Source organism: Ruditapes philippinarum, unplaced genomic scaffold (assembly GCF_026571515.1).
Source record: "Ruditapes philippinarum isolate M1 unplaced genomic scaffold, ASM2657151v2 ctg795_1_1_1_1, whole genome shotgun sequence".
NCBI classification, from domain to species: Eukaryota; Metazoa; Mollusca; class Bivalvia; order Venerida; family Veneridae; genus Ruditapes; species Ruditapes philippinarum.
Genome location: NW_026857770.1, coordinates 542,441 through 602,570, shown reverse-complemented (window position 1 = coordinate 602,570; position 60,130 = coordinate 542,441). Strand labels below are relative to the sequence as shown.

Genomic DNA, 60,130 nt, shown 5'->3' with positions numbered 1-60,130 from the left:
TCGTTATCTATATTGTATCTTATGATAATTCAATAACTATCTATATTGTATCTTATGATAATTCACTAACTATCTATATTGTATGTTAAAGAACGAAACACGTGCCTCAATCTGTAGATTATTATCTTTGTATATACTTAATGTTATTTTTAATTGTATAAAGATCAGTAATCTGTACAAGTAAACATAAATTATCTATTCCTCTCGCATCTAATAATTAGCTTATGAGAGTGCTTATCACGTGACATCGTAATGATGATAAGGAACTATAAATAACTTATTAAACAGATTTTAATTGTTATGTTATATATTACATATTAAAATTATTAATATATGGCGACATAGTGATCCGTTGCTCTGTGTTGCGTCAATGGATGACGTCATCTGAAAGATGTACTTCACATCTAAGTTTTCAACGAAATATTATATATTCATGTTGTTGTTGTTGTTTAATTTTTACTCGTTTTTTTATTACATGATGTATTTTGTTTTTGCACGTAATATAACCATAACGTTGTTCTGTTTAATATCATAATACATTATGGCAACTCACGTGCGATCCAATATAAAGACGCCATTGACGCCTTCAAACTATGTTAAATCAATGGGTGGCGTCATTCTAAAAGATCTTAATGTACATTATCACAAGAAAAATGAACTTAGAATCTGTTTATTCATTTGTAAAAATCTAATTTTTCTGAACATTAATTCATAATTTGCGTACAAAATTTTCATCTTAAAGCTGCACGCCTCCAGATAAACCAAACTGTTTCAAGAGAATCAAACTTGGGAAAAACCTTCTTAGAGTTTAATAAAAGTAAAAAGATTTAAGATTCACATGCTATATGGGGAATTAATTAGTGAATTTGGTGTAATTATGACCATATTTCTACTGCGTTACTAACACAGTAAGAGTTATTTTTGCATATTTTGACTCATATTCGGTATTTTACTTTGACTATAAGCCCCGTTTGATATGTGTAAAATAATATCTTTGTTCACTTCACAATAGTTTTGTATTTTACTTTTTAATACATTTTTAAATCTTTAAAGAAAAATTGCATGAATCTGAAGTCATGCTGCTTTAATAACCGGGTGTTATCTTATACATATCAGGGAGTATTTTTAGAATATCTTTGTTTAAATTTCTTTCAATTAAACAACTTAACTATGGTCTAATAAAACTCATGAAAACAATGCAAATTAGAAATTTGTATAAAGTAAAATCACAAGTGCAAAAGTATTTCGTGGGAGTTAAAAAATGCAGATTGCCTGTCAGCTAATATATAATTGCTAGTTATACAAAAAGAAATGCTTCCGGATTTGTGATATTTTTAAATCTGAATGTACCTGTTTCAATAATTTCTTAAATTAATTTGCTTCGTGGCACATATTTATATGATAATACAACATACACATTTATAACATTCATTTTTTATTTGCGCTATTATTTATGCTTGTAATCACTGGGTTACTAAAATAACCCCTTCAAATGATTCGAAACTTTCAGTAATGTAAATTGAATTTAACAAAAAGGATGCAAACAAGTTTATATGACATGGCAATATATTTATTTTTCAAAAAAAGAAAACAACAACACTATATTTTAAACTAAAAAGGCACCTGTGCAGAAAGGTATTAACATTGTTACAGCTATTTCAGGGTTTCGCCACAAATATATCTGTTAATATCTGTTAACGAATATGAGTCACACACGAAAATAGAATAAAAAATATGTTAACAAAATATCTAATTGCTTATATTTGTATGTTAGCGACGACTGCTTTCGGGTACAAACCGTCCGCTTTGTAAATTCACCAAGTAACAAGATTTTTTAAAAATCTTTTATAAAAAGATATGAATGAATATTTAGTCAATGTTTATCTTTATGGCCGCCTTAAAACACATACCCTAATTAATATCTTTATTGGCCGTGTCCATCTTTATATCTTGACAAATTCATTAAATCTTTTAAAGTAAAAAATCAAAATATGTACTGACTAATTCGTGAAAAATGCAGACCATGATCAGACGGCTCGGAAGTGCCGACTGGTTTTGGTCTGCACAAGCCGCACGTGTACCTGTTGATTCAACTGTCACATGCAGGCTTAAGGTTAAATAGACATCTTGTTAAACTAGCAAAAAATGGGGTCAATAATAAATTAAATGTTAAGTTTAATTTTATTTGATTTTAATTTGCATCACACTTTTTTCTGACATTAAGATTTACATGAATGAAAGATTTAATACATTAATCAGATACCTATTCAAATGTAAAAAACAGATTTTTAAAATCTTTCTCATGAAAGAAAAAAAGCACACACACATTTCAACATTTTCCTAACTTATCACATTTGACAACACATTAATTTGTATATAAATTTACACCAGTTTTCGCGAGGATGCAATTATTTCACCATATGTCAGTTTTCACGATAATATCTGACATGAAATATGAGTCAGGCAATTCGACCCTGCATATATTTAATAAACTCGATGACGGACGCACATGTTAGTTTTTATGATAAGCCCGAAAGTAAACATTCGTATAAGACCGTCAAAATATGACCCGAAAATCGCACTTTTGACTGAAATCTTTTTTATAGAAATTTAAAATCTGTCAAGTAAATACTATCAATGGGGGTAATTTGTTATTTATTAAGGCCTGAAACTGTATTAAAACCTATTTTTCAATCAGATTATAACAAGTACATTTGCTGTAAAAATGCGAGAATTTATTTAATTTTACATAGTTCATTATAACAATTGAGTTACATAGTTTATTTTTTTTATGATTAATTAAGATTTGATATCACATCTCAGATCGAATCATGATAATAAAATTAGAATGGTACATGTTAAATGCTAACTCTTATTGAAAAATAACCATGTACATGTATTTTTGATCTCTTATATTATTTGAAAATTTCTCTAGACTGAAATAAAAAGTATATTTTTGGCACCTAAAATAAATAATATTTTATAACCATTTCTTTAAAGGCACATTATTCTTCAGAAATGAATATTTTTTATGTCTTGAGAAAAGGCAAATATTAACTTTATAATGTTTAAATAATGGTTTTAGAGCATGCTAGATGAGTGTTACCTGAAAAAAGTAGTGTTAAATGTGAAATCATTTGTCATAGAAGTAGCAAACTGTAAACAAAGAAGTATTTTGACTTCCATGCAAAATGTTTTATCACTATAACTGTACTCATTTCAAAAGTGAAACAGAAGAACAAAGGTTAAGATAATTGGCCAATGAATAACATTTTGGAAAATATAAAATTACACAAAAAATTAATACCTTTTGAGAAATACAAATAAAAGCATTTCTGTGGTAAAATGGGCCTTTAATGCAAAAAAACCCAAGTATTCCTACATGACTACAATCTTCTCATCCAATGTCCGTTTCTTGAAAAAGGTGTTTTTGTTCTTTATTAATAAAGAATACATATGAATAAATCATTCATGATTTTTGATGATATTTCACTTCCAAACATTGTATGAATATATGTATTAAATAAACATGATATTAACGATAAGATATACAATTGTTTGGTCGGCTGTATGAGTTAAAACAGACATTATTTTAAATATCAATAAATCATAGATGATCAACAGTAACTATTTTCATCAAATTGTGAAAACTCGTTTTTGTACTCATTGATTATATAATATTAATAAATGAAGTATTCCCAGCTAATAAATGTTACTAACAATATTTGCAACTATCTATCTATCTTTGTTATGATTCTTTCCGCTCATTAAAAATAAAAGATTTTCTGTGTCATTAATGGAAGGAATAAAAGTTAAGTGACCATGAACATGTTGATACGTTCTTTAAGAATATGCAACTGTATGTTACTAAATGAATACATATGTTGGCGCCTTTTCTTTTCTGCAAAATTTGTGATCACTTAAAGTAAATACACAACAAATATTATGAAAAGAAACATTGTTTCATGCATTTTGTCAACTGTATACATATTATTTATATACAAATATGTTATACAAATGATGTGTTGTTGTTTTCTTGCTTAATATAAAAAAGGCTGCCGGTAAATTCAACAAGGACATTAAAATAAAGGTATAATAAAAAAGTGAGATTTAAGTCATATTTATTGTAGAACGTAATATACTTTGGTACTGCATTCTGTAACATTTATAAGGTTTAAAGTTACTTTCTATTACTTGTATTTTAAACATTCATAGTAAATATACATGTAAATAACTTGCATTAAGCCATTAACAAAGTTCAGGTTAAAAATAATATTATTTTTTTGTTCAATTTATCTTTATATAGTTGGAATAAAAATGCATTGCAGACACGAAAAGCTTTCAAATACATCTCTATACACGTAAAGAAAGAATATTCAAAGAAATAAGGTAAAAATTCTTAAATATCTAATAAAACAGGTTTTTCTTTTTACACTTTCAATTACATAAAACACATGCAACAAGAATGTTCGGCACAAATATCGCGATGAAATATTCTTGGAAATAAAATAAAATTAAAATCTTACAGCACTATCATGTATAAATTATCTCTACAAACATGCAGTTCTAATCTGCCTTAAATGAACTGATAAATTATTTTTATAATACCACCCATTTAACAATGCCCGACCACAAATATTCCAAGAAGAAAAAGAATTGATAATTGTAAACAAAAACCAATTAAAATGTTTCACTACATTTAATTATCATACTCAAAGTTCACACACGCGAGCGCACAATTTATACATAAATAATTCTTGTAATATATATTTAATACTTAGTTATAATTCTTTCTCTCCACGTTTCTAAAATGTGTAGTTACTTCAAAATATTTAAGGATAATATATTCCATGTAGAATTCTTTTTTTTTTAAGAAATGTACACATCAAAACTTTGTATAATCACATGGATACTGTGCGGCGTTTTTAAAAGTTGTTCTGAAAGCGGCAAGCTGGCAGCTGGATGCCGCTGCCGCTGTTGATGAACTCTGGCTTTGATTCCCGAGAATCCGCTGGGATTCAAACATGTCTCTCATATTAGCAAAGGGCGAAGACGCCGCGGCAAAATCCGAGCCATGATGATTAAAGTCTGTTGAAGGAGGCATGTACCACGAATTTCCACGGGAATATGCCTGTCCACTTTGGGAGCCACTGAACATTGATGAAATAAGTCCATTTCCTTGAGGTAGATTTGAATGACTATTTCCATGTGCCGGCACCGGCGTTGCATGGGGAGAATTTCCGGCACTACCGCCGGAATTTTCTTCATTTGGAGATAACGTGTTCCCTGTGGTGGGAGATCGTCCAGTTGGGCTACAAATTCCGCTCGGAGATTGGAATAATGTCTGAGCACTCAAATTGTTGGCGTAACCATAATTACTGGCGGCTGTAGAAACACAAGAACTTCTATACATATCCGTCGGGCGCGTGTAACATTGTAACATTGGGGGTGACAGTAAATGTGTAGCACTACGTCCACTTAAAAATGAGTTCGTCGGGGTTATATCTGTTAGATGGTTTGTCATCAGATTTTCCACAGAAAATGAAGATGCCGGCATCTCACTGCCGTTCGGTTCCGTCGGCAAGGGTAATGCATTTGGACTAGACTGAATCCTTGATAGACAATCCGATTTAGAAGTCTCTCCTTGTTCTATCTTAGCCGACGATATTTTATCAAGTAAATATTGCTTATTCCCGTAAGATGTTTTAAAATCATTTTCCGACTTTGTTTGATTATCCTTTTTAGCAGCAGCATGAATTTTTGTTTCATTTTTGCTTGGTGTTTTAACAGTATTTCCATCATCTTCTGCATCAGAATCATTATTTTTTCTTGTTTCGCCGCCATCTTCGGCTTCTTCTTTGTCCGCATTTGGTCGTTTGAATCGCCGGCGTCGACGCAAATAGCTCCCGTTGTCGAACATGTTGTAACTGTCTGGATGCAGTGTCCAGTACGAGCCTTTTCCTGGCTTTTTATCATCTCTAGGAACTTTGATAAAACATTCATTTAAAGATAAATTATGGCGTATGCTATTCTGCCAGCCTTGTTTATTTTCCCTGTAAAACGGAAACCGGTCCATGATGAATTGATAAATTCCGTTTAACGTGACTTTCTTATCCGGCTGGCTTTGTACAGCCATTGCAATCAGAGCTATGTAACTGTACGGAGGTTTGACCATGTCCTTGGTGCTGTGGTGAGGTGGTCCATACGGTGAATACGGCGTGTGCCTGGTCATTGAGTACTGGTCAGCGGCAGTTCCGGCGTACATCCCCATACCGCCGACGGTCATACTTCCGTAGCCTGCATGCCGGTAATAATTATTATCTCCGAATAGCGATGGCATCATGCTTAAAGATGATGAGTTTGTTATACCGGACATTCCCGGCGACATGCCAGGGTACCGATGAGTAAGTCCGCTATGTTGCATGTCCAGAAAATTACCCACAAAACTATCCTTTTCACTTTTTCCGATCATTGGCTTGGTTTGAACTTTACACTTAACACAGCTAGAACATTTTATTTTTATTCTCTTCAAAAGTTTGTTATCTGACTAAAATGTGTTTATATACGAATTATACGCAACCAGAATTTTAGACAAGCAGTTTTTCGTCAAATTCACTCTGATGGAAATTCCTATCGGCGTAGACTCCGCCTACCGCACGATCAGCCAATAGTGTATTGGCAACTGATAAAATCAGCGAAAAGCGGATACTTCAACGAAAAGATATTGGAGAATAAAGCGTTGAAGAGCGTACAAATTAATTGTCAAACTTCGCGAAAGGTGTCAATAGAATAAATTAAATGGAGTAAACAGTTGGAAAATAAACCAAAGTGCCGGAGGTCGTCCTGTGGAACAAAGTTTATGAATTTCAAGTGACCCTTAAAATGTACTAATCACACAATGAATATATGGCCTGGAGTACCCACTTACTTTTATTTGTTAAGAAAAATTATTCATTTCAATAATTTTCGAAGTTTTCTATCGGGTGGGCAGGAAAAGTTCACGCCAGCTTTTAGAATTACATTAATACTACGGTAAATGGGTAGAGTGAAATTTATGGTGTCACATAACATAAATAATAGACCTACGTGCGTAATGAAAGCATGTTCGTAATTCAATTTTCGAAAAGTCTTGTAAAATTACAAAACCCAGACGAGGAAAAAAAGGTTATTAAAATACTTTGAATTAGAAACTGTCAGTGAGCCCCTTTGCAATTAAGCGGGAGTTTGATTCTCGCAATAAATTATTCCAATATTTAATAAAAAATGTATTTTTATACTGTATATAAAATTATTTTATTCATAGTCAAGTTATGAAACCAACCTTGAACACTGTTGATAAATTTGATATGCAAACCTATACCTATGAAAAGAATATTGTATTTTGTTAAAATGTCATATTGTTGATGTAAATTACATTTTGTTAACATTGTGTCAATATGAACTGAACTTTTATTTCTTTAATTTGTACATAGAATAAGAAGAGAGCAATTTATTTTATAGATATTTTATATACATGTATATTACAAAACGAGTTACTGACGTTTATACATCGTTTTATTATTATTATTATTATTTCATCTTCTTTTTGTTGTTTCTCTTTTCTCTTGCTGTTCTAATGTGCGATATAAAAAACTATATGATATGTATAACATGATAAAATATTTACAACAAACTTGTATCAAGTGTATTACTTATCAATATTTTCATTTAAAGTCAATATTTATGCATATAGATTAAAATATTTATTTTGTCATGAATACGATACATGTACATTTATAACGGGTCATTCCCAATACACAAATAATCATAAATAAAAAATCAATAAAATATTATTTTAAAACTAACGTCTCGCAATGTTAATGGAACACTTATAAAGTCCAAAAAGCCTTGAAACATCAAATCTGAAATTCTTACATACGTAGAAAATACGCAAAAAGAAAATAATAAAAAAATACACAGAAATATAAAATATATTAAAAACAGTGTTTTGTGGAAATCTAAACGTTTAAATCTTGTTTTCATTTTGGGTCATTTGTACGCTTAATTAAGGGAAGAATACGGAGTGAGCGAATGATCTAAAATTTCGCAAAAAAGTTATTGGTTCCAAACTACACCAAACAGTACAAGAATTTCGAATAGAATATATCCAGGATTATCATCTATAATACATTGTATAAATTATAAAACAGCGTCAACCATTTACATTAATCAAATAATTTTTAGGATGCACACGCTTTCATAAAATATAATGTAGAAAAAGACATTATTTTCGCAAGCAAAATTCAACTATTAAAATCAATTTACTTTATAAGTTTTAGGTAGTATCAAATAATTGAATGTTTGAAAATGATATTGAATTGTATATTATTTCGATTGTTACATTAATGTACAAAATAAAGTGTTTTGATCGTATACGTTTTATATAAGGCAAATTATTGTTCGCACTCTTTTCAAGTTCGTATAATTCAATTACAAGAATAAACAGACAGTGAATACAGGAGATGCACATGAAAGAAATCGAAAATGAATTATTTTACTAAATTTAATTATTCGCCACGTTTCTACCACAACACTACCGCATCGAGCTGTGAGGTTATGTATTTTGTCAACTGCACAATTAAAGATCTGACACTTATCGCGATACAAATTTATTTGAATATTTTATACTCTATTAAAATTGATAAGGAAATGGGATGTTCTGAACAAGGCTTATCGGGCGGTGATTATTATTTCTCTCATCTTCGCAGCGGTATTTAATGATCCGCGGAGTAATTCTAGCTTTATTCCTGCAACAACGAGATCCCATAGGATCTACTTTTCCCTCGTGGAAGAAATGAAGCACGTTGAATGCATAAGCACGTGTTACGAAGGCAAATTTTGCGCTCTTTTCGTGCCGAAGATGACAACGATTACGAGTTGGATGTTTAGTCAATGCCAATAATTGATCTTCACACGGGACCAATTATTTTGGCGCAAATGAGTCTAATTAAGCCGAAACTGATGAAAATGTTTCACATATGCTTACGAAGATAGGGCCACTTAGCTGCCAAAAAGTTGAATATTTCGGGGAAATAAAAACGTATAAAGGAGAGAAAAATATAAAGAATATACCGTTTCCTCTGAAATTCACGTTTGCAACGCTCATGCACATTTTGGGTGTGTCTATGAACATATCATACGAACAAATTTATATATACCTAGCAGAAAAAACGAGTCGATTTTCACATATAAAGATTAATTATTGTTAATTTCTTCTAAGCTAATTTAACCATTGTTCTTAAAGTGTTAGACCAAAATAATAATGACATAAAATACAGAACTATTGTTTCGATTTCTTTGCTATTCATATGCACATAATGTTGAAATGGAAAAGTCCTTTTAAACACAGTCATTTTACTTTTTACCACAATTATTGTTTATTTTAATTTAATAATATTTTATTGCAACTATTCTATACATTAAAACATGTAAGGTGACATGAATAATACAAAATCAAATATTCACAAAGACATATAGTGCAAATGGGTCGGGCTAAAACAACATTAGCAACAGTCCTCCCTAAAAATTCAATGTGTCATATATATTCCGTAACTTTTCTTGTAAAAAATACCCTTTAAAAATAGTTACCTATATAACGAAAATAATGACCAGTCACTATATTTTCAATAAAAAATTATAATATAAATCTAATGATCTTATATATCAAATGATAGCAGAATACACAATATTGGATTGTACTAAAGTAGTTTTTTTATAAAGATTTCAAGCAATCCATATAATATCATACAAATACATGAACATAATAATATTTAGCTTTTGGAAGAATGATATTATAATATGATTTGAATTTTAAAAAATATATTAGTGTTTGAAGTTATTTTTGTCCAATAGGATAACAGTATTTCAAATGATTTGTTACATATTTAAATCGGCTCGTTGTTAATCAGTCTGCGCCGGTCTTGACCAATTTAATTTTGTAAACTTTTAATAATTACCTATACTAAATGTATGCCCACATTCATGTTATTTTTTAATAAAAAAATAAAAGTCTTCAGATTTTTCGTTGAATTGTGCCGAGTGTGCTAACACTTGACCTATAGCATGCCTAAATATAAAAACTAGCCCTTTTCTACGTTTGAAACTGGTAGAAAAGGTGACTTATAAAATTTTAATAAGTGCCATTTGTTTGACGAATATTTATATGTTTAATCATTCTTGCTAGTTTAAAATGTGCGAGGTTTTCCGGCAGTTAAAATTAGATCATGCCCTTTTCATTGTTTACATGGAATCAATTTGTTTATTTTAATCAGCGTCACAAAATAGCTGCCAGCGTTCATTAAAATCATGTTGTATACTCTGTATGACACAAAATTACGGGTGATGCAATTTCCTAAAATCATTAATCGCACAATTTCCCTTATACAATTCTATGCTATTCGTTTTTGCTTGATTATTATTTTTTATTATTATTATTTTTATATTTTTATTTTATTTTAAAATTCTTTATTTGCTAAAGATATGTTTTGCTAACATTTGTATTGGAACACGAATTGACTATTGCTATTAAATCGTGTTGGTCTTATTTAGTTGTATTCATCGTACATTCTAAAATGAACTTATTCCAGAAAACGAAATGTCAATACTCGCCTCACCTTCCCAAAACACCTGTATACCAGCCAGGCATCGTCATCTTATACAAATAATTTCACGGTTGTTTTAAACTTTCTGTTTTGCGGCTATTTTTTCGGCCGATGGACATGTTTTCTAGTTTACGTCAATCATTCCTGCCGTGTCAAAAATTCTGAATTAGATTCAATTTATTTTGTACAAAAGCGCCTGACCACCCAGACAATATGCGAACTTGTGTGTTATGCGGAACTGCCTATCGGAGTGTATTAAACGGAGAAGTCTGTCTATCTGCGGCCCCATAAGTGATTATATTTGTTTAATGGCATTCAAATTTTCGAAATTGATTTGAGATGACATGAAGATGAACATTGCGATCATATCTCACATAAAATTCGCCTGACCAGTCCTTTACAAGGGATAGGAATTTATGTTAAAAGCAGGCGTGCGTCCGACGGTCAAACGCTGTTATTATTTTTGTATTACGTAGGCACAGTTATGAAAAGGTATATGACACTATAATTGATTATCTTTTTATCTTTTTTTATCTTTTGCATTTTTTAAAGCTTTGTGTACATTGTATATTTATTTACGGTTGGTAGTTGCATGTCTGCATCGTTTAAAAAGTCATGTTATTATAAAAAAAAGAATGCTCGCACATAAGAAGATATTTTCTTTATTACTCATTTCACGTGGTCACAATTATGTCCAAGAAAAAAATCCATGATAGAATTCTAACTTAATAGTTTGATAATGCGCTGAAAGAGCGATAATCCATTAAAAGAAATAGCAGATTTTATACAAATTATAATTCCAAATTTCGAATCACAGACACGTGATAGACTACAATAAATTTGTACAATCTTTTATAAAATCCTTAGACAAAATGGACTGTGTAGCAAAATACTGTGGCACTTTATAGGTTGACTTTGTTGATTTTACCAACAAAGTACGGCGTAGAGTAAGCAAAGTTTGCTTTGGAAACTTGTTGGAATATAAACATGTACAGGTTTTCTTAACAAATACACACATCTAAAGCAAACTTTGCACGGTTATTATAGAACGATTAGAATGTTGACATATAGCCGCCATCACAACATTATGTGTATATGTTGAAAACATTGAGAAATATTTTCTCCACCTAGGAATAATAATAATTATCCCACTTGGCCAAAATTTATTGAACGTGCGTTATTGCGAAGAAAATTGCCTCCGTATTTTGTATTATTTTTCCATGGGGTTTGAGTACCAGTAATGCTGATGCAAGGCAGATCTTATAAAGAATTTGTGACTACTCAATCTGTTTATAATGAAAATACTCGGACAGAATACTAATCTTCTTATAGAGCACGTGTCAATTATTATTACGGTTATGAAAATATTGGTGGAATGAAGTGGAAAGTGGCAAAGAGATGGATTCCAGTTGTCCTATTCTGTCATGCTATTTGCACTTTTTTTTACTAGTATAGTTTATTCTGCAAATGTACAAATGCATTACTTTGAATTTTTTATATTATTTTTGTTAGGTCATCTTGTTTATTTTTTAAATCAGCTTTTTATTTGTATTTATTGCTTGTTTTGGGGTTTTTCTTTTGTACAGAAAAGTCAGGAACTTTTTAAAAATTTACAGAGAATGACTAGACTACGTAGATATATAATTTTATTTTTGTAAGATACTGTGTCATTCAACACCACTAAGTTTTTGTATTGAAATGATAAAATGCCACTTTACAAATATATACGATTCTAAATTTTGAAACCTTTGTTTTCTCAACTGTCGCATCCTTATAAATCAAATATAGGTAATGCTAGACAATTGTGTTTTATTTACCTTTTTATTTGGAAATAAAATGTGAATAATCACGTTTATACTATCTGATAATATTTTTTTTAAATGACAATTTACACTCAAAAATGTTTCACAGTGAAACTGTTAATATGTCTATAATTTTGAGAAGTAAGTATCGAGATATTTAAATATTATTGAACTGAGTTTAAAAAAAACACAGTGTCTGTATATGAATGTTACATAAAACATTATAATATGAATTTTCGAAAGTATTTGTCTCATATTATTTATTTAGTTTTACCGTGCTAAACCTAATTTCCCTGGGGTTGCCTGGCATCAGAATTTGCAGTAACCGTATAAACCTGATCGTAAAAGGCAACTAACTGTAATCTATGCATTTCTTAGCTCCAGCATGTGACGGGGTTGCATGTGGGTGCGCATTTAAACAGAACAAGTTGGACCCTAAGGTGATTAGACCATGCTACCAGCGCAGTTCTAGACCATTCTAACCCCTGTACTTTTGCCTTACCAGTCAGTCCATTTTAATTTTTTTCCGTTATATTCCCAAAATTGATAATGAACAGTTCGGAAAATAGGAGCTGGAAGAAATTCAGCAGATAAAGGGTTAAATTAATTTTATATTAATCTTATTTTTTTTCATAGGTTTCGTATATAGTTGATCATTGAACAATTTTACGTCGGTGGTGAATTATTTGCTTTTAGGAATAAGAACCATGTCAGCTTAAATACAGTTTTTATTTTTCAAAACATTTCTATTTTTGATCAAGTAAAAAAACTAATTGTTTAAAATATCAATTTCACAGCTTGGTTGTAAATAAGTGGACTTTGGTTTTAAAAAAAATACTATATTATATAGGTGTTATCTTCCATTCATTCTACATTTTATTTTAGTAAATCGACATATGTTATATCATCATCATCATCATCATCATCATCATCATCACCCACCACCACCACCACCCACCACCACCACCACCACCACCACCACCACCACCACCACCACACCACACCACCACCACCACCACCACCACCACCACCACCACCACCATCATCACCACCACCACCACCACCACCACCACCACCATCATCATCATCATCATCATCATCATCATCATCATCATCATCATCATCATTATTATTATTATTATTATTATTATTATCATTTCTATCATTACTATTATTATAATTATTATTTCATGACAAAATATAATGAAATAGTCTTTTAATGTTTGATTTTTTTATATGCTGCCTTATAAAGAACGCTTTTTATCTGTCATCACATATTGTTTCCCTTTTTTCTTCGTTTTCTTTATCCATGTATTATTTATAAATATAATTATATTTTTGTTATATTAAGTTCATATGTCAGAAAATTATTTTGTATAAACTATGAAATGTGTAAAAAAAAGTAGCTTTAGTGAAAGAAGTGAATTTTTAACACAGTAAGATAACTAAATTAAAATAAAATATACATTAAGTACGAGATAGACAACCTCTCATTCCTGATACAAAATAAATAATACAAGCATATAATCTTCTATGTCGGACATTAGCCAGCAAGTTTACTTTCAAAACAGATCAATTAGATATGTTCTTATTTCAATAATTTCACAGGCCGCCCAATAAACAAGCCTCTGTTTATTTAAGGCCGGATGACGGGTCCGGTAAGAAAGCGCATTATTTTCCCACATTGACAGCTCTACTGACACTTGTTTCATTAATCGTATTTTATCGGCACTTTCCGTCATACTTCGGTATAATACGATTTAAAGTTAGCATGGGGTCGGATTGTCATGGGGGTCGTGGGTTTGAGGGACAGGGGACATATACGAACTTTGGCCTCTTTTAACTTTTTTTTATATTTCTTTGTCTATGTTATTTAGTAGGGAATGAAGAACTTTTGCATGCTTTGATATCTGCATGTACTTTTGACTTTCCAAAAGGAGCCTCAAAAAGAGCTGTAACCTCTCGTTGCAATATCACTTCTATTAATATACTAGTATACGAATTTGTCCATTTATACCTAGTGATATAAAATACACAACATGTTTGTATTGGTTTGGTCTGTATATTTTTTTGTTTTGCATTACTTGCTTGCTTGATTGATTGATTGCTTGCTTGATTGATTGATTCGTTCGTTCGTTCGTTCGTTCGTTCGTTCGTTCGTTCGTTCGTTCGTTCGTTCGTTCATCATTCATTCATTCATTCATTCATTCATTCATTCATTCATTCATTCATTCATTCATTCATTCATTCATTGACAATGGGCAGTTGAGAATTCAAGGTAAGTGTTCACTTCAGTCTTGTTATATTTTTCTTCTTCTTTGGGATCATTGATTACAACACTTTTAACTGTCGAAAGTTGAGTATCGCTCAAGCTGGTGCTTGGGGATGGGGGCGTGGGGGATGTTGCACTTATCCCTCATGTATAAACTCAATTAAAGCCCAACCTGTAATTTCTATGTAATTTTGTTGTCATAAATGCTTAAGGGATCACCCATCTTTTAAATGTTTTTATCCCCTGTTGTACACAAACTCGGAAAATATATATCTCAATAATTATACATGTGCTAGTATATAAATACATTGATGCTTCAACTGATTTAACTACCTATGATATTAAATTGAAAAGACCTAGTAATAATTTCTCTCATGAATAAGTGAAGAATTATCATTCATTAAATATTAGTACAATTTATAAGTAAAAATCTATATTATTTTTTTATCCTCTGAAAGCTTTTTGATTTTATATTATATTATTTTTTCCTGAACATGTCAGAAAGTTCAGTATGAGATGCCTCAAATTACTTACATTTGACATATCTTATTATTTTTGCTTTCTCGTCTGCAAATCTAAAACAAAAGGCCCGATGCTAGAAGTATTTTATATCTGTTTCCAATTTTGATTTAACACCTGTTCACGAATTTCTCGACAGTTTACACGAAAATATAGGATTTCTAACAGCTAATTCCCGACTCAGTTGCTAAGAACATTCGGAGGTGTTTAGTTTCCATCCCAACGCACGTGCGGCCTCCAGCAGCGCTAAAAGCAGACGAACAGGTAAAAGATTGACAGAAAGTTAGATTGTATCCGATAGGAATAAGAATTTTGAGATATCTTATTTCAGAATTCAAATGTAAATAAAATTGGTTCCAGCCATTTGATATAGGGACCAATTATCAAAAGGAAAAAAAGGATATTCAAACAACCTATCTTTGCACTAAATGCAGATATATATTTTTGTGACCTACTTGAATAAGCCATTTCACCTTTTTTAGTAGATTAAAAGAAGCGCGGAAGGAAATATTTACTTAACATAGTTCTGTAATGGTAAAAAAAAAAAACATGCAAAAAAACAATAACAACAACAGTAGGACGTGATATTAACTTATCTCCCATATGGATTTACATTATGTTAAACCCGTTATCTTACGTTAATCCGTTCATACTAAACCTCCAAACGGACAACTAAGGGGAACTAATCTTGTTTTTTTTTCCTTTAATTTGTATGCCCAGACCCAGAATTGTCTTTTCCCAATGTTTGTGCTGGCAGTGCACTTTTAATCAATACATAATAAAATGAATCGTCTCTGCACGTGAAGAATGACTGATCACCGTGCATTATCTTGAAAAATGACGTGATTTTCAAATAATTAATAAATCGCCGCTCAATAAATACATTTGGAATGTAAACAAAAGTCACAAAGGGAAATTCGTAATTTTTTAATATATATATTTGTGTACGTTTGAGAGTGCGTCAAAACAGCCCAGGACTGTTTTTCACTACTGTTGGTGGGTTGGTAGATATGGTGGTGATGATGATGATGATGATGATGATGACGATGATGACGATGATGATGATGACAATGACGATGATACGACATTAACAACATCTATAATAACACTAATAAAAACTTAAGAACCAATTTGAACAACATACCAATCTTCCACGAGACCCTTAATAAGTAATGTGTAACTGTAAAATACATATTCATTTACAAACAATTAAAAAGCAAAACATTATTATCAAATCATACTTTATTTCCTTAGTATGGGTTTAGACAGCAATATATATTACATCAAGGTATGATATTGACGTTATAACACACGTCATCCTAGCAAAACGATAGCACAGGAAATAATTCAGAGGTGTGCTACATCTAATGATAACGTGACAAGATAGGCTCCTATAAGCCTACATAGCTATTAACTTAACTTTAGTAGATTTACATCTTGTTTGTTATCTTTTGGTATCATAGTTTCAAATATCCATAGTGTACGTTGCAACTTCTCAATTTAAAGAAATAAAACATTTGATATGAAGATTGAACAGTTGATAAAACCATCCCATATACTCTTTGATAAAAATATCAATAGATATCGACCCAACTATAAATAAAAACAATACTACTTCTAATCATCTATAAATATCGCATTATTCTTAAAGTGTAATTTCTGCACATTTGTACAGCCAATAAATGAGCATGTCTTAATGTATTGAACTTTGCATTGATATATACCCAGACAAATTTACAATACTCAAAATAAATGCTCCGTATGCAATATAGTTTAACATGTATATTAAAGCTTGCAGAGTAAAGTTGAATGTATTTTTAACCCTTTCAAACAAATATCAATACTATTTAACTACCAAATAACTTATTAAGTTTGTAGAAGGTCTTACGAGAGTAACATGGTACCATTGGGCGATAAGGCTCACATCGAAGTACAAGGCTTTCATTTAACAACTACTGCAAATACCCCCTTACTTTTTCACTGCACAGCTCGCTATACTCGCCTTTCAAAGTTAGATATATCTCTTTGAGTTTATACCCGAATGCTGCGTCGTTGTTTAAACTGTTAAGACTAGTAAGCAAACTGTTCATAACTGACCCAGAACCTAGACCTCTTTAAGCTAATAAAAATGTCATTTTAAAGGGTTTGGCAACATGCACCTGATACCTTTCATTAACGATTGAACATACTCCGCATCACCAATCAGAAAAGGAAAACAAGGTCAGTCAAAAGAATTTAATTTGATAAATTTCGTCAAAACAATTTTATCTTACGGATATTTTTGTTTACAAACATAAGACACGGTGGAAAGAACTGCATTGTAAGGTTATTTAAGCATTTGATTTACAGTTAACGTTCACATCAAATGATGAAAGATTTGTTAACTCAGTATTATTTTTTAAAGATAAACAATAGCCGTTCTGCGTCTGCTTTATTTGTATTTTCCAAATACACTGTATATTATAATGCATTACTTATGATAAACTTTATTTAAATTTGTTATGAGGTAATTAAATTTAAACCTCTTTTTTATTATACCCAATCCATAAGCACATTGTTTTGAGATGATTTGCTGTGAGATGGTGCAATTGGTGGTTTATCCAGTCTAGGATTCGAAATCTTGTAAGTTCTTACATTACCATACTGTTTTGGAAACACTAAGTCATTACGGTCTGCCGGCGATTCAATTTTTCGCAATCCTCCCGGAAAAGCTTTCCTTTTTCTATCCCAAAGTCTATATGCCTTTATGAGTTCTTCTCCTGTCATACTTCTGTCTATTTCCTCAGAGAAATCATCAAAGTTAAGATCTTCATCGAAAAACGCAGTATATTCAGATAATGAATCAATATCTGGACTTTTTGGAGGACTTCTCGGTGGACTCCGTTTAAACCTATCTTTGTTGAAAACAATACTAGTGTCGGGAAAATTAAGAAGTGATATATGTCCGTTTTGAACAGTTTCTAGAGTTTCCTTGTGATTCGCAGTTGATTTGTCATCTTCCGCAATTTGTATTGGTGAGTTAGCATTTGCAATAATATCAACAGGGTCTGACGCGTGAATAAGAACCTCAGCAACAGCGGGCTTTGCCGCTTTCCAAAGTGGTTTTGACTTCAACTCTTTGCCATTTACAGCTATTGACTTTGATGATGATATGATAGAATCACTATGATGCAGTTTTTCATTGTCTAAATGACTATGCTCGTATTTCATTGGTTTGCTTGTGTGAACAAACCTTTCATTGTATTGAACTTGCTTATCAGGGATTGATTGTTTATGATTTATGGTAACAACGTGTTTGATTCTTGGTTTTGCTATCTCTTTGTTGCGAACGTTTGTCCTACGACGTATTTGAACACCTTTTTTAGTTTGCTCTGTGCATAAATTTTCTTTATCCGAATCAATAGCCTTCTCATTAGACACAGTTAAAGAATCATTATGATTTTCAATATCGTCTTCCATTAGCTCACTCATTGCCGTTCTTTCTTTGATATCAACATGATCATGAAAATTAACTTTCTTTTGTTTATCTTTTGGCTTGTTCGAAGGTAATGGAACAAACATCATATCACCTAACCTGTTCATTGGCGTGTCCGCATACACTGAGAATTTCACTTCATCATCTGGACTTTTAATCCCATTTATTTCTTCTTTAACAAAAGGTAAATCGTCTTGATGGATAAGTCTTGGCTTGACAGGGATCTCCCTTTTAGACGAAGCTTTCAACACGTTTGATTCTCTGACGCGAACACCATGTTTTAGAATCCCTGGTTTTGTACTTTCAGAAGTGTCTGATATGATCTCAGGAACAATAAGATCGTCTCTAGTGTCAACATCTTTATTGTCGTCTAACTTATCCGGATTAAGAGCAGACAAGCGATGGGGTTTCAAGCTATGGTGTCTATGAACACGGCGTTCGTTAAACTTTAAACCTTCTTTTATTCGGTTTATTCTAGTATTTTCTTTTGCTGATGCGTCTAAAAGTTCCTTGAATAAAGACTTCTTTTTAGGCACCGGAGGTTTATCAACGATTAACTTACTCACAGATTCATTTGAAGTATTCAGTTCATCTACATTTCCGTTATCATTATCAAATATCTTGTTGTGATCCTGTTCAGCTTTCGATTTTCGAACCTTTGCATGCCAAGCGTTCGTGTATTGATCTTTATCGACATTGTCATTTTGACGCAAACGAAATTTCTCTGAGTATTTCGTATTTGGGTCATGAGGTTTTGTTTCTTTCAAAGTATGACGTCGTTGGATCTTTTTATGAATCTTCGCAAAATTAGGATTCAGTGGATTGAAGGGTGAGTAACTTTGAGGTCTTGATTTCTCAGTGTCTGATAGTCCGTCCCATTCTGGTGTTCCCAGAGAGGGTAGAGACATTCTATCATGATTGGAATCTCGGAAAGATCTTCTTGTACCTTTTGAATGTCGTCTTTCAATTGTGTCATTGTTAAACTCATCAAAACTGGCTTTGTCAAATTCGATCCGAGGAAGCTCGTCAGAAAATAGTTTAAAATGTTTTCCACTCGTCCTATGTCTTGATCTCGTCCCGTAATTGAAAGACATAGTCTTGCTGATCTTTTAATTACAACTGTAATCCTCACAAACTTTGTTTCCACTTCATTTTCATTCTAAAATATGCCTTAATATCCCTTCATATGTATTTCCTTAACAAAGACTTATCCAGGCACATATTTGGTACGCATATCATCCAATTTTTGATATTGAGTATAAGTTCATTAAAGACAATGTAATACACAAGATTTACTAATTCTTAAATACGACCCCGCCCATGACGAGGGCATATCATGTCGTTTATCAAATGCTCAAATTACGCCTGAATACGGTAGACATCTTGCTAAACAATAATTAAAAATCTAAATCTTTGTTTTGTATTACTCTACCTGTATAAAGAAGTATACACATGGGTACAAAATGTCATTGTAAATAAGGCCTTGTTAATCTTGGCTACAGACCCGTACCCTTTTCACACAATCTATACCCGCTCACATATCATAAATATCTTAAGTTGTACTTTGCCCTTATATTTTTGCTGCATCCAATAAATTCTTTTGATATGTGATCAAACAGGCCATTTATAGAAACACAATGATGACAATTAACCAGATGTTTCTGATAAGATTGGTCACGCACGTCTGTTTTGTTATCTAGATACCATTAGTGTATCCCATTTTATTAAATCCTTTTGTTTCAAATAACAAAACAAATACAAATATAAAGCACTCGTTCAAGGTTCAAGTTAACAATATTTTAACAGTTGATATATTTTCTTACATGTAAAACAAAATTTTAATGGCAGGACAACACTAAAAATTACTTTTACGGCCATTTACTTTATGTTTACTATCTTAACAAATTTTCGTTGATATTAAATGTGTAATGAAAAATGTATATTAGACCAAGGTCTTCGAAAGACCCTGATTTGACCAATAGCGTGCCGTAGTTCATTGCAAATAATAAATATATTTACTAAAATTGAAAACAACCTTATTCATTTTTATATATAATATATTTTTATTTTATATTCTAAAAGGATTAATGGAGAGAAAACTTACAATCGCTTGAAGCTGAAGTTCTTTTTTTTATTTAGGTGCTCAATGTACGAATTTTTGGTCTTATTTTACTCCAATCTGAAAGTAGAAAAGATGACTCTGAAGTTTAATTTAAATCAAGTATCAAGGTAGCATTTCTTACTTCCCTTGGAAATATAGAAATTGTTTAAATATTGTAATCCAATGGCGCGATTTCGATGCTTATCGAGAAGTAATGTTACGTGTTCTATTTTGAGTTCTTCGTATAGATTATATACATCAGAAAGAATTTGTTTTAAGTAGAATAACTAATTCAAGATAAACTATTGTCAAAAAAGACATTTTTTTTAAAAAAATTCATGCGGCTTTTGAATCATTAAAAGGGAGCTGCAGAAGGGCTCTCTAGAAACAGGAGTTTCACCAAGAGAAGGACCAGAATGTGATAATTGAAAGAATAATATCCTTCAGCCTGAAGCTCCAGAAGCTATTGTTTATTTAGTGAGTCGATTCCTTCTCTGCAATGTGTTAACTTTGACCAAGAGCAAGCTGAATTCATTTTTCTATACAAATTCCTACTTGTTTCATATGTAGAAACCAGCAACAATTTTTGGCCCTTTTAAGTGTTGGTGTGACGTAAAACCCTATAAAAACACCAACTTTATCAGAACAAGGCACTGTAGCTATTTTTAGGCCCATTGCCAAACAGAAGCACCATTACAATGTCAAATGAGTTACTTTATTTTTAATTTTGAGTTCCATTTGAAACAGATGGGTTTATGTTCGGCTACTGAAGTTTCACAAACTTGTTCATTGACTGGTTGTAATACAAGTGTCTTCTGTGTAACACCTCCTACCCGTCCCGCTAGACACATGTATACATCTCCTTTCCTGTAAAGAAAAGTCCATACTGTTAATACTAGTATATGTAAATATTATAAATCCTTTTCACCTAGCCACCATTATAATTGATATGTAATTATCTGCCGGCTGACGCTGCATAAGCCTTTGGTTAAGACGGTTTCCGAGGAGAAAGGCTCCAAATTGTTGTAACAGTTATTGGTACGTCCCAATACTTCTTTCTCTGACCGAACGTCCTCTTATATTTTTTGTTCGATGATGCCCTTATTAGTGCCTTGCCGGTTCGGCTGTGTTTTGCAGCAGACATTACCTTATTTTGTTCATCCGTTACAAATTGTTTCAATCATGATTTTTATCCCTTTTCATACTTTATTTGTTTTGTCATTATTTGTTTGGTAGCTCGGCTAGGTTTTATCACTACTCCGTGGAAATATGACCTATAGCATTTACATATTACATGCGGTCATGTGTTGCTGGATTGTGTTTGGGATGCATTCAATGAAAGCCATCCTTTCTGGTTAACATTTGTTTTCATAATTATGATATCTTTGAGTTTTACTTTGTTACAGCATAACACCATTCATTAACTTCTAGTATCACGTCAACGGTCTCAGACATCCATTTACCAGACTCGAAAGTAGTGATCTGCAAAGAAAACTTCTGTTTTTAGAATTGAAGAAATTACAGACTTTGACCAAGCATGTCAATGTTTGGACAATTGGTTTAGAAGAGTACAATCAAGTTTCAAGTCATTTGAGTTTGAACGCATCTATGCTTCAAGAAATGATTTACGAACTTCAAGACAATTTGACCCACTTGATCAGTTTGTCAGAAAAAGACTTTTTGAAAAATAGATACATGTACGTTCATATATAACGTTTATGATTATAATGATGTGCCACTTAATAAATTTTAGAAATCGTCCAAAATTCCAAATGTAAATAGTGATGCAGATGACTTTCTCAATGAGTTTGTCACACCATCAGTTGTTGAAAACACCGATCCATATGCAAAGGAAACATTTTTTGATGGCGATTTTCAGAATAAATGACATCATACTACTTATTGAGGATGGAAACGACATCGACATTAATCGATATACATTAGTGTTTTGTTTGTTTATGACATCAGTTTAAACACACCACCCAAATACAGTATTACCTCTCCGTGCAAAATTGCACAAGAACTTGAAAATACTATACAAATAACTACTTCATATGACAAAAACGAACAAGACCTACTCGTGACCAGACATAGAGTAAGTGATAATGTTACCCATAAAAGGCAAAATCGAAAAAGGAAAAGTAATATCATTGGGTAGAAGAAAATTATTAGGAAAAGAAAAAAAGGGTGAGAGTACAGTTACAATAAAACGGGAACAAGAGATCCAATGCTAATATCATGAGTTGTATGATGAAAACATAAAAATAATTCAGAAAATAGTTGCTAATAAACATTAGCAAATAAACTAACTTTGCCTTAGTTCCTATAAAAAGTAATAAAGAAGATTTAGGAAGCTTATCAACAGGCAACATTAACTGCCAAGTTCGATAAGCCTTTTCCTAAGAAGTATTATGTTGTAAAGGTCATCAATAACTGGTTTTCGGAATTACATGTATTGATAAAAAGGAAAATCTGCACACTTAATTCACAGAAGCGGAAAAAATATTCCTGAACACATTAAAAATTCCCATGTAGTTGGAAGTGGATGTTGTGTATGCCTCGATAGATAATATGAAAACAAAGATTAATAAGTAGGACACAAAACAAAAACCAGAGGGGAAAAGGTTGATTCACAGGCGGGGCGTTATTATAAATAAGAGATGAGTAACAATAAAAATGCATGGTAAAGTAAATTAACACTTAAACATGATGACGTGAAAGGCGTGCAATCATTTTCTATTTCAAATTACTTGCTGATGAAACTGAGTCAAAAAAAGGCATATATTCTGAAACGTTTACTACCAAGTAAAGCAAAATACATAATACATACATACATGTAGTAACCAATACAAAAATATAAAGAAAAAGGGAATTCCTAAAGAAGACCTAATTAACGGCAAAAGTGAAAATGTTGCACGCTCAGTTTGGTTGAGCCTGTTCAAGAAATAATGAAAAGAAGAAACTTATGCTTGAATTTTCAAATGAGGTAAACAAAGTTTCAAATGAGGTAAACACGAACTGGGAAATATTTAACATCATATCAAGTTAAAAGGAGAAGAATTGAAATAAAAATCTGTCAAGAATATCAACTCTCAAATTTGTAAACGCACCTAATTCCATAAACTGACAAGAAAGATAAATATGAAAAAGTTGTCCAAAGCCAATGCCATCCTATCAGATTATCAACCATTTTACCGTGATATACCTCATTAAAATATTGTCTCAGGGGTCCACCAGTGCCAAAACGAATGGAGTGTCTCTAATTAAAATGCGTTATAAAAGAATACGCGTATGTACATAACAATACATAAACCTACTCTGATTTGTGAGCTGTAAATATACAATACTTTCAATGATTTTTACTGGTTTCTTTTTATCCAACGGGAGAATATGTTTGATCTAGTACTAAAGTCATAGGAATATAAGCATTGAAAATTTTATAAGTGCTTTGATAAATTATTTTATTTCTTCAAAAACTAAATGCTTGCTATGGTTGGTATGATTGGTATACAGACAGGCTTGTATTGCAGGCAGCTTGGAATGCATGAAGGTAGGATGGGTTGCAGGTGGGTGGTAGTAGAGTAGGGAGGAAGGTAGGTAGGTGGGTATCTCGGGCGAAGTTTGTGCTTTCTAGTGAAAGATGACTGTTTGTAATTGATAAATGACACAGAATCCAAGGAAAGAGGTGACTATCCACTAGCATATGTCTTAATTATTGTTAAGCATATATTAAAACAAGTTAAAAAATATCATTCACATATTTTAAGCATAAACTCGGCGTCGAGAAGTGGTCAATTTTGAATAAATATGAAATAATCATTATTCGATAAATTAAAGGGAGATACAGGCAAAATTTTCATTTCTTCATTTCGAAGTTTTCATTCATTATTCTGTAAATTTCCTCAATATGAATACACTAGGCAGTCACAGGAACAAATCTTCTCTCATTATAATGTATTAAATGATGGTTTTCTAACCTGAACACGTGGGTCAGGTTAGAGCGTTAAGATTTCACAATAGTTGTCACAGTGAACTTTGGATGGCAAATGAATGACTTAGACTTGTTTCAATCATACAATATCCACAATATCTGTTTTTGCAACTTCCAGGGAGTGTTCAAGTCAAAAAACTTGTTTTAAATATAGTCAGTGATTCTTTCGGCTTCTAAATTTCGTTCAACATATATAGATATATTTACCCTTCAAACCGAAAATAAATAGAGTCTAATACAGAAATTCATGTTGGGATTTTAAAAATGTCATTTTAGCGTGATTTGAAATCATAAGATCATTTTAATATTTTTGTCATTAATTTGCCTGAGTATCCCTAAATGAAACGTCGTCTGCTCAATTTTCTTGTCATTTTGATAACGACCTTGATCGCTCAATATATTACAAATAATCTAAAACAGACGATATTCCTCCTATAATTTTACATCAAGGGAGAAAATTACACACTTGTCATATTAACTAAAATATACCATAGTTGTTTACCTTAGATATTTTAACTTATTTGTGTAAATCATATAAACATTAACCAATATGTTTGAACATAATACCATAACCCGCCATGCATTTATGTTTTAATCCAAAAGGATCTGTACATACAATACTGATTATTGTCATGACAAAAATAAAAATAGGAAGTCCTGAAGATGAATATATTTGAACCAAAGTAAATGCACTAATAGTTTATTGCTCAATAACCTTGTTGAAAATTGAGAAAAAAAACTCCATAGAGTAAGAACTGACGTAATTTGTACACAGGTATTGTTTTCTAAATCGATATTCGATCTTGATCTTGCTATCTTAACAGATAGACTTTAAGAAAATACTTATTTATATATTTCTTTCTATTGTGCATGGGCTTTCACTACTTAAATGGTTTTAATATTCAATGTCGACGCTAACTTTTCCTAAATGATTACTCAAATGTATTGTAAAAAAATAAAATGTATTGTTTTCAGAGTATCTGACAATTACGAAAGACCGGTAGGGCCATTTCAACTTCATGAATTCTCGATTTCATCTTCATGAATTCACAATTTTAACTTCGTGAATTCTTATTTTCAACATACGGAATTCATTATTAAAGCTTTATGAATTCCCGATTTCAACTTCACGAATTTACGATTTTAACTTCATTAATTTTGAATTCACGATTTCAACTTCACGAATTCAACTTTGTTGATTCACGATTTCAACTTCACGAATTCACGATTTCAATTCCATGTATTCAGCTTCGTGAATTAACGATTTCAAATTCACAAATTCAACTTCATGAATTCACGATTTAAACTTAACGAATTCACGTTTTCGACTTCATGAATTCACGATTTCAACTTCACAAATTCACGAACTTCATAAGTTGAAATCGTGAAGTTAATATCGTGAATTTATAAAGTTGAAATCGATAATCAAAGAATTTGAAAATTATTAATTCGTGAAGTTGAAATCTTGGATCAACAAAGTTGAAAGCATGAATTCGTGAAGTTGAAATCGTGAATTCGTGAAGTTGTAATCGTGAATTCGTGAAGTTAAAATCGTGAATTCGTGAAGTTGAAATTATAAATTCATGAAGTTGAAATCGTGACTTCGTGAAGTTGAAATCGGGAATTCATGAAAATGAAATTGGGAATTCGTGAAGTTGACATGTCCCCACCGGTCTTTCGTAGATAATAGAATATAACCGATTTTCGAAACAATGCCGTTTACCCAAGGCAGCCTGTCGGAAACCTGCCATCATCCAAATCAGCATACGCATTTGCAAATAGTTCCTAATATGCCCTACTTTTATATATTTTTTGTCGTTTTGTTTTTTGATATTCGATGCCAGTGTTTACTACTTTAAAGTAAGTTAGTCTATAATTGAAGGTCAGTATTATCGTAAATGATAATGATGATAGTATTTTGTATTATACGGGACAATAGACCACTAAAGAGTTATATACGGATGTTGTTATAGTATGTGTGGGAAAAATGTTCTGTTCTGTTATTTGATTCCTTATTACATACAATGCATCTATATATGGCAGAAAATAAATAATTTTATAACAAAATATTATTCTTCATCACATAAATATTCAAACATACATTTTAAAAAAAATATTTTAATTGTATTCAAATATCACATTTCTGTTGTTCTTAATTAATTATTTAATTAATTTTATCAATATTTGAGAAATATGGAAAATGTGCCCATAGTATACAATCCAGCTTCAATGCACTGCTTGTCCCCTTTTCATTATGACAAAATTTGACAAGTTTAACTTATGAATAGAATTATATTTTGATAATTATAAGATTCATTATTTTCAATCTCGGCAATTGGTTCAATTAATAAAGACAAAATGTTGTATAATGCTCATCTACAAGCATTTCTCTACTTTGACACCATTGGGTAATTTTTGGTATCAGAATGATCAATGTTCATATTGATTAAGAAGTAATAATTTTCATATTGATAAAGAAGTAATAATTTTCATATTGATTAAGAAGTAATAATTTTCATATTGATAAAGAAGTAATAATTTTCATATTGATTAAGAGGTAATAATTTTCATATTGATAAAGAAGTAATAATTTTCATATTGATTAAGAACTTATACTTTTCATATTGATAAAGAAGTAATAATTTTCATATTGATAAAGAAGTAATAATTTTCATATTGATTAAGAAGTAATAATTTTCATATTGATTAAGAGGTAATAATTTTCATATCGATCAAGAAGTAATCATTTTCATATTGATTAAGAACTTATACTTTTCATATTGATAAAGAAGTAATAATTTTCATATTCATTAAGAACTAATAATTTTCATATTGATTAATAACTAATAATTTTCATATTGATTAATAACTAATAATTTTCATATTGATTAAGAACTAATAATGTTCTTATTGATTATTGATTTATTATTACCCTGTGGATTAAAAAGAAGCGTCTTGTGGTTTTTGTATTCTATTTTTCAATTGAATAAATGCCAACAACTGACTGAATATATATCATTACACGTGTTTGTTAATTGAACGATTCATTCATCTTTTTTACGAATAGTACCAAACAATTAACAATATGTCATTTGTTAAACCGCCTTCAATACATCCAATGCCATACAAATGGGAATGAAAGAATTTCAGGCCTCAAGCTAAGATATTCGTATAAAAATGACATATACAGTTGTTAATGAATGCATGTCATTGAAAACGTTGTATTATTATTATCTGTATAAACCAAGGGTTTTGTGATTAAAATCCCTCATTTTTAAGTATGCTTTTTAGTGAAAGTTTGTTGTGCATGGATATGTTGAAAAGTTTGGTAAGATTTACCCATATTTTATACAATTTACTTTAAGATTTATAAACTTCCGATGTAAAAAAAGGTTCCGTTGAACAGTTTTTTTTACTTACCGTCTGTGTATTTCAAGTTTTAGTATTTGTTTATCTAGATATGTTTTATCTAGATATACCATTTAAGAAATCCAATTGTACATTTTATCTGTTTCCTCCAATGGTGAAAATATTGGGCTTTTTGTTCTATCTGACATAGTTCCCAGATACTGTTCCCATATAAAATGGCCGCTCATAAAGTTAGCCGGGGGACCAGTCTGTTTTTAAATTGATACTTAAATAGCCATTAAAGTCGTCTTTTAGTACGTTTTACAATGTCCGATATTTGATAATATAACTATAGGGTAAACAATCAACAACTAGTTAGAAGTGTATCAAAAAGTTCAACATTTTCACACTGTACCTTCAAAAATAACCAAAAATCAGTTTACTGGGTTATTTGAATTTGTCGCTATATTTTATTTGCAATGTACCAAATTTTATCAATGAAATAATACACCTAGTACTTCCTGCATGCGTATTATGCCCGACTTATGTTCATATTTATGAAAGGGGTTATTTCTATTTGTGATGTAGTTTCGACTTTCATGATTAATATTTACAAAAATAAACAAGTTTTCATTGCAATGATACACCAGATTTTCCATAATTTCAATACAAATGTTTTTGACCCTAATATCAAATATCATATGAATGAAAGCTAATATCATTTTGCATTGAATTATAATGTAATTGTTGGTTTAAACATATTTATTTAAGCTCGATTGCGAAACAAGTTCTTAATCACTTTCGAGTCCGCTTTCTCGAGCCCACCAGTACTCGTTACATATTGAGAAACATGGTCGTGATCCGATTAGGACTCGAACCCATGATTCCTGGGTTGAGAGGCAGACACCTTAACCACTTGGCCATCGCTCCGCTTAATGTAATGAAGCTCGTTCTATGAAAAAAAATCCGTCTTTAAGCTGTACATATATGTTAACCGGAAATCATTAAGAGTTTTGTGCAATGTGCTATTAAAGTAGAACACGCCTTCCTCTGTCCATACAGAGCTGAGATGAAGAACTGCGCCGAACCCTTCATTTTGTAAAGAAAAGCCACCATCTTTTGCCAGTTCATTAAATGTATGTTACTTGCAAAACTATTTAGGAAAAAAAAAGAAAACAGGAAAAGTTAATAAGAACTGAAAACGAAGCGGAAAGAGTTTGCCGCAGCTAATCCCTGCGTTTTTACCCATTATTTCCAAACTCATTATATAGCTAAATAAGGACTTAAGGTTATAAAGTGCAATTGTCATGCCATTTATTTACTTTACTCTTGAAATGCCGTGGGTCTCATGTTAGATGCTTCGGTATAACAGATGCCTATCAAATGTTGGTTCTGCTAGCCTAACTTGTCCGCCTGGTTCGTGGTCATTACCTAACGAATATTATTAAATGGTAAACAAACATTTGCTTCCCGGACAGTTCTGCCCTTGTTTAGTCTCTTATATCATATGTCCGCCCTTCAAAACATACGAGGGTTAAATGCCGCTACTGCAAAGAAAGTGGGGCAAACATCCGGGGGACGGGTAAATTTCATAAAATTGATTAAACTGATAGAACAAACAGGAAAGAAAAACAACGGAAACTGTAAAACAAAAGCATGTTTCTTAAAATAAAATATGCATACTCGTAAACAAATATGTTACTGATCACATAGCGTTAAATGACGCCACATTCTGAATAAATGACGTCAGCTGTTCAAAGCACGATGAACAATCAATCATTATTCTGATTAGAATGAATACACAGCTTGTGTCAGACGTTTAGAAATGGACATTCATATTAACGTATACGTCATTAGAATTAAAAACGTCTGCTGAAATGATGCATTTTTCGTCATAAATCAAAATAATCGTTCTAAAACACGTCATACTAATACCCATATCAAATAGATAGACCAATCAAGTGCATTATTACATGATATATGCACTGCATAACAATGTAAAAAGGAATGCTTACATGTCATTTGACGTCAGATATGACGCCGATTACCTAAATGACGTTTATCGTCTATCATCCTTCGCAATTATATTCCTACGAATTTGAACTCGAACCACGCCTTATTCTACAACAATGCACTTAAAATTGATCTCTATTATCTCAATATAAATGATGTCACGAGTGAACGAGTACAAGTAGAGCCTGACGGCGATAATTTATAAGACGGTATCTACGTGGTGCGACGCTATCATCTGATTGGCGTATCGGAATGATAAAAATAGAACACGCCATCTAGCATTTCATTGAATGGACTGCCAGAAAAAAATGATTGTTGATATGACAGGCGATTTAAATGATTGATTCGCGCAGAATATTTGCTTATATAAAAGTCGAATCTTTTATACACAATATTTAAAATGAACAAAATAGCATTTTCAAAAAAAAAAATATATAATAAAATAAACTCATCGATAATTACTGTTCTTGGACTAGACAAACACTGTACGTTTGAAATAAGAGTTTCTAGCATATTCAGAAGGACTTCCGATCTGAATCTTTGATAAAGAAATTTAGAACGAGAATACACGTGGTCTGTGCTGTCCCCCATCTCCCTGATTACCTGCGGCTTCATTGCGAGAGAGAGCTTTCCGAATATGTAGTTTTTTCTTCCATTTCTTTCCCTTATTTTCCCACATATTGTAAAAGGCATGGAGATCTTCGCCAGTTAGCCATCCTGTTGTATCGTTATCCTCCGTCAGTTTCGATTTCGATGATTTGTGCTTCTTCTTTTCTTTTTTCTTGTCAACAACTTCGTTTAACTCTTGGATTCTCATTTCATGTATTTTAGACAGGTGGTGTAGATCGTGTTTTGAGTATTCTGTCATAACATGTGACATAGAATGTCGGCGTTGGAAAGGATGTGTACTCACTTCTTTGTCCTCTTTTTCGATACTTTCAGAGCTGTCTGAATATACGGGTCGTGGTGTTAACGGATGGAACAAACTGGGTAATGACATTCTACGACCACCCCTTGCACCAACTGGACCACCAAGGGGATTCTCTGATGCTGACTGTGGCCGGTTTTCTATCAGAGATTCGAGCCTTTGTGGTCGTGGTTTTGTCTCAAACTTGATATCGTCAACCTTCTTCTGGTGATCTGGTGATTTTGACCTGATAAAAGGATTTTTATCTTTCGGTTTAAACCGTTCTTCCTTAATTTTATGAAATTTAGCTATAATGTCGGATAATGGTTGTTCTACGTGTTTATTTTTGGTTTCATGTTCCATGTGATGTCCAGTCATAATGTCAAAATGTTTATCTCCATCTCCTACAACTTTATTCATAACGTTGACAGACATTTGATTTGTGTCCGCTATTACCTTCAATAATTACGGGGATCGTATTTTAACGATCTATAGATGTTTTCAAATGTTCAAAAAGGTTTGTCCTTCAATTAAACAATCCTTTCAACACATTATTAAATTGAACACCGACTTTTTTTTATAAACATCCGAATTATTTCCTTTCTAACTGTAATTTGTATGCAACGTTAATAATTATATTTTTGTAATTATTATTATAATACCAGTGTATCACGTTTCGTGAACGCGTTAATTTGAAGTAATTCAGTTACAAATATTTAATATACGTGTTGATTACCCTTGATGAATAGAGTGCCAAGGTTTAACACTTAAATGGTCTTGTTTTATACCAAAATAACATGATATATATATTGGAAACATATCAACTTATCAAATTATGATGTTACAGATGATTAGACCGTATTTGAACTTCTAAAACAATATCTAAACCTTGCTAATGTAAACAAGGTGCGTGATTATATGAAGTGATTGGTGCGAATATATCAACAGTTCGATCAGTGTTTTCAAACTAACATTGGATGAATTTGTTTTCTTGTCCATATCAGAACCAAATACAGACATTGTGCTGTTTTGTTTCAAGCGTGAAAATGTGTTCTTATCTTATTGTTATTGCATTACTTTTTTACGTGCAATAAAAAATAACTATATAAAATATTTTTAAATGTTTTCATGTTGCTGCCACATCCAAACGTGTAGGATATCTGCAAAAGCTCAAGATTGTTAGATAAAATAGCTCTATGACTATATAAGGCGCAGTAATTTAGTTAAGGGAGACAACCGTTTAACGTATTCTTCTCGTGATCTGTTTAATTAATTTGTGTTATAATTTTGCACGTTTATAAATATAAAACAAACATAGTTGATGCTTTATTGTGATAATGAAATTAACATACTGATAAAAAAATTTTTGGTTTATATTCATGTATTATAATTATAAAAATACACAATTAACTAATTCAGATGCAAATTTCCTTCGTAGACCTTTTACTTTTTCTTTGAAATCTGTAAATTCAAATACATGTATATTGTAATCTGAATTCATCAACAATAATCAAATATTTATAACAGTTACTATATATTGTATATATGACCTTTGAAAGAGAGATCTTATCATTTCAACATATATAACGTCATCTAAGTGGAGTAACAGGTTAACTCCTATTAAATCATATAAGGAGTTAGCACATTACTGCACTTATGTGACGATATATAAAGATGTATTAATTAAGAATAGCTGGTGAAAAGCGATAAATGGGAAAACAAATCACTTTTATATCGCTTACATCTGAACTTTTACACCTTATGCTGTATTTTTTGTATTTACTTCTGTAGCAGAAAATGCTGTTTAATGCAGGGTGTTTTTTCAATGGAAGTCATGATTGATATATAGCAGAAATCACTACACAAAGTACATGTACTCACTAATCGGTAATACACAATTATAAAATCTTTAAAAGCTTAAAAAGTAACAAAAATGTACAGCTTTTTTTATACAAGCAGTGTAAATTTGTCAACGTCATTCCAACCCCCGTCAGACTAGGGCGGCGTTCTCATGGTGTCCAAAAAAATTCAGAACGCCGAGTTGAGCGCAGTAAGATCGCAAACCTCGCCGCAGCAAAGCTACGGCATCGTAGTGGCATCGCATAGAACGCGAACCGATGGCGCGCATTTTGAACATGCTCAAAACAAACGCTGTCACTCGGCGTTCTGACAAGAGCGCAGTGGGATCGCAGTTAGGACGCCGTAGCAACTCAGTAGCATCTCCTGCAACGCAACATGAGGCCGTGAAAGCGTAAAAGGAACGCCGAGTGAACTCGGTGGTTATCCACGGTGCTTGTACGGAGATTGTGCGATGTCTCTACCGCGCTTATACTGCGTGTACACGGCCCTTATACGGAGCTTTTCGATTTCAGCGTGGTGTGAGCGCAGCGAGAGCGCCGTGTGAGCGTCGTAAAAGCGCGGTGGAAGCAAAAAGAACGCAGTAGAAGCGCATTACGAACGTAGACAATCGCCGATTAAAACGCAATGGAAGCTCCGTATCATCGCCATTATCGCCATGAGGACCCCGTGAATATGCCGTGAAGTCTCCATGTCATCAAAAACATCGCATGTTTATTGCGATCTCGCGGCGCTTTGTTAAATTCAACAACGCCGTGCAAACGCAGTGAAAGCGCAGCCTAGTTTGACAGGGCCTTTAGTAACATCATTTTGCTTTGATTTCATCCGGATATGACAGCTTTCTACCAATCGCTGTCGGAAAATTGAAATAATGCACTTAGCACACATTTTTATGTCACAGTTATATTAGATTACCATTTAATATTTCGGAAAAGAAAGTTTTAATGATTTCGTAGAACCTTGTATGCTTTTGTCATTATACCGTTAAGACCGTCAGATCAAGGTATGAATTTCATTTTGAAGATTATATCAAGGTCAGCCGAATCACGCTAAGCGTGAAATACAATAACACAAGTGACATTTGTTTAGAAAAACCTGTTTTTGCTTATAAGGAACCTTCGATTGAAAATTTTAAAATTATAAATCAGATACCATTGATGGCACTTTGCACGAATTTTATACAATTTAATGACTTATGTCAACATAATAACGAATGAGGGGAGAAATTAAGGCATTCTTTGCCAAGGTCCAACTCTGAAGTGTAACATTAATTGACTATAAATCTAAAGATTTTCGTTAGAGAAGCAAACGTGAAGTTTTAAAGCAACAAACGAAACTTTGAGTGTAAGGGAATGTTTGAATATGGTTTTCGTTAGTTGATTGTGATTGACGGGAGAAAGTCATCTCATATTGGATACAGAGAAAATGACGGTATTAAGACATAACTAGTGTGAAAAGTTTATAAACTGAGATCCATTCATTGATAAATCAGACAAGAGAGTATAAATCTTATTTTGTGCTGCTACAGAGACTTGTGAAAAAACAGTAGGGTAGGAAAATACTTGCTTTTTGTGAATGACTAAAGAGTGAAAGGGTATTTCAAAGCGATTTCATGAACAGAAAGGATGAAAAAATGGCAGATACAACTGTTGTTAAAATGACATCAGGTGGGCATATGGAGAACATATCCAGTGAGAAAGATGATGACGGATCAACTGATAGACACTTATCTAATACACGTGATCGACCCAGGTCAGAAATGGTTAAACGGTCCATTCATAGACAGGTTTCGTCAGTGGAAGTGCGTCCAAAATCGGAAAGTGTTACACGACCAACTGTTCGAAGACATGTTTCGTTTAATCTAGACCAAAAGCCATCTGTCAACGCGGACGATTCTTTAAAAGAAAAGAAAGAATCGGTGTCTCATAAGAAAAAGCCTGTAATAAGAAGACAGTGTTCTTTTCAGCACAATCAGCATCGCCACGAAAGTCACGTTCACCACGAGAGTAGTCCTGGACACGAAAATCCAAATAAAAAGAAATCATTGGCAGAAATGTTGCCTGAACTTATGAAAAAATTTAAAAGTGAACTCGGATGTAAAAGTTTTATTGTAAACACAAGAAAAGCTGTTGAAAGGAGAAAGCAACTTAGTCTTGATACCCCGCAAGAACGCCAGTGGATGAAAGGAAGTGATATGCAAGCGTTTTACCATACCTGGCAAACGTCTGACGATCATGTTAAAGATCAAAGTGTAAGGCCTAGTACTGTAAGAAGAAATAAGTCGCTACCAAAAAGCTTTAAGGTGAATTCACCAGTTGTAGCGGATACACGAAAACCATCCAAAAAAGACATGTCCGAATTCGGAATAGTACGTGAATGCTGCAGTCATCCGCGCATGCGTATACCTTCTTTCCAGGATTAGAGAAACATCTTTTTAGAAATAACCAAGTATTGAACAAAATATCCATTAAGAGTTTAAAATATTTTACATATTTGGGAACAGACAAGAGTTTTGTTGAAACGATTAACATATTACTGTAGAACGTATTTGAGGGCTGTATTCTCTTCAGTCAATTCTATATCTGTATGTTTTGTTTTCGATGTTCAAAAACTAATTCATCTTTTATATAATGTTGCATGTATTTACTTTTGCAATTTAAAAGTCCAATTTTATTATTCAAATTGACATTTCAAATCACTTTATTTGTTCATTTATTCATAAGAGCACTTAAGAATAAGAATGCTTGTAATGTGCAGTTTAAAGGCCCATTATGCCTCAGAACTACTATTTTTTTTAATCTATGTTTTTGTATCTGTTTCTTAAAAATTACCCATTTGCCACATATTATATTAACTTCTGTTGCTCGGATAATGTGTATAATCAAAGTAAATGAGCATTTTGAATTGAGGTCAAGATACTACTTTGCTTACATTTTGTTGCCTTTGCGACATATTACTACACACTCAACGCACATTTCTTCAGTTGATAAATATCTTATACCGGTATATGCTCTAAATACATTTTTAAAACATTATTTAACAAATGTTTGACATTTCTAAAGAATTAAAAAGTATGGACATCTGAGGCATATTGACCCTTAAATAAAGGGATCGTTTAAGTATGCCTATCTTATAATTAATTCCAGTTGAGGTATTAGGAAATTATAAGAGTGAAAAGGGAGGGGTGACAGCTTATTTTATCTACAGTCTAAATATTTTAATAACTTTAATATGAACCCGGAATAATGTCTAATCAATATTTAAGACTATAGTAAACTCGCGCTGGACTTCGTATTTATATTATCAACTAATAGTTATATATTATGATTTGGAATTATTATTCAAATAATTCCATAATAGAAAGAAAATGTATCGTATTTATACAAAGTGTTATTTTCGTATATAAAGTTACATTTATGATAAACAAAAACGTGTATTTATTTATTTTGATATCCCGGAAGTTAAGGAGGGGTAAGTTTGTACGTCATTTATGACGTAAATAATTTAAATAAACCAAATGTCGTCAAAAAGAGTTTTCCATATTATTTTTTCTTAATGAAGGAATGAATGAAAAAATGAATGAATGAATGAATGAATGTATGAATAAATGAATGAAAAGTGAGTGAATAAGTGAGCAAGCGAATGTACGTTCGATTCCAGATGAAACTTCGACAACGCTTCATGTATTGTCACATGACCTTTACAGAATAACAATGAACTGTACCAGTTCATGTTAAATGTTGAATTCTGCTTAAGCCAGTGTTTGTACGGGGCGTGGACGGTAGTTTGCACTTGTCAGTACCAGTGGCGTAGCTTCCTATAGGCACTGTAGGCACGTGCCTACACTTTTTCCTCAAAAATGAAAAATTAAATTATTACAAAAATGCGATAAAATTTTTAGGGTAAGGGCGGTAGATGTGTAGGTCCAAATATTAGAACATTATATGCCACCAATCGAGTTTTATACTCTTTATATCAAGTTTTATTTCATAACTAAAGTGTTGCCGTGTTATAAAGTTGTTCTGTGGTAAAACCTATCAGAGACGGATGACGTTTTTGACAATATAAAAGATTTTGAGCGCTTCGATTCAAAATATAAATATTACAAGTATGCACGACAATGATCGGCCATATCCAGATATCGGTAGTGCTAGCTTTATATAACTGATGAGGAAGCTAAGCGATATCTTTCGAATGAAGCCTAGACATCTTGACTTTTATATTCTCTTCCCTTCTTAAGGTATTCATGATTTAATTATTTGTACATTATTCTGTTCAAACTGCATCTCCGTCAAATCTTGAGCACAAGTCGATTTGAAGTAAACGTGAAACATAATCTGTGTTATTACATGATTTTAAAATTTTTAAAATGTATTTTAATTATATATAATAGATATATATACAAGTAATGTGTTCGAATACACATCAAAATATGCATTAATTAGCGTACTTGTGGAGAGTTTGCTTATAAAGCTGGCGATTTAATTCTCTTTTTTTAATTTATACTTTAATGAAACTTTATTTATTCATTAAATTGCACACAAAGTAACATTTACAAACATTTCACAACAATGTAATTCAGATTGGAAACAATACCTCTCCAGCAAAATAAAGGTACAAAATGTTGCGGATAGATGTATATATTTTATGTAATTAGCTATCTAAAATTGTGTTGCGCACTTTTCCTGACATATGCGTTGTTATTTTTCTTCTACACAACGTTAACAGATTTTCTCATGTATTTTTGTTACTACCACATAAATTTTAATATGATAGGACGTAAATTCCATTTTCATATCACCACCATATACTGTTTAGAATTGTTGAATCTAATGTTAATTTTACAAAATTTTGTATATTGTGGTGTGACTTTCTGTAACGTAATTTACAATATGATTAATTTTTATATTCAAAATCAATCAATTGCCATCCACTTTTTTAAACATGTATTTTTGTCTGAGGTTACGGCATTACATTTTGCGGAGTACTTCATTAACGTTTATCATACTATAAGAGCAAAGATAGAATTATATCGATCTTGCTTTGAATTTTTGACATACTATCTTAATGTAAGAACAGTGCCATTTGGGAAAGAAGAATTATATTTTTTTGCTTATAATAGCTCTAACTGCCACACAACATGTGTTTGTAAATATGCAAAAGCAAACTTGAATAATAATTTATTGTGTATACCATGTTTTCTGCACGAGTGTATGTGCATGTACGTTTGCTCATTTATTCATCTGCATCAACATTTATATTATACTTTGTTAGAATTTGTTTATTTTTACAATGTACTTGTATTCTTTTTTTCAAATATGTATCACTATAGTATCTATAGCAGTAATGATTTTAAAGAAGCCCAACTAGTAAATAACATAGACGTAAATAAAAACAACATAAACAATAACAACGTAAATGATAATAATAATAATAATAATAATAATAATGATAATAATAATAATAATAATAATAATAATAATAATAATAATAATAATAATAATAATAATAATAATAATGATACAAATAATAATAATAATAATAATAATAATAATAATAATAATAATAATAATAATAATGATAATAATAATAATAATAATTATGATAATAATCAAATTGATGATAATAATAATAGAAGTAATAATAATGGAAATAACGATGATAGTAAAGGTCTACAGAACAATACAATATCAAATAAAATTAATTGTAATCTTTCATTTCTTTCGCTGAATGTTTGTGGGTTGAAATCAAAGATAAAATGTCCTGAATTTACTGAAATGCTCAACCGATATGAAGTAATTGGATTACAAGAAACAAAACTAAATGACCTGGATCATGTCGAACTCTCTGGTTACAAACTTCATTTTAAAAACAGGAAATTTAGTAAACGTGCTTCAGGCGGAATCGCTCTTGCTTACAGATGTGCTTTGTCGAAATATGTAACTGTAATAGAATCAAAATCTAACCTTGTTCTTTGGTTCTCTCTATCGAAAAAACTTTTCAAAACTGAATCAGACATTTTATGTGGTGTGGTTTACATACCACCTGAAAGATCAGATTACTCGGTCGAAGACCCGTTTTTAGAGATTCAACTAGAACTGAACAGTTTATCAGATAAATACACATACCATTCATTGTTCGGTGATTTTAACGCTAGGACCAAAGAACTAAACGACTACATTGTGTTAGACACCGACTTTTTTAACATGCAAAATCTTCATGAAATATGTGATGAGTATAATGCGGAAATGCAAAAATTTGATAATGCAGAACATTTGTCGAAGCGTCGTAGAAACTGTGATCATATTGCAAATAATTATGGTAACAGACTTATCGAATTTCTCCAGTTTAATAATATTTATATCTTAAATGGCAGAACAAAGGGAAACGAAACAGGAATGTTAACTTGTAAGTCCTCTAGCACAGTAGATTATTTTTTATGCAGTTCAAATATTTTCAAATATATAAACAACATGCAGGTATAAGATTTCTGTCCATTGTTATCGGATGCTCATAACCCTTTAAGTTTAACACTAAACACTGGAATTCCTAAAAGTACTGAAACCGATTCTAACGATACTCCTGACATAAGATTATGGGATAACTCTAAAATAAATGAATTCGTACTTAATATAGATTTGAATGAAGTATGTAGACTATCAGATAAGTTAGATAATCAGGAAATTAAAGACAATTTTAACCAAGAAACTGTGGATAATATCATGTCAGATATTGCTTCTTTATTTCTTCGATCACCAAAAACATCTTTTGGTTCTATGCGCAAAAATAAAAATATAAATAATGAAAGATCGTCTGATTCATCGACGTGGTTTGGGCATAAATGTCGAACTGCGCGTAAACAATTCCATAAGGCTAAATACCTTTATAAATTGCGAAAATCAGAGACAAATAAAGAAAACCTTAAAACAAAAAGTAAAATGTATAAAGAAACCATGAAACTTTTTTATAATAAAGCTAAAAATAAAAATATAGAAAAATTAAGAAAATTAAAACATTCTGATCCTAGAAAATATTGGACAATTTTAAAAGGTAACAACAAAGAAAAAGTAGAGTGTGGTATTAATGAATTGTATTCTTATTTCAAAGAAAATAATTTTGCAAGCAATATAAGCGATCAAATACCAGAGGTTCACATTCAAACGCAAAATGCAGAAATAAATGAAACTATCAACTGTCCAATAACTGAAGAAGAAATATCAAAAGCAGTCAAATCTCTAAAAAATAACAAATCATGTGGAATTGATAATATTGTAAATGAACACATTAAATACTCGTATCATATTTTTAAAAACGTTTACCTTAAACTATTCAATTTGATTTTAGACAATGGCACAATCCCGGAATCATGGACCATTGGACTCATAAATCCAATTTATAAAAATAAAGGTGACAAATCCAAACCAGAAAATTACAGGCCCATAACTCTGCTCAGTTGCTTTGGTAAATTATTTACTTGCATTATCAATAACAGATTGACAAATTACGTTGAATCAAATGATATTTTACATAATTCTCAAGCTGGTTTTCGAAAAGGTTTTTCAACTCAAGATAATATGTTTATTCTTCAACATTTAATTCAATATAATAATAATAACAAAAAGAAATTATTTTGCGCTTTTATAGACCTTAAACAAGCTTTTGATACTGTTTGGCGAGATGGTCTTTGGAATAAATTAGGTAATTATAATATCAATGGAAAATGTTTCAATTTTATTAAAAACATGTACAATAATATTAAATCATGTGTTAAATCAAATTCAACTGTATCAAGTTTCTTTCCATGTAATATTGGTGTAAGACAAGGCGAAAACCTTTCGCCTTTGATGTTTTCTCTTTACCTAAATGATTTACACAATTTTTTTGACAATAATACTAATATAAATGGAATACTTATACCTGATAGTGAAAATACAGATGATATGCAGACTTTTTAAAAATTATTTATCTTACTTTATGCAGATGATACTGTTATTTTAGCTAACAGTGAAGATGAATTACAAAACTCTCTTGATTTATATGAAGAATATTGTGATGCTTGGAAGCTAACCGTAAATATTGAAAAATCAAAAATTTTAATTTTCTCAAAAGGAAGAATACCTCAATATCATTTTTCATTTAATAATCAACAGTTAGAAATAGTGCAAGAATATAAGTACCTTGGAATATATTTTAGTAGAAGCGGATCATTTTTTAAATGTAAGAAACATTTATCTACACAAGCAACTCGCGCTATGTATAGCCTAATTAAAAATTCAAATAGATTAAGTTTACCCATAGATTTACAGATTGACATGTTCAATAAAACAATCAAACCAATTCTTTTATACGGATCTGAAATATGGGGTTTTGGAAATTATGATATAATTGAACGTGTTCAACTTAAATTTCTTAAGTATATTTTAAAATTAAAAAAGTCAACCCCAAACTATATGGTATATGGGGAAACCGGTTGTACACCTCTCTCTATAGATATTGAAGAGAAAACTATTGCATTTTGGTCAAGAATATGTAATGTTAATCCAGATACATTGCCAAATAAATTATCTTCAATAGTTTACAAAAATGTAGTTAACATAGCTAAAACATTGGGCAATGAATCATTGAAAAGAAAATATCCTTGGTTTTATAATATTAAGGACATTTTTATCAAATGTGGAATGATACATATATGGACGAAACATCATTTCCCAAACAGTAAATGGCTAAAACTTTCAGTACGACAAAAATTAAAAGATCTGTTTATTAACGAATGGTATGCTAATGTAGAAAACTCTTCTAAGGCTAGCTTCTATAAACTTTTTAAATGCAAATTTGAAAGAGAATAATTTTTATCCTTGCCAAAGTCAACAATTCTATATTCATTGATACGATTTCGTACTCGAAACCACCATCTTCCGATAGAAATCGGAAACTGGGCAAGAATTTAATTAAATGATAGACTATGTACGTCATGTAATAAATTAGGCGACGAATTTCATTTCTTATTCGAATGCAAAATCTTTGAAAATGAGCGTAAACGCTTCTTAAAACCCTATTATTTTAGTAGACCAAATATAATCAAAACATCTGAATTAATGAATACTAACAATAAACAAGAACGTCTCAAATTAGGTAAATTTGTTAAGTGTATACTAAGTAGAATTTAAGGCATTGACCACTATGTAATGATTATAATATAACTTTCTTTTCTCCGAATTTCAAAAGTGCTGCAAAGTCTCTGTTTCGTTTTGGGAGACCCAGTGGCACACATTTATAATATCCCGCATTTCAACTAGACCACAGATCTTTGATTTTTCTAAAGGAAAGGTCAGAAGAAGTTGTCTAGGTTTAGAAATACTAATCAAATCCACTTTCGTATCTCAATATCTAATGGTATTTTTCACTATATGAAAATGTGTTATTTCTCTCTACATTATACAAAAGAACTATTTTTTCCTCTTTGGGCCTATGATATAGCCTTTCGCTAATTAAATATTGTAAGATCGTGTGGGGGCTGTGGCCTCCGACACCTTTGTATAGGACTCACCGTGAAGTCGGGGGTACTCCTGTCTCCCGACCGCCATTGGGAAGTCGAGGGACAGGAGTGCACGGCCTGGGGCGCGTTTCATCGCAGGAAGACCTTATTAGAGCTTCCATGCCCCAGGTCGTGCTCTGATTGAGTTCAGGTCCACGATAGAGTAGACGGAGACCCCAGTTCCCGCCGATCAGAAAGTTTTTTCTAGATCATATTCAAATTCACTCTGCATAACTAAACACTTGAATATTACCTAACACTTAAACTAAAGGGAAGTAAATGCAACAACATCTACGTACAAAGCCTTTTTTTGTTATCTCCCCTCATCTACTATTCGCATCTCTATACCATAACTTTTTAGACTTCTCCTTTTATACCTTAAAAATGATTCGTATGGTTACTTAAATTTTTGTAGTATATTCATCTACGTTAAAAATATTGATTGTCGTTACGACTATTGAGCAGTAATCGTCAATTTAATACTTTGAATACATTGTTGAAATAGAAAGTATACATATATATGTGTGTGTGTGTGTGTGTGTGTGTGTGCGTGCGTGCGTGCGTGCGTGCGTGCGCGCGTGCGTGCGCGCGCGCGCGTGTGTGTGTGTGCGTGTGACGAGAAAAAATGAAAAAATACCTTTGAATGTAATACTAGCTTTCTCTATTATTTAATATGTTTTAGTAATATATATACACAACAATTTTGGCTCTCCACGTACCTAAAGACTGGAAGCACAATTCTATTATATTTTTCGCTAGTATGTTAATTAACTGTTATTTGAGCCTCATTATACTTTATTCATGTTTATTACTCCATTATGTCATGTTTGTACATGGAATGAGAGAATAAAATGTTTTTTGACTTGACTTGACTTTGACTTGTAAGCTCTTTAAATGTACAGCGAAAAAATAAGAAAATAATTGATTGTTGAATTATCACTATAGAGAGACTTAGGGAACTTATGGAGAAATATTAGAAGAAAGAAAGAATGTAAGGAAAAACATGATTGAAAATATCCGATTTTTTAGTTTTTAAAATAAACATGTACGTGTACATGTAAATGAATATGACCGTTCTGACATGTCAAGTTCATTCGCACTGGTAATAATTCTTACAATTGTGAATTAGATTTCTGAACGTTCTGACACTACTTCGCGCGAAATAGTTCATTGAAATTACAAAAATGTTTGATAATAAAAGTTCTTCGGAATTCTTTTTCTCACTTTACTGTAGGTAACGTACTGGAGTTGTAAGTTTGCTTTGTCTTTACTTTCTTTATATGTTTGACTTCACGTAAACAGTCTATTCTATGTTCTATGTATATGTTTCACTAAGGCTTTCATTCATAACATTATGGGAACATAAAATCTTACTGAGAAAATGTATTCAATGCTGTTTGTGTGACATTAGATATTTCATCATCAATTGGTATTTAAATACCGATTGTCATGTGTAAAGGGGTGCATTTAGTTAATGGCGTTCGGTCTTGTTGATCTTTGTTTTCATTATTTTCTAATTATATGTTTAGACAACCTTAGTTTGAATCTGAAATTTTAATGATTGCTTAAAAATTTGCAAAAAAATTGTTCGTTTTGGATTCATATATTATTACCCAAAACTATATACGGAAAAAAAGCTCTTTTTTCCAAAATATCATAGTATCTTTGCGTTGAGTTAGTGATATAAGTATGGTCATCTTTTAATTGATGGAAAAAAATGTAACCAAAACTCAGCAAAATTATGAATACTCTTCCTTCAGAACATGCCTTAACATACCCCAGAATGCAGGTACGGCAATGTAGATTTTCAAAATTTTCCGGGGGAGCATGCCCCCGAACCCCCCTAAAACAAGTGCCTACACATTGGTTTCTTTCAAGCTACGCCCCTGAGTACCGTTCATGAACAGGCTCAATCAAACCGAGCCTGCAACATTTTCAAATTTGCCGTGTTGGGTTTTCTTTAGGGATTCCTATTTTCTCTATTTTTTCGAGGGTTATATTTTGTAAACTGTGTACTTATTACATTATGTTATATAAGTCTCAGATTTATTATTTGAAAAAGATCTATTTCAAGAATAATTAAGTTGACCTTATTTTGAAGATTTATGCTATGTCTTATTACCATTGTCTATGAACGTGTAGTTGTCTTCTGTATAGGGCGTGATGTTTCTGCTCTACGCTGATTGCGCATGCGCGAGAAAATATTTCATCCGTTCAGTTCTGCATAGCAACGGTCCATAGAAACCGGCAATGAGAGAAACATCAGTTATTAGTAATTTCAGTTATTTTTGAATATATATGTCGCAGTTACTTTTGAGTATATATTCGTTTATTTTCATTTAAGATATAAGTGGAGCTCTGCGATCTACAATAAAACAAATATGTTCGTGTCATATATTAATCATAGCGTTTTATTTTCCTTTCGTCTGAACTTCATAAGTTTAGTTATTAAATATTTTATGTTTGAATGTGCGATAGTGATTATACATATAATCGTTTATTTGCTCTTAATATTTTATACAAACAATAAATGCACTACTAGTACTTCAAGTAGTTCACACCGAGACAATATCCAGAATTCGCACCTATGGAACGCCGTTACTGTCTTACGTGTCAATATAACTATTCCTTTTATTTTTTTTATTTATTTTTTTAATTAATATCTTTATCATTTTTTATTTACATTTTAAATCGCACCAACATTAGGAGTCACATAAGGCGACTGGTGGAGGAAGACCTCAAATGCCCCTCTTTGCATTATTTCAGGCACGAACGCGCGCCTGACTAAAACCACCGACGTTCCGTTATCTAGAATGCTGAATGGTTTCCTTGTACGAACGACCATGTTCCCTGTCGGGATTTGAACCTTCAGCGGTTAGGGGCAAGTGGTTTGAAGTCAATGAACTTAACAACTAAGCCACGGACGTCCTTATCAGTAAACATATGTTAATATAGAGTAAACTTTTATATAAACATAGAATCTAGACTTAATGGGTGTAATGTCTAGATTTTGCTCAATATTTGCTTCAAATTGTACTTCTTAGGTTGCTTTTTCGGCTTTCCCGCCACAATGTATTGCAATCATAGCCGATGTTAATGCATTGTTGACTGACATAGAAGTTAAATGCGTCAATGACCGTTATTAAGATGTTCTTGACTGACGTGTCATGACGTAAAATACTAGAATTACAAGTTTTTCTTAACTATATCATTAATTATTTATATTCATTATCTAAAACAAAACATGAATGTGAGTCGAAACAGGTCTGGTTCATAAATTACTATTATGCGTTTCGATACATTTAAAAATCATATATACTTATTATGGTCAACCAGTGCCGAATGTTTAAATGTATTAAGTAATCATGGCAAATAACTATCAAAAACAAATATTTTTACTTTGATCAAATAATGGACAAGAAAGGAAAGAGATATACAAATGACCCGTGTCACGACAAAACCAACATAGTGGGTTTGCGACCAGCATGGATCCAGACCAGCCTGCGCATCCGCGCAGTCTGTTCGCTAGCAGTTTCTTTACTTGTTATAGGGTCTGTAAGCGAACAGCATGGATCCTGATCAGACTGCGCGGATGCGCAGGGTGGTCTGGATCCATGCTGGTCGCAAACCCAATATGTTGGTTTTGTCATGACACGGCTCAAATATCTGTATATATAGCTTAGTGTAGGTGACTTTTCATTAAGTCATCATATCACACGCAACCTTATTTTGAATTCATTTGTTATTTACGGAAACGTCAAAGGGTCTTCATTAAGTGCGATCATGAGGTGTAAGACGACTGATTTTTGTTCGATTTTATAAAATGTTTTAACAATCATTAACAGAAGTCTTCATAAAATATATCATCACATTCCTATGTCTTAATGCTTGTGCTGCAATATCTTAAGTCCTTATCCATAACACAAGTATTGCAAATCTGTTTTGTCATACTTTAAGCCCCTTTCCAATGTCCTAAATATTGCAAAGGTGTTTTGTCATATTTTAAGTAGTTTCCCATGTCGTTATTATTGCAAAAGTGTTGTGCTCATAATCTAAGTCCCCCCCCCCCCCACATTTCTTCTTCTTCTTCGTCTTCCTCTTCTTCTTCATCTTCTTCTTTTTTTGGATATTTTAAGTGCCTTTTAATGTCATTATTTTTTGCAAATGTGTTTTGTTCATATTTTAGTTTTTTTTCCATGTCGTGATTATTGCAAAGTTGTTTTGTTCATACATGTATTTTAAGCCGAACCCTACATGAAAGTTGTATTTTGAGTACAAATTTTCTGAACTTAATGACTGTCTGATTATAAAGTGCAAGTGATCTTTTGTGACTATTTTATCCACATTGACGTGTTTATGATATTACTTTGTTAATATCTGAGAATCCTATTTATGTTTATAAATGATATTAAGAAGATGGCTGTCTTTACAGTAATTGCAAACATGTATTAATTTGATGCTCTTTGAAAATTAATTGGAGTTATTTTTGAAGTTAATAAATGTATAGAGGTATAATAATGGGAGACAAAACATGGAGATGGACCTTATAATTACTGTTCTCTTTTAGATTGATATTATTCTTTATAGTCAAAAGTTGAAAAGTTTATGTGAACCAAATGCTTCATTTGTACCCTTGTTTGTTTGTTTTCTCAACCATTGGTTCTAAAGTTGTTTTTTATCTGAGCAATATACAATGCTACAACAGTTTAAATGATATTATGCCTATCCAAGTGCACAAGTTACCGTCAAAATACATTGCAAACATTGCATTTTACCATAATTGTGTGCTATTATATACCTGACTATTCAAAAAAGAAATCAATAGCCCACGTGACTCATGGACCAGCTCTATTAGTATTCCCCAGAATGTTACGATTGCAACAATTTCAAAAAATAATTGGGCAGTACTTTTATAATATGTTAGTTTTTATATTTTATCCTAAACAACCTATACTGTGTCGGTGTGACGTAAAATCCAAACAAACTAAACATTTTTCATTATCATTTACTAATAAATCACCATTATATAGTCAATCGTTTGAACTATATTAGTAATTCAACTTAACTTGTCATAAAAAAAATGAGCATAATATGTTGCATTAAAAGGATCGAGTTACAGCAAGCAAAAGATATATATTTGGCACGTGATTTGTGATGTGACATTTAGTACTTTTTCAAGACTGTTCAAGTTATGTATCGGGTATCAAATGTGCCAATCCATTGGAGTCATTCTTTAAAAGACGGCTTATTTAATTAGTTCTCTTTCCATTCCCATCACCATTGCAGGCACGCTTTTAGCACCAACAACAATTTTAACCCCTCAAACATCAAGAATAACAAATAACTAACATGTTGAAATTGATATTTTTCATCAGTAATTAAATTTTATCTTTTTTTTTTGCATAAAAACTCGGCACTCAGGTATACAACATTAATAAACAGATGAACTCAGACTATTGCACGTTTTAGTATGTGCAAATCAGGGCGCCTTGGAACAACAGCTTACTGCAATGAAATCCCCGGTAGTTTTATTATCAAAACATAGCACTAGCACGCGTAATTACCAAATTAGCCGCAGCATGGTATTTTTTTCTTTTACTTTTATGCAAGAATAGCGATAATGAGCGTTTTTGTGCATTTATATCTGGAGAAGTCCTTCGTATTATTTAATATATATCGTCCTATAAATGCGTAATCGTGATTTTGCAGATGTTTATGCACGAACGATCTAGCATTAGTTCTCTGTTGTGTCAAAAACGCTTTTGTAGTATATATATATATATATATAAAAATATAAAAACATAGTCCATGAGTTTTTTGTATATATACGAGTATATATATTCAATGAGTAGAACGGGCGACTGCTTCCCGGTTTATTTTATTATCTTTTTATAATATTTCTTTATCAAAAGTAATAAATGGTTCCCGGTTTTATTTCTCTTTACGTGAAACGTGTCCATAAATTACAGCACAAGAGTCTTCAATTAAATTATACCTACGTCGTAATGTCATTTACATGACTTTAATTCTTAAGATAAAATAAGCACGTTGTGGCGATTTCAATCAATTTTTGTATGGAAAAAAATGATAGAAACGAAAGTTTCATACAATAAAGTGATTACAGAATACTTCATTCAACGATCGAAGATTCAACTTAAAGATAAGAGCCTGATAAATAAGGCCAATTTAAGGTTTAAAGATAACCCACTTATTTAAATGCAATAAAAAACTATAGTATGTATCCGCACGGGTAGTATCCGTCCATGCGCTGTTCATTTTAAATCACGTATGATGATTGATGTCACATTTCAGCTTAAGTTTAAGACTGTTTAAACGATTGTATGAATTGCTACATTAGTTTTAATGTTATTTTTCTGTACAAATTTTCTAGCCTTTTGTTTAATAAGAACACAATTTCAATAGAACCATATACTGCAAAAACATGTATACATATATACTTAAAAAGATGTATATGTGTGTAAACAGTAAATCTTACTTCCAAATATAGTCAAACGTGTGTCAAAAACCACATTCGTATTTGAACTACAGGTCTGTAAAGCCACAATTTTTTTTATTCTCATTAAGACCAGTTAAATAGTCAAATTTTTATTATTTCCGGAGACCACCTGATATCAGAGACCAACCAACTATATATTAAAATTTCTATCCCCAATACCGACAATTTAAGGCATGTTTTATTTATTAATAATATGTTTCTTATTAATTGCCTTGTGCCAGTAACAATTAAAATGAGATCTATTTGTCACAATGAGATCAGCATTATTTAACAGATGTTTTCCCGGTTGTCCTCAGCCTTAACTTTTCCCACTGTCGAATTTAAAGATACCATCAGCTAATATAAAGTCCTTCAATCTACATTGAAAACTTCAATATCAAAAGATTTTTAAGACTCAAGTTCGACATTGATAGAATGAAAATGGTCAATAGGTAATAGTTATTGGCGGGAGACCTTGATGTTTAATTTAATTTCATTGAATAGATTGTACAATTGATAAACAGTTTGGAATACTTTAACGCTGGAGAATTCATACGGCTTTGTTAGCGAATTTTACGAAAGCATTTTCATACATTTCCGAATAAAGGTGTTAAAATTAGAGGTTAAATGTTACTTCAGAGGGGTGATTTATATTTTGTGAGAAACAACAAAGGAACTTTTCGTGAAACATGAAGACATGTGTTATTATATTGTAATCGTATTAAGCCGCTACATATCGCGACATTTATTAATACAAATATAAGTCAAACGTCACAAAAGATTAAAATATCAACTTATACGAACGGATTAAATGAAAACTTCGTATGACTTATAGTGCACGGCCGTGATTTTAATCCGGAGTATTCTCTCTTGTGAGACGGCCATTTAAAAATGGACGAATTTAACTTTTTTATTTGAGGCAGAAAAAGATAGTGAAAGAAAGAAGTTTAGAAAACTCTTCACAAATAAATCTCGTACAGCTTAAGAGCAAATAGGCAATAAGATTAGATTATTGATTTACAACTTATCAAAATATTTTGTTTACTTTTCGGAATATTATCACAAAATATTACCAGTATTTGACGATATTCTCGCAGTAAAAGAACCAAATGTTGAACAAAACTTTATCATTTAAAGATAAGTTTTCTTTACGTGAAAAGAAGAACAAAACAGCACGGATAAATAAGTGTGTAAAAGTTATAATTTGGATTAACTTTCAACCGTTATGGAACTATTTAGTGAATATGTATTTATTAACTGACATTATTTATGTTTTTAATACAACTTAGTGGTTTCATATGTCTAAAATAAAATGACAAAACCGTACTCTAATTCCAGTTCAGTGGGGATTGCCGTGGACAGTGTGGGTAAGGAGGATCAATCTCGTGTAAAGAAGGAAAGTACTTACTATATGGATAACTACGAGGCGACGATAACTGTACATAAATCCCCGCCTCAACAGAGAAAACAGTATTTTGATTATATTGAAATTGACGATGAGACGCAGGACACCACTGAAAGAATTTACCCTGCATATAAACTTTCTAAAAGGAAAAACTTGAGAGTGACGTTTAGTGACCACATAGATGTGGATGTTATTGAAGACTATGAAAGTTATGACGAAGAAGAAGATAAAAATAGTGTTCTAGAAGAAGCTGTCTATGAAATTCCCTTAGACAGGACTAAAGGTCTACGGCAGATTTCCAGCAGTGCTGAGTTCAGGTCAGTGACTGAAAATATATCACCTAGACAAACAAAAACACAACCTGTCGGTGATGCAAAAACTACAACAAAAACACCTGTTACAAAAACTAAGCCTCAATCTCCTCAAATAGCTCCGAGCTCTCAACCTTTACTCCAAAAACGGCGGACTAACAACACATCGAGAATGTCATTAGCTGATTTGGAAAAGAAAACAAAAGAATACATGGTTCAGTTACATGAAAAAACAAAACGTGCAGAGGCACAAGCTCGGGTTGCGCGAGCAATTTTTCCGGACATTTCAGCGAAAGTAAGATCACAACCAAATTATAAACAGTTTATAGCAAATGCAAGACGCGCTGTTGAAATTACAAGGAAATATGAACGCCCTTGGGTGAGTGGAGCTTCATCCCAAAATCAAACTGTGTGGAGGCCTAAAACTGAATCGATGAGAAGAACAGCATCTCTTCCAAAGAACTTTAGGTTACCTGACAATTTAACATCAGACAGACATTCTCGACCTAGTTCCAATGATATTCTGCTTGCAGGAGGTGACCGCCAACGGCTACATAATTCATAGTCAAATCTTATTCAAACAACGGTATTGTTCCTTCTCTCCTTCTCTGTTCCGTGACATGATAAAACGGAATTATGAAACACTGAAGCACATACAGTTTTCATTTTCTTTTTTCTTCTTCTCTCGACGTAAAATTTGAATGGGAAAAGAAGAATGTTTAATACAATGCAAATAGAAATAGTGGAACGATGGTGGGTAGCATCGATAAGGTATATGTGCATTTAGCTATTGGAATGTTGTGTTCACTATTTATGTTTGATGTTGTGAATAAGAAGACCTGTAAAAGATACTGAGACCTGTTTCAGAGCCTTATCAGAAATGGAACATAAATTTTAACTCGGAGTGTTTAAGGGTTGTTTTTATGTTGATAAAATGCATATATTTTGAACAGGAAAAAATGGTGTTTGCTAAAAGTTAGGGTAAATACTGTAACATACATTTTCACAATAGTTCTTTCATCAAAAGGGTACTAGTATAGTTTACTTCAATATTACAAAGTATTTCATTATTTAAATTTGATTCAGTTTTAAAGAAAACACATTGATACAAGTTATTAATTACTTAAAAAGAATATTTAAGGGTCACAGATTCAGTTGTTTCTGATCAAAGCCAATGTTCCTTAAAGCTGCTGTTAAGTACAATTTGGCAAGGATTAGAAGTAACAATTTAGAAACTGTTAGGGGTCAATAACTCTTTCAAAATGAAAGGAGAAGTTCATCAGCAACTACCGAAAACAAAAGAAGAAATTTCACAATTAAAGATGTTTTTCACAGAGCAATTTTTACCTCTCCTGGCCGCCTTTTTTGAGGGTCTATTCAAATAAGATAGAACAAAAATCTAAATATTTCTATCTTCTTCATGAAAACTGATAGCGTACGTATGTATATCTTACATACTGATGTTTTTATAATATTTCCTTCATATGTAAAAAAGAATTTGATGACTCACATAAAGTTCCTGTTTAAAATGATTTTTTGTTCATGTTTTGTCTATCATATTACATAGAATGTTAACCCCCACCCCCCGCCCCACTAAAAAAAAGGCTGACACTTTTGTCAAGGGAGGTAAATATTGTAAAAACTGCGAAACATATAAATCACAAATAGTACCTTATTCCACACTTTCGACTATTACATATACATGAACTTTAAGTTAATCATTTGTTACGCTTATTTGATATTCCAAAACTCTAAACAGTAACTTTAAATTCTTAATTTCTGAAACTTTACAAAATTTTCGAAACTTCTCCCTTTTTTACTCTTATTTAGTTTTTGTAAATTGTGTTTTTGTAATTTAGTTTATTGTGATATTTCCGGAAAGAACCGTTTGCTTATGTTGTTAGAATTTGCAGGTCAACCTGTTCACTTCTGTTGGCTATTATGCATGTATATACTGCTATTCATGTTGGGGAAGGTATAAATATGTTTAAATAAGAGAAATAAGAAAAAAGAGCTTTAATTGAATGAAGTAGAGAGGATAGATAGACTCAGTCTTTTTCCTGTTTAGTTAGAGTGACACATATCGAAGAGCAGTATTTCTTAATAAATTTTGACGTTTAAAATAGTATTTTTGACGCAAACTTTTACAGTCAGTTTGTGATAATTTTTATTTATTCTGTAATTGCATTCAAATTCATATAGACTAAATTCTGGGAATACAAAAAGGACTTTGTGGCCTTTATAAGTAAAAGTCTTTGAATTATATATTTTCTTTTTGGAAGATTAAATGAACGTGGCTATGTTTTCTTATTATGGTTACGTGACAATACAAAAAGGAGAAAAAGATATGCCGAAAACTGACAAAAAGGACATTGTTGTCAATGGACTTCTAAAACAGATGTATTTGCATGTATTTATAAATATTCCAAACAGAAAAATAAGATGGAGGTCTGTAAAAACAGGGTTGGTGTTCTGTACATGGTCGGTATAAATGCGGGCTTACACTACAGGTGACTCTGTAACTACTTTCTAAAGCGAAACTGTGATACGTTATGATTAATAAAAAAAAAATGAAACTATTTTGAGAATGTAATTCTGACAAGTCAAGATCACAGCGTGAGCTTCTATAAATTTAGACATAAAATCGAACCGTTGTAAAGGTACAAATTATCTAATCGATTAAATAAATTCTTTTGTAGTCATTTAACGTATTTCAATATCAAGAACCATTTAAACTCTGTAACCGTACAGGTGTAAGAATATATTTTCAAATTTATGTCTAATTTATGTCATATTAAATAAATTTATTTTTCTATCTTCCCGGTTTGTTCGTGCCAAATATTGTGATAATATGTTGATATTCAATGATATTATTATTGACGTTTTATGTTTATACGCAATATGTTTAATAAAGAGAGAGAAATTGCATTTTTCTTATTTCTTGCTCGAAAGTCACGTGATTCGTTGAAGGTATAATACTGATTATACATTTGTATGTCCATTCAAATCACTTTTCTTGCACAAAAATGTGCTACTTTGCAGTGGATTTTGACCAAACAACTCTGCTTTTTCGACATATTGGTTCATATTTTAATCACCTCTTCCAATTGTTTTAATGATATCTTTGAAATATAGAATATTTATTTTGTACATCAGCATTCATACTAGACAAGAGTTCAAACTTATGCCATTAATAGTTTCTCTTTTAACTAAAAAAGCTTCAAAAAACAGATATTCTTATTTGACTGTCAACTTTTGTCGTTTAAAATTTAACTTAAAAGTTTTCAAAGACCAGTTTTTATTAAACTGTCATCTATTGTCGTTTAACAACTTAAAAGTTTCTAGAGACCAGTTTTTATTTAGCTGTCAGCCATTGGCGTTTAACAACTTAAAAAGTTTCCGTTTCCAGAGACCGCCTTCTCTGCTTTGAATATTTAGCTGTTAGCTATCGGCGTTTAACAACTTAAAAGTTTCCAGATACCAGTTTTTATTTAGCAATCAGCTGTTGTCGTTAATAAAGTTTCCAAAGACCAGTTTTTATTTAACTGTCAGCTATTGTCGTTTAACAACTGAGAGTTTCCAGAGACCAGTTTTTATTTAGCTATCAGCTGTTGTCGTTAATAAAGTTTCCAAAGACCAGTTTTTATTTAACTGTCAGCTATCGTCGTTTAACAACTTAGAGTTTCCAGAGACCAGTTTCTATTTAGCTATCAGCTGTTGTCGTTAATAAAGTTTCCAAAGACCAGTTTTTATTTAACTGTCAGCTATTGTCGTTTAACAACTTAGAGTTTCCAGAGACCAGTTTTTATTTAGCTGTCAGCTATTGGCGTTTAACAACTTAAAAGTTTCCAGAGACCAGTTTCTATTTAGCTGTCAGCTATTGTCATTTCACAACTTAAAAGTTTCCAAAGACCAGTTTTTATTTCACTGTTACCTATTGCCATTCAACAACTAAAAAATTTCCAAAGACCAGTTGTTATTAAGCTGTCAGCTATTGTCATTTCACAACTTAAACGTTTCTTAAGACCAGTTTTTATTAAGCTGTCACCTATTGTCATTTAACAATTTAAAAGTTTCCAAAGACCAGCTGTTCTTATTTAACTGTCAGCTATTGTTATTTAACAACTTAAACGTTTCCAAAGACCAGTTTTTATTCAGCTATCAGCTGTTGTCGTTAATAAAAGTTTCCAAAGACCAGTTCTTATTTAACTGTCAGCTATTGTCATTCAACAACTTAAAAGTTTCCAGAGACCAGTTTCTATTTAGCAATCAGCTGTTGTCGTTAGTAAAAGTTTCCAAAGACCAGTTCTTATTTAACAACTTAAAAGTTTCCATTATCATTATTTTCGTTTTTACTTCTAACTGAAAGTCAGCTTAGCACAATTATCTCCAACCGACCAATTGTGTATATTTCATACTAAAATCGACAACGTGTTTTTACTGATCAATAATTCTTGCCACATGAACACAACTGAAAGACATGTAAGCGGCCCTTTCCTTTCGTGCGTTAATTTTGTCATGGGGGCTTTTGTTACAGCACAAACTGAATCTCTTATTTACACATAGTCAAAAATACCTTCTCACGTGCAAAGAATGATTGTTTTCTATGTATTTCGGTAATTTCCGTTAAAAAGAGACCGAAAGCGCCATTTCGTTCCTACCCATTTCCTCATGATTTCATACCTTTTTCATTCAGTTTGACCTTCTATCACAATTTACAAATATAGTCTGATTTTATTGACCTGTCAATAATGAATACATTATAGCACTCATTTAAATATTCGATCCCACTTCGGTTTTGTCCGTTTATTTTACGAGAATTAATATGGAGTATATCACTAACGTTTGGAAAACTCCCACTAACTTAATGAAGGTTCTCGTAACATCCGCAATAGCACAGTCGGTTAAGTAATTACCTAATGTATGAGAGGTCCGAGGTTCGATCCCTTTTTTGACATTCTTTTTAGACTTATTCTCTCTTTATTTTAGGTATATTTTAAAGAAAATTGTCAAGCGCTTGCAAAATTGTCTACACGGAATGAAACAACTAAGAAACACTGAATTGTCACATTTTGTATTGTATTTTACGGCACTGAAATTACATTTATTGATTATAATCCGACTGAATTTTCAGTATCAATTATATACAAAAATATAGTATTTACAAAAGAGTACAAAACATATTAAAAACAGAACAACCATAACTTTGAAAATGGTTATGAATAAGAAAAAAACCATGGACATACACTGTCTCGATCTTACATGATGTAGGACATTTTGATATTATATACCCCTGGTTTACCCTATTGCGCTATAACGGTCAGTGTAACTAATTCATAGAAACAAGATGAATTTGATCACATTTTACTGCGTACCTCTCACGGAATTTACCGAACATTTATCGAATATTAATATATTCTGTGCATTGACCGTATAATGAGTATGGAATTGACAGGTTAATAAAATCAAACAATATCTTTACTTAATACATTTTTCGAAATGATCAGTAAATAACGGTTGTAAAAAGTGAAGGTCAAATTATGACATTGCAACAGCTTTATACTCCAACCGCCAAATCCCCACATAGACTATTAACTTTATATACACAATGTATATGAGCCGTGTCACGACAAAACCAACATAGTGTGTTTGCGACCAGCACGGATCCAGACCAGCCTGCATCCATCCTGTTCACTTACCAACTCGAAAATGATAGCGAACAGCATGGATCCTGATCAGACTGCGCGGATGCGCAGGCTGGTCTGGGTCCATGCTGGTCGCAAACCCATTACGTTGGTTTTGTCGTGACGCGGCTCATATATAAAAGTGTCACTTATATTTTTTTGACAGCTGCAATTATCACAATAGTGGTGATATTGTACTCCCCGATACTGTTATATTTTGGTCTGCGAAGATCTGTGATGTTATCTTAAACATATTATATTTTATATTGAAATAATGGTTTAACAGGATAATATGCTATAAGAAATGACAGTTTAATTGTAGAAAATGACAAGGCCATTTAACTTAAGAGGTGTACTGATATGAAAACTGGTGACTATAATTAATACCGCTTAAAATTAAATTATTTAAATTGTTAAGTATGCAAAAGAGAACCTTTTTAACCCCGTTCGTTCGTGATTTAGAACTTACATGACATTTGATAGGTTGTTAGAACGAGATGTTAGTACAATTTCTGCACGGTATGACTCCTGACTGTCACCGTCTGTCACGGTCTGTCATAAAGAGAAATATCATGATCGATACTTGACTCCAGCATTTATTTCTATGTCCGAAAGCGCGCCCTGAAGTTATTCAAAATAATACAAAAGACTTTCATAAACTCTTATACTAAACTCACTTTTGATTATTTTGTGTACATGTAATGACTTTCTTAAATTACAAAGTAGAACGCGCTATGTGCATAGCTATGTGCATATACAGTTTCCAGTTGTAATAGATAGACTAATACATATACAGTTAAATGTTAAAAAGTACTATTTGTATATGTATTGCATCTGAAAACGGTGTCATTCTGTCTTATAAAGTCGAAAATCACCATTTTAATTATTTTAAATTATTTGATATATAATGTATTTTGTCTTTCAATCTTTATAACTTTAAAGACACCTAATGTCAAAGAAACGAATAAATCTTTACTTCTCTAGAAAAGGGCAAATATCAGTTTTATAACGTTTAACTGACAAGTTTAGAGAATAGAAGTAGTGTATTGTAATTAAAGTAGTATTTTTGTACTTCCATACTAAATGCGAAATCAAAATAACTGCACGTATTGAACAGAAAATCAACAGAAGCAAAAGATAAAGTCTTTCACCAATGTGTAACATTTTTGGAAAATATAACAGGATACCAGACATAAAAATGTTTTGGAAAACAAAAAGAAAAGCATAATGGTTCTTTAAGAAGAGATAGAGGAAAATAAGAATAATAAGGAAAAAGACCTCTCGTTAACTTTGGTAGCTCACTCATCTTTTTTCATCATCAGCTCATGGACACGGATCATTTTCTTTACCAACACTCACACTGTAAGACCTCTTGTAGTCTTTGGTAACTGATGCATCTTTTGGTCTCCATCATCTCTCATTGTCCGTAATAGGTTTTGATTGATTGTTCAATCATTTTTCATTAACCCTTAACCTGCTTAATTTGTGAAATGGATGTACCCAGCTTTGAATTTGGAACAGACCATTCAAAGTCTAAAGGATTTCAGTTCAGTGACCGGTTACTCTGCACAGATATTTTGGCTGGCCTCGCATTTTATTGATGACAAATGGTAATCATCTTCGGTTTCAGCAAGTTTAAGGTTAAACATGGCAAACATCATTTCTGTATGTTCATAGCAAGCTCATTATAATCTACATGTATACACATTCATCGATAGAAATTTTAACCAATATTCATAATTATATATTCTTCATCAGTTACTGTACACGTGAATAATTATGTCCATATTGACTTCAAATTCCATTGTGTTGAAGGCCCATTATTCCTCAGCAATGTTTTTTCGCTTTATTTCCCATTTTTTGTGTTCTTTAATAGTTTTTAAGAAAGTTACTAATTGGCCAATTACCTTACGTTTCTTTCTTTTCGTTTGCTTTTTTGTCAGTTGGTAGTTATAGTGAATTAGTATAATGCATGGCAGTCAAACTACTACTCTGTTTACATTTTGCAATTATTATGACATATAATTTCACATTCTCCTGGTATCAAGCATCTGACATGCTCTAAAACCATTATTTAAACATTGTAAAATTCATGTTTGCCTTGTGAATAAAGGTAAATATTTTATCTGTTTCTGAGACATACTAAATGCGCCGTTAATAGAATATCTTTATCTAAACCCGTCGTCATGGAGACAATAAAATAAGCTCCTGCCTGCCAAGTGACGCGAAGATCTATTGATGGTCTCTACAGGAGGTTGACGCCTTTGCAATAAATTTAAAATTCAGATAGATAGATATGGTTGGGAAAAATAACATCAATGAAAATAAATTGTTAATAAAATTACATTAGGAAGTAATTGAATAACAGTTTACTTCAAGTGTTAATGAAATAACTTTTGAATCCCTCGTATTTACCTCATAAATTGTGAAGAGTTTTCTATATATTAGGTAACAAAAGCGTGAAAAAAGTCGCGTAATGGGAAACAATCGTGTTGAAAAATTATAGCAAAGATTGTGTTCTATCTGTAATTATTTCCCTTGCCTTGTCGGAGACACTTTTCTTCAATTATAAGGAGATATTATACATTAAATACAGAAATGTGCTGAGTTGTTGTTAAACTATTGATAGAGAGTGCAAAACTTCATTATTGATCAGTTTAACCTTTCTTTTCCTAATTTGGAAACCACCCCTTTATTTTTATTTTAAATGCCATAAATCGGAGAATGAGCTAAATCAGACATTCAAAACAATTCTATAAATAGCAATTGAATAAAATACGATTTAGTGACATTCCTCTAATTTTAAGCAGAATTAGTTTTGATTATCATCTGGGGACAGATTACCTAAAATGAGTAATTTTGTAGTTCAGAGTAGCCAAAAATATTCAAAATCTTTCACACAAGCGGTTATACATCATTATTTAATGATAAGCATGTACATTAAAGAAAATGACAGTTCTCCTAAAAACAACGATATCAATTATATTTACCCCTACCCACTCAAAATCACACCTGACAATCTTCATTAGGGTGCAGAATACTCCAAAATTTGCTCGATTCCTTTAAAACTACCCACTAACCCACAGTGCAATCAATGGCGACATGCGTTTAGATTTTTTTTACAAAATTTATTCGAAGTTTCTTACCTGTTTGACGCCAACTGTAATTGCTTGATTTACCACTTTTTGACCTCCATTCGGAGGGTCACAAATAAATACAAGACTACCAAAATGTTTAGTTTCGGTAAATACCCCAAAATACTTATCATTTCTACACACACACAAGAAAGAAATATAATATCAAAAGTTTTCAGTACCTCCAAAACACCATACCTGTGTCATAAATGCATTCCTCCGGGACCATATTTCGTACAAGTCCCATTCCCCCTTTATATTATTGATTCAAGTTGCTACATGCTGGCCAGATATTGTTACATTCTTTTACACAAATCCAACATGGCAGAAGAAACGACTTATAATCCAGCCCCCTACAAATCCACGCAGTACCACCGCAAATGTTCCCAGCAGGGTACCAAACATAAAGCAGGAGAGAAGCACCAACTAATATATGAAAAAACATGATCAAAAGGAATGGTGGCGCTCTATAACGGAACCCCCAACACGAACCAGCAACACAAGACCACCGGCAAGAAGTCCAGCAGCAGGACCCAAACCAAAACAGGACAGGGCACAAGGCAAAACACGGACGGGGTGACCATTATAATACCACTTAATAGGAAACACCAGAAACCGACAACATAATTAAAGAAACGAT

The 60,130-nt window shown here is 31.9% G+C and overlaps 2 protein-coding genes across 2 annotated transcripts; one reads left to right on the top strand and one right to left on the bottom strand.

Annotated features, from left to right (window-relative positions):
* Positions 1-4,107: 4,107 nt before the first annotated feature.
* On the bottom strand, positions 4,108-6,839 carry LOC132750931 (forkhead box C1-A-like). The gene has a single exon (XM_060741021.1). The coding sequence runs from the start codon at positions 6,470-6,472 to the stop codon at positions 4,886-4,888; it is 1,587 nt and encodes a 528-aa protein (XP_060597004.1). The 5' UTR covers positions 6,473-6,839; the 3' UTR covers positions 4,108-4,885.
* Positions 6,840-27,965: 21,126 nt separating this feature from the next.
* Positions 27,966-53,600, top strand: LOC132750930 (uncharacterized). The gene is made up of 2 exons (XM_060741020.1): positions 27,966-28,128; positions 50,295-53,600. Exon 2 carries the CDS (start codon positions 50,368-50,370, stop codon positions 51,235-51,237), a length of 870 nt encoding a protein of 289 aa, XP_060597003.1. The 5' UTR covers positions 27,966-28,128; positions 50,295-50,367; the 3' UTR covers positions 51,238-53,600.
* The last annotated feature ends 6,530 nt before the right edge of the window (positions 53,601-60,130 follow it).

Excerpts from the sequence above, each read along its gene's own strand:
- LOC132750930 (XM_060741020.1), top strand. The coding sequence starts at position 50,368 with ATGGATAACTACGAGGCGACGATAACTGTACATAAATCCCCGCCTCAA.
- LOC132750931 (XM_060741021.1), bottom strand. The coding sequence starts at position 6,472 with ATGATCGGAAAAAGTGAAAAGGATAGTTTTGTGGGTAATTTTCTGGAC.